The sequence below is a fragment of the Dipodomys spectabilis genome, unplaced genomic scaffold (assembly GCF_019054845.1).
Source record: "Dipodomys spectabilis isolate Male_0828 unplaced genomic scaffold, ASM1905484v1 ptg000006l, whole genome shotgun sequence".
Classification (NCBI taxonomy): domain Eukaryota; kingdom Metazoa; phylum Chordata; class Mammalia; order Rodentia; family Heteromyidae; genus Dipodomys; species Dipodomys spectabilis.
Window position 1 is genome coordinate 6918324 of NW_024870683.1, and position 62510 is coordinate 6980833.

A 62510-nucleotide genomic window follows, 5' to 3' on the forward strand; every position below is an offset into this window, starting at 1 on the left:
CAGCAGTTATTTCCTTTCTTTCATGTGTATTATGTTTAATTCTCTCAACTGCATCTTTCCCAACTATTCAACATCTCTGTGTGGAAGCTGTTAGAAAACACTCATGGTACTATTGCTTCATATTCTCTCTCCCCCCTCCCTCCTTTCTTTCTCTCTCTTTCCTTTTTTTCTTTCTTTCCTTCCCCTCTTCCCTTCCTCTCCCTCCCTCTTCCTCTTCCTCCCACCCTCCCTCCTCTTTTCCCCTCCTCTCCTTCCCTCCCCTCTTTCCCTCCTCTCCTTCCTTCCTTCCTTTCTCTTTCCTTTCTCTCTCTTTCTGTGGTTTGTACATTGAACCTAAATGTTCTACTTGTACTTTTGTTTGAACAAAACTCCTTGAAAGAATTTATTATAATTTTTTATTATAATTTTTTTTTTTTTGCCAGTCCTGGGGCTTGAACTCAGGACCTGGGCACTTCCCTTGAGATTCTTTTGTTCAAGGCTAGTACTCTACCAGTTGAGCTACAGTGCCACTTCCAGCTTCTTCTGAGTAGTTTATTTGAAATAAGAGTCTCATGGACTTTCCTTCCCCAGCTGGCTTCAAACCACAGTTTTCAGATCTCAGCCTCCTGAATAGCTAGTACAACAGGTCTGAGCCACCGGCTCTCAGCTTCATTACATTTTCTATTACTAATTGCTCTTCTCTTCTTTTCTGTCTCTCCACTCCTCTCTGTCTCTCTCTGCCTCTCTGTCTGTCTGTCTGTCTGTCTGTCTCTCTTTCTCTATCTCCCCATCTCACTCTGAGAGAACAACTCATTATATATAAGCCCAGGCTTGCCTCAAAATTAGGATCCTCCCTTCCTCAGCCTCCTGAGTGGAGGGATTACAGGTATCTGCTACCATGCCCAGAACCTTTCTCTTTAACTCTTTGTTGTTTATGAGTTTATGACTCTCTGTTGTCTCATGACAACTAGGGATACTTTTGAAGTCAAGATCCTTCTGTTTCAGCTTCCCCTGTATTGGTATTACAAGCATGTGCAACCATGTTCAACTTCCATTTTCTCTTGAAGTCATCATCTTAAAAGCTTGGCAGCCCAATCTCCATTTTGCATCTATGCCTTTGCCCTGAGCCATTCTCTGCTGTAGTCATTATGTAACTGTCTCACAATGCAAGTGCTGAACAACCTGCCAGGTGTCAATGGCCCTTACTGCAACAAAGCTCCACCTGACTCATCCTGAGATGATGTATTATCAGACCATCTCTAACCACCTCAGAACACACCTGTGACATAGCTTCTCACCTCTGTTCCATTCTCCCTACTAAATCCAAGGGAAATGCTTGTATCTGGAAGATGGCTGAAGTATACTAAAGCTCAGTCTTTCTGTGGCTGCCATAGAAAATCTCTGTCCTTTTTGCCTCTTTATTTGACCTACAGGGGTGAGTGACTGGATTTGACATGTATAAATCCTAGTATAAATCCTAGTGTTATGGCCTGGGTCTAAAATCCCTGGCGTGATGCCCTCCACCTTTCCTGTATATTACAGAAGAACTTGTCATTCTGATCAATTGTGTTTATTTAGGCACTAGAGGGCAGTACGGAGGGCAGTGGAGGGGTTGGCCCAGCACTGAGGCAGAGCCTTGTGGTCTGGAGCGCAGGCGAAGCTTATTGCCTGGGGAAGGAGGACCAGCTAAGAAGGAGGCTGTGCCCACTGGGCTCTCAGTAGGATCAGGCTGGACCTTGGGGTGCTCCATTGGCTTCTTTGTCTCGGTTCTCTTCATGGGACTTGGGGCATGAGCCAGGCTGCTAAGGACATTTTCCATTCTGGGTTTGGCTTCCTTACCAGCTGTAGAAAATGTAGATTCCAGGTGCCCTTTGCCTTTCATCTCGGGGCTCACACAGTATAGAAAGGATTGTGTCTTACTTCTCAGGCCAGTGTCTGCAAGTCTGGTCTCCCTGTGAGCAGGGGCCGGCCTCATGAGCCCCTTCAAAACCTGACCTTTGCAAGCTGGGCTCTGCAAAAGCTGATCCCGAGTTGGTTGGTCCAGGAAAGGCTGGCCCTGGGGAGCGTGGGCTGCCACAGGCTGCGCGTTGTTGGGGGTCCTTTCAGGTGAGAGGATGCCATTTGGCTTGGTTTGTCTGTGAAGCAAGTCAGGCTCAGATTCTCTTCTTCTAGGAACTCCTGACAGTGGCTTTGGGAGTTTAGCTTGGGAATTTTGTTGGCAGGGCTTCACAGGATGAAAGCCGTATTTCCATCGCCATGAGCCTTGGGGTGTCTTGTTCAGGAGGATCCCCACTGGCCTCTGAACTTCGGAATGGTGTCTGTCCTCAAACCCAGCATCTCTTCCTCCAAAGTCTCCTGCTGCCTCAAGCTTCTCTGGTTGGTCCTCTCTCTTTCTTGCCAGCATGGGCACATGGGCTGAGGCCTTGCTTTTCCCAGGGCTTTGGGGCTCAGGGCTCCTGGGTTTCTCCAGGCTGGGGTGGCTCACATTGGTCTGAACCTGAACATAAAACACCTGAGCCTCAGTCATGTCCTCATAAGGTTGGGGGATCTTGGAGACCCAGGGGACAAAACTAGGGGGCATGGCTTTCAGACTGGGGTGCCTTTGGTTGTGCTGCATTGCATCTGGTTCAGTGGCCTGCTTTTCTTTAGGGTGGAGCCACTCTGAAGCTGGGGCAGGAGGAGAGTATAGAGGGGTGGGTAGTTCCTGGAGCACTGTGTTTCCTTGGTGTTTCTTACTCTGAGGACACTCCTGTGTTGATTTGTTCTCTGGAACTGCTACATTTGGTTTCCTGGACTTCCTTGCACCTTCAGGAATTCCCAATCGTATCTCTAGGACCTTTTTCTTCAGGTGGAAATTTAAGTTTGCAAGCATATGCACTTTGAATGAAGAGCCAGCAGAATATATCTTTCCCTTTGGAGACCATGTTTTAGTGTTTGCTTCCACCTGCAGTTCAGGCTGGGACTTTTCTGCAGTGTCTTTCCAAGGTTTATCATCTTGAAAGCATGGTCCAGATCTCTTACATGAGGCTTCAAGGGAGCGCATCTGAGCCAGAGGCTCTGGTGGGATTTTAATAGGCATAGGCACCATATCTGTGATGATAGGTTGGCTAGTGGTTGCTGGGCATTTGACTTTAGAGAGACTCACATAGTAAACAACAGGCAGGCCTGACAGAAAGGCCAGATACTTATGCCGTAAAGTTGTCTCCAGTTTCTCAATGGTTTCCTCAGGCAGGGTTTGGAGCAGCTGATGGTGTTTAGTAGTAGTATTTGATAAGGCTTGTTGCTGCTGGCCAAGGGCCACTGGTTTACAGGGTGTCACTTTGTGATATAGATCAAGTTCACTTGCTGCCTGCAGCTCCAGAGGCTGCCCATGCAGCATGTCAGCGAAGGGAGCCATTGCTAGCACCCCAGCAATTCTGCATTCCCAGGAACTATATACAAGATCAGGGACCTTGCCCTGGTGAATCTGCCCACATTTGGAATCAATGTGGCTTTGCAACATTGCCTGAGCTTGGACAAAAAAATGTGGCATGGGGACAGACACTTGTGAAATCATGGGGGAGAAGAGACAACCATCTCCTTTAGCCTCTGGTGCCCCAGGCTGGGAGATGCTCATGTTGGGTAGGGCTTTGTTGCTCAAGGACAGGGGCTGCTGGCCAGTGGAGGAAAGAAGCAACTGGATGGACTTCTGTATCTTCTCAGGCAGGCCCCAGCGAAGGTGCATCAAGTGTTTCTGGAGGTGGAATCCCAGTAGCTTGTGGGCATGCTCTGGGAAGAAGTGGAGTTCTCTGGTGAGGATTGAGAAGGGCTTCCCTGACCAGGAAGCTTTCACAATCTCACAAGGCTTGACTTTGTTACACAGTTCACACTGCATGGGGCTCTGGGCATGCTGAGATCGATGGAAGGCAGCTGGCAGGCCCCACTGAAGCTGGAGCTGCCTCTGCAGCAGGTGCCATTCTAAGGCTTCACACTCAGCCAGAGTCAGAATTGGGACGGTGATCAGAGCCTCTTGATGCTGGGTTGAATACTCCCCATTTGGACAATGCGGGGAGGGGGTAACTTGAGCTAACACAAGGCCAGGCTGACTCAGCAAGGGGAGGTAGGAGAGGTCTTTGAAGAGATGAAGATCCTTCAAAGAAAGCTTGGACATATTTTTGGAGAGTCGTTGAGGGCCTAAGAAAATGGCAACCAGGGACTCACTGTGTAGAGAAGGTAGGCCACAGAATAGCTGGTGGTATCTTTGCCACACACTGCTCCTTGAGTCATTAGTCTGTCTTTTAGGCAGTGGACGGTGGCCACTTATTATGGCCACTGCTCTACAGGGCAGGGGGTGTACCTTACAATTTTGGTTTTGTTGGACTCTTTTCCCTAGGCTTGTAACAGACCACTCAGAAACCCAGAGGGATTGTGTGTGCTGATAAGCCAAACATGAATGCCAGGACTGGTAGGGTATGGTACCAATTATGTGAGCAGTAACCTTAGAAGTACTACTTGGGAAGGAGCAAGTCTGTAGGTTTTTTCTAGATAGGCAAAACAAAGTTGGATCTGGCATAAGCTCCCTTAGAGAATTTTCCACACGTCTAGGGAGTCCCCACTTCTGGAAGTGGATCCATTTTTTTACATGTACTTCAAGAAGCCTCAGTACTTCAGGACACAGGAATGCCAGGTGGGTAGGGAGGAATAAACCTATGTGCAAGGCTGTAGGATGTGTCTGTTTAGTGATCTTTGAGTTCAACGGCAGAAAAGAGTCTTGGGCCTTTAGACGATAGTGTTGTTTGTTCCCCTGGGCACAGTTAGCAGTGATCTGTATCTCCTGTTCATTCACTGTAATCATAGTTCCCTCAAATCTTGAAGAAGCCACCATCCCTGAGTCCAGGGACGTCTCTGGCAACTGAATGTCCTGCCCTAGTTGGAGATGATCAGCCCAGTATTCTTGGATGCTGACTACATTGGTTGGCTGAGCTAAATGTTCTGTTAGTTCTGTTTGTCTTGGGGTTATAGTTGCCAGTGAAATATCTCCAGAGTTCTGGGAATGAGGCTCCAGATTCTGCTCAAAAGACATGTTTGACCTGGGCAACTTCTTTATATCAGATGGCCCCAGTAAAGTGCTGGAGAATTGGTTGGTGTCAGCCTTCAACAACTCCTGAATCTCTAGAGCTACAGTGTTGCAGATTTTGCAGTGGGGATCTGCACACAGGACCTTCCGCACGCTTTTCTCTTGAGGAAGCCAGCCCTGGCTGGGAAGAGAAACATGGCAACTGTTAACAATAGAGGACTTCTGCCTCCTTGGAAGAGTGTGGCTGGGGATACTGCACCATTCTCAGTCCTACAGGTTCTCTAGGCCTACACTGTGGAAAGTGAGCTCCTTGTAGGAGCTCCTCATTCTGAGAAGTAGCGGATATTCATGCTACTATACCCATTATATTAAGAACTAGTCCTATTCTCTAGAAACCTTAAGAATAAGATGGCAGACTCTCCTCTGAAAGTGTAAGGCCCGGGAAGTGACCTCCCTGAAGTCAGATCACAGAAGCCAATGTAAGAAAAGTTCAGCCTTGGGACTCTGCCCTAGCATAGCTAGCTGTAAAGAGAAGGTGACCCTGATGACTTCTTTATTCAGAATCCATTCTCTTGGCTGGATAATTTGTCTCCTGGCTGAGTTCAACCCATATAATTTCTCTTGTGAATGATACACTAGTTGAATCCTGAATTGCAGAGCTATTGTGACCCTAGCACAGAGTAGAATTGGGTGACCGGCTTTTCCCTCCTGAGACACCTGAACTTCACGCTGTCTGGGCAACCTTTCAGCCAGTCACGTAGACTCCCTTCATGTATGTCTCTTCCCAGGCATTATCCCTCTCCTCATCCCTGCCCCATGCCAGACCAAGAATTCATCATGGACCAGGCTGGGAGTTGGGAAACTGCAAAGGGTAACAAATCACCTTTTCATGACAGACAGCAGTTTCTGGGGCTTCTCAGCTTCTCCTTGGGCAAATCTCCTAGCTGAGAAATAAGACACAGTGTTATATGTTATGGAAGTATTTTCAGGGACACCCTATAATAAGCAAAATAGTCAGGCCTTTATTTGGCCTAGGGCACTGAAGATGTAAGAGTCATGTTTGTTTATATCATGTTACAACATGCTGTCCCTTACCAAAAATCATTTTTTCAATATTATACCTAATTTTTTAGGTAAGGTATGAGCTGAATTTCACAGGGTCAGAAAACTAGTAAACAACAAATAAGGATATCTATCTTGTTTTAATTCTTTAGTCTTAAATGAATTAAGAGAATTTTGGAACATTTCTAATTTTTGGCCGTTCTGCTTTCCCATCCAGAGCCATAAAAGTTAAGTGGTTATAACACACATTTCCTGGCACCAAGGGTCACAGAAGAACAGGAACCATGGGAAGTCTGCCTGTAGTCAGAGAAGAGATTGACACTTTACCTCTTGGTGCTCTAGCCCTTTGCCTGACCTTTCGGTGATGCTAAAAAAAAAAAAAAAAGTGAGAGAAAATAGTATTAGCATGTGAAGCTATTTCACATTCACACTTCACACTTTTGGTGTCCAAAATGAGATAAAGATCACAAACACGTGCTTTTCCTTTTCTATGTACCTGTCCGTATTTTATATATTCCTGTCCATTGCCTTTTCCTCCATTCCACCAATTTTGTACCCCAATACTTTCCTTCTCTGGTTATCTTTGATTTACTTTGAGGCTCTCTATTCTCTTTCCTCGGGGCTGGAAAGGTGGCTCAGTGGTAGAGCGCTTGCCTTGCATGTATGAGGCCCTGGGTTCGATTCCTCAGCACCACATAAGCAAAAAGAAAAAAGCCAGAAGTGGCACAGTGGCTCAAGTCGTAGAGCGCTAGCCTTGAGCTGAAGAGCTGAGGGACAGCGCCCAGGCCCAGAGTTCAGGCCCCACGACCGGACCCAAAAAAGAAACCACCAAAATCTATTCTCTTTCCTCCTGTCCCCAATCACATAACAAATCCTGCAGTGAGCTGAAGATGGACTCAAGGGGGAAAAGCTGAACAAATTAAAGGAAGAGTGTTTCTGACAACCCAAAGACTTCTGCTTACAAAGTTTTCCAACGAGAAAGCTCTCCCATTCGGGGGAGGGGGACTTCTGAAATCCTATGTTTTTTATATTTAGTTCTAAACTCAAGCCAAATAGGGAAGTTCTTGGGTTTTCAATTAGTGTATATTGTCTGGAGGACAAGGTAAATAGGTTCAGAGAAGCAAGCACCATGTGTGTTTCCCTTACTTCTCCAATACTTTATTCTTTCTTTCTTTCTTTTTTTTTGTCGATTGTGGGGCCTGAACTCTGGGTCTGGGCGCTGTCCCTTCACTCTTCAGCTCAAGGCTAGCACCCTACCACTTGAGCTACAGTGCCACTTCCGGTTTTTTCTGCTTATGTGGTGCTGAGGAATTGAACCCAGGGCCTCATGCATGCAAGGTAAGTACTCTACCACTGAGCCACCTTCCCAGCCCCTCTTTTATTCTTTTATAAACACTTGAGTTAAAAGTTAATGTATGGTATAAATGTAGGGATGGAAGAAATATGGAGAAACAGAGGATTTAAAGGTTTCTCTGAGATTTGAATTAGTTCAGCTGAGATCAGAGCGTCTCCCTACCCGGCAGCATCTCTTTTTAGGTTCATGCCTCACTCCATGGTAACTCCTTGTCACGTGCCAGACAATTAGAATAATGACAAAGATGGAGCCATAAGCATATAAGGGATATCCAATGCTCCACAGCACTTCTGTTTGGCTCAACATAGTTTACATCTTATTGGCATGAGGAAACCAGCCATCCCCCTATCTATGAGTTCAAGGTCCTTATGAGTAATGACACTCAGTGCTGGACCCTATCATATCCACCTCACAGAGGGCAGAACCAAGCCAAGCAGACTGCATCACAAAGCCCTTCTGTTTCCCAAGGGAAGTGCAGTGGTGATTCAGTCTGTGGATGATGTACGGTCCTGCGTCAAGGTTACATAGTCTGCATCTATACGTGCCACATGCACAAGCTGTGTCTACTTCCCACTTTCTCTTTACTACCCCATTGGCTTGTGTTTCTCCTTCATAAGAACTATCCAGTCACCTGTCCCTAGAAAATTACAAGCTTTAGTATATAATTTACCTGGTGAGAAAGAGTGGCTGAAATGTTTAGCAACTCAGTCAGCCTGGACAGTCTGTTAGACTTTTAATCCAATTAACCTGCAACAAGCTAGAACTGGAGGTGTATGTAGCTCAAGTGTTAGAGCACCAGCCTTAAGTGAAAGAGCTAAGGGAGAGTGCTGTGTATTGGTGTGCATATGCATGTACAACAGAAAGAAAAGGGAGTGGCTGAGTCAGAGGACCCTCCACCAATTCTGCCACCTCTCCTGCAAATGTAGCCAAGAAGCACATAGGAACATGACTATGGCTTAGAAATGGAGAGCTTTAAGCTGTGTACTAGTGCTTCACACCTGTAGCCCTAACTGTGCAGGAGGCTGGGATCTGAGGTGCTGTGGCTTGAATACTTGGTTTTATGCTCTGTACATGGCTGGATGGAGCTACACTTCCAGCTATTAGGCTAGTTAATTGGAATAAAAAAAATGCTAACATATGTATGCAACTGGCATCCCAGAAGCAAAAAAGAGAGACAATGAAACAAAATAGAAGAAATAACAAGGTAAATTTCTAAATTTATGTTATATAGTAAGCCAAAAATCCTAGAAGCAGTAGAACTTTGCAGATTTACTAAGTAATAACATTGTACCAAAATGTCCAATTATTATTATTATTTTTTGGGTCCGGTTGTGGGGCCTGAACTCTGGGCCTGGGTGCTGTCCCTTAGCTCTTCAGCTCAAGGCTAGCGCTCTACCACTTGAGTCACAGCGCCACTTCCGGCTTTTTTCTTTTTTGCTTATGTGGTGCTGAGGAGTCGAACCCAGGGCCTCATGCATGCAAGGCAAGTGCTCTACCACTGAGCCACCTTCCCAGCCCCTCCAAATGTTTTTTTTTTTGGAGGGGGGTCCGGTCGTGGGGGCCTGAACTCTGGGCCTGGGCGCTGTCCCTCAGCTCTTCAGCTCAAGGCTAGCGCTCTACCACTTGAGCCACAGTGCCACTTCCGGCTTTTTTTTTTTTTTTTGCTTATGTGGTGCTGAGGAATTGAACCCGGGGCCTCATGCATGCAAGGCAAGCGCTCTACCACTGAGCCACCTTCCCAGCCCTTCCAAATGTTTTATCTGATGAAAAAGATGATTAATTTATGGCATGCCACTTCCACTCACTTTCATCTCTCACATATTTTGCTGTGTGGAAGAGAAAAGATTCACGCTCCAGCATGTATGCTGGAATATGCACTGGAGCACTTAGAGCTTTAGAAAATTGTCAGATTGAGATCTGCTGCTCTAAAGAACAGATCTTGCCAAGATCAGGTAATCTTTGTTTCCAGTAGATGGAGGAGGATTATAGTATCTGTCATGACGGGAGAGTTTGTTTTCATCCAGGACCATGTGACATACTACTCATTAATCATCTGTTCCAAATGCCAGACAGGTTGGTGTTTAGCGGGAAACCAGAGATTAATTACAACTCAAAGGGAAGGCCTTAGCATAAGAGAGGAGAGAAGGTCATCAACTAATTAGCAGGCTTGGGCAGAAGTGGGTATCATTGTTAGCATGATTGCAGAAGATGGCAGGTGTACAGAGTACATAGAGATAGGAAGGATTAGGGAAATCAGCTGTTAGACTGTGCTCCATGACCCACAGCTGAGATCAGGAAGGGGTTAAAATTGGCTACATATCAGGCTTCCATCCTGGAATATTCTTTTAATTCTGGCCAGGCCTTTCCTCTCTTTTCCCCCATACCTTGTTTCTGGAATCCAAAGCTCCATTGTCCAAGACTTTGAGCTGTGACCAAGAGGACCAGCGGACAGGCTAGAGGCCTACTTTTCTTTCCACCCATCTATCAACTTCACTTTATTGGCTAGTTGTGAAATGTATGAAGTAGATGCTGATTCTCTTGGGAGAACAAAAAAAGCCAACAGAATTTAATAGCTTTTTTGGGAAAAATAATATTTACAGTAAGTAAGTAATTAGAATAAGGTTATGGGAAAAGCAGCATGTGAAATTATTTGCCCACCATGAGCATAGCTGTGTAAAAATGTACCGAAGAGAAAAACAAGAAGAATACTCTTGCCATCTCAGCACTTGACAAGCCTGAGACGAGAAGGATGGCAAGTTTGATCCGAGGCTAAGATCTCTAGCAAGACTTGTCTTCTTTGTGGTTTAATTATTATACTATTATTATTAATATTATTTTTGCAGGTCCTGGGCCTTGAACTCAGGACCTGGGTGCTGTGCCTGAGCTTCTTTGTACTCAAGGCTAGTGCTTTACCACTTGAGCCACAGTGTACTTGTCAGCTTTTGCTGAGTTTCATAGGGTTTTCTATCTGAGCTGGCTTTGAACCATGATCCTCAGATTTCAGCTTCCTGACTAGTTGGGATTACAGGCATGAGCCACTGATGCCCAGCTAGTTCTATTATCTTTTTTGGCGGGGGAGGGGTCCAGTCGTAGGGCCTGAACTCTGGGCCTGGGTGCTGTCCTTCAGCTCTTCAGCTCAAGGCTAGTGCTCTACCACTTGAGCCACAGCGCCACTTCTGGCTTTTTTTTCTTTTTGCTTATATGGTACCGAGGAATCGAACCCAGGGCCTCAGGCATGCAAGGCAAGCGCTCTACCACTGAGCCACCTTCCCAGCCCCATCTATTATCTTTAAGTAGTTGTACAAAAGGGTTATAATTCAGTTTGTCAGTTTACAAACTCAATACACCTTGATCAGTGCCACCCTTATCATTCTTCTCCATCTCTCCCAACCTCATCCATCATCTCAATTGTAGTAAGACCTTGTCTTAAAAAAAACAAACTAACCAAACCAAACCAAAAAACACCTCAGTTTTTCCCCAGACTAACAGCAGTGTTTGATTGGGGGGTTAGCTTGTGAGTATATTTCTTTCATTTTTCTGAATATACTACAATTAAAAAACATTTTAACTAAATTATTAGATAGTTTTCAATCCAATGACAGATTAAGTTGATTCAGATAACCTTTTCTGCTCCTAACTACTAAAGATTGACAAAATATATTTTTACAAATCTGTTTACACACATATAGACACATCAAAATGAGTTGCCTTTATATAACTTGTTAATGATAATAAAAAAATCTGCTGAAAGATACTGTAAAGCTACCATAGTAGTGAGCAATTATGGGGCCAAAACTCAGGTGAGAATGGAAGCTTATCAAGATGAGCCTGACATTGTCCTTCAATCTTAAAGGTAGTGACAAAAACTAAGAGGCTGAAGAACAGAAAACTAGACAGATTTGTGGGAGCGAGAGAACAGAAATGGGAACGCAAGTGTCTGAATAAGAGAAGTACTCTGTTAACTACCCTAGGATTGTGGTTCATTCTGATGGTCTGGGCCCTAGCAGTAAGCAAGCTGGAAAGAGGAATGGCCTCTCAGAGAGTAACTCCATGGTGAATCCTTTTGGTACCTGATTGAACAATGGCAACCTGGATTATCAATGTCTCTAATTCAGGTACCAACCATAAGGTACTGGAAACTTGACAACCATAATATGAAAAAGGAAAATTACAAGATAATTTCATTTAGGACAATAAATATTACAGGCCTAAACAAAATATTCTTCATCCAAATTCAATGATACATTGAAACAGCACACTGACCAAACTAAGTTTATTTCAGAAGAACAAGACAGGTTTAACATAGAAAAAGCAACTATTGCAAATCACATGAGAAGAACAGAAAGAAAAATCATCTGATTATATTGACAAAAATAGAAAAATGATTTGATAAAATTGAACATTCATTACAAAAACTTTGGCCAATCAATAAGTTGATTGGTTGTGAGCCACTGGCTCACTGACTATAATACTAGCTGCTCAGGAAGCTAAGATCTGAGGATCACAGTTCAAAGCCAGGCTGGGCAATAAAGTCTGTGAGACTATTATTTCCAAAAAGCTTCCAAAAAATAAGCCTGAAGTATAACTGTGGCTCAAGTGCCATCCTTGAGCAATAGAAACTCAGGGACAGCACTTAGGCCCTGAGTTCAAGTCCCAGGAAAAGAAAGCAAAACAAAAAAACTGATTAGGTGTATCCCTAGATGCATCCAAGCACCAAGAGAAAATATTGTGAATTTTTTTATCTATACTGCACATGTATAGGTTGTATTTTTGTTTTTGTTTTGAGGAGTACTGAGACTTGAACTCGGGGCCTTATTCTATCTAGGATGGCACTCTACTGGTAAGCTACAATTCTATCAGGCTGGCTGTTTTTCTTTTGTTGTTCCCTAAGCAATATAGCCCAACAGTTATTTAGATAGTACTTGTATCAAGTTTTGTTAGTAATCTAGATATTATTAAAGTATAATTAAGTTATATGCAAAAAATAAGTTATATGCAAATAATGTAAGGAATGTGAACATAAGCAGATTTTGGTATCTTCAGGAAAGTCCTGGAACAATTCCCCCCCATGAATAGCCAAGGAATGACTTCTGTTTTTTTTTTTTGTCAGTCGTAGGGCTTGAACTCTGGGCCTGAGCGCTGTCCCTCAGCTCTTTAGTTCAAGGCTAGTGCTCTACCACTTGAGCTACAGCACCACTTCCAAGGAATGACTTCTTAAAGTAGAAATGTTGAGAGCGTTACCTCTGGCTTAATGATGAGAAAGATATATTTACTAACCCCTTTCTACGTTCAATATATGTTACTCAGAGGGCAGGGTTTCTAGCCAATGTTAGTCATGAAAAACAAGGGAGGATTAAAGATTGGGAAGGAGGAATGACAGCTTCCACAATTCACAGAATATCTGAATTATATGTTGAAAATTCAAAATAATCCACAGGTAAAAACTATTAGAAAAATTAAGAACATTTAGCAAGGTTACTAGATCTTTGTCATTACTTGACTGATGTGATCTTACTTCTCCATGCAAACTATTCAAAGGATCATCACTGTGTCTCATACTTAGAATATACTCATGAGGATTGGGAAGGTGGCTCAGTGGTAGGTTCGATTCCTCAGCACCACATAAGCAGAAAAAAGTTGGAAGTGGTGCTATGGCTCAAGTGGTAGAGCACTAGCCTTGAGCTCAAGAGCTGAGTGACAGTGCCCAGGCCCAGAATTCAGGCCCCACAACCAACAACAACAATGAAAAGAATATATTCGTATGCACCTAAGATGTACCAAAGTGCTCCGGACACAGATGAATTATTGCTATATAATTCAACACCAACACTTTTTTCAGTCGTGGGGCTTGAACTCTGGTTCTGGGTGCTGTCCCTAAGCTCTTCAGCTCAAGGCAAACACTCTACCATTTAGAGCCACAGCACCACTTCGGGTTTTCTGGTGGTTGATTGGAGAGGACTTTCCTTTCCAGGCTGGCTTTGAACTGTGATCCTCAGATCTCAGCCTCCTGAGTAGCCAGGATTACAGGCGTGAGCCACCAGCACCCAGCTCAGCACCAACACATTTTTTAAACAGGAGCATCTTTGTTAACACACAAAGGCTAAAATATGCAGGGAGTCAGATTGGAAGTCTCAGAATACTGAGATGCAATAGTATTGCCAGTATTCACAAACAGGATAGTACACTATGTACCAGTGTAGTAGATATTGCTAGATTGCAGCCAGCAACACTAGGGGGCAGCATCTTCCCACCCCATCCTCCTAGTTCTGCCTGGTCTCAGTGAGTGTGACTTTTTAAGGTCATCTGCTCCAGCTGCTTGCAAGCCTGTCCTTACATAAGAATCACTGGGAGTCTTGCCCTGCCTACATTAATTGCTAGGCCCAGTAGAAATGAAAATGTTAGCTCCTTTGTTGAAAAGCAAGGAAAAATGAGAACTTTAAGCAATTTGCATGAATTTTACAGTTCAACTGCAAACATTAGAGCATTTTAATGCAAAATCACCAACATCACACAACCCATATTTTGTAGCTAATTCCTCAGAACAGTAGAAATACCTAATAAAACCAAGTCAATGGTTTTAATTTTACTTCTTGATCTGGGCACAACTACCATGTGGAAGTCAATTGCTTCTCCTGCCTGCTCATTTTATGTTCAAAGTGAGTTCTGCCAAAGTCCCATATATCATGGGCTTACCAGAATTCTAAGCTTTTATGAACCGTGCAAATGCTACATGTGAATGATGGACATATTGCATGCATTTCCTCTGCCCACACACAGACTTCATTATCCCACTGGACATCCCTTACAAATGACTAGTGTGAAGTTAAAAATGATACTTTCAACATGAAAGTTTACTATCATTCAGAGATTATGGATAATGGGAAACTCATTCAGGAAGACCCTAGAAACTCCTTGTAGCTTGGATTAAAAACTTGAATTTGGAGTCTGCCAAAACCATAACTCTAATTCAGAGATGATAGTCCTCAAGGAAACTTGGTAAGACTGACTTGGGAAGGGAAAAGGGAGAATAACAGAGGTGGAAGATCATGATCAAGATGCATTGTATGCATAAATGGACATGCTAAAATGAAACCTCCTGTACAACTAATTGATGTTAGAGAGACACAGAGAGAGAGACAGAGACAGAAAGACAGAGAGAGAGAGAAAGACAGAGAGAGAGAGACTTCATAGGGCTGAGGGGTGTAGCTCAGCATTACAACACCTGCTTGGCATACAATCCCTAGTAGCAAGGTTAGAAAAACAAGGATCCTTCATATTCTGAGGACTCACAGCAAAGACTGTCTTATGTAACTCTCAGATTTACCCAAATAATGTGGTAATTAGATATACTTTCCTTGGAATTAAATAAGCTGGAATTCAAATCTTAGTTTTACCACTCTTTTGTGACCAGCACAAGCAATCCTGGAAGTTCACATTATCCTTAGCATCCATACTGCCATGTTTGTATTAATCTCCACCTATCTCCTAGCTATCATTAGTTGTTACCTACTTGTTCTCTTTCTCTCTCTCTCTTTTCTCTCTCTCTATCCATCTATCTATGTATATATAGCATATATGCATATATACTGCATATATATAAATACACATATATATGCAGCACTGGGGTTAAAACTCTCGCTTCCACCTGAGTCACGACTGACTTTTTATACTGTGGTTATTTTTGACATAGGCTCTTGCTTTTTGCCAAGGCTGGTCTAGGCTACAATCCTCATATTTATGCTGCCCTCTAGAGCTGGGAGAGCTCTAGGCAGCCACAGGAGCTGCTGTGCTGGGCAGTGGATATTGGATGCCTTGTTGCTTCCTCTGGAAAAGGGCTTCTATAAGCCTGATGAAAATAGGACTGCTTGGAGGCTGCCCAAGGTCTGGCTGTTGTCCAAGACATATGTGTCCCAGACAATGTGTATGGGGCTGTGTACAATGACATTGACACATGGTCAGAGAAAAAGGTGGCCATCAGGAAGATCAGTGCATGCCTCCAGGCTGAGATCTTCACAAGTAGGCCCTTGTGGATCACTCCTGTAATCCTAGCTACTCTGGAGGATGAGATCTGAGGATGATGGTTTAAAGCCAGCCTAAGCAGAAAAGTCCTCCAGACCCTCATCTCCAGTTAACCAGAAAAAAGGTGGAAGTGGAGATGTGATTCAAGGGGAAGAGCACCAAACTTGAGCAGAAAAAGCCAAGGAATAGTCCAAAGCCCCACTACACACACACACACACACACACACACACACACACACACACACACACACACACACAAGTTCCCTAGCTTTTTTTTCTTTTTCTTTTTTTTTTTTTTTTTGGGTCCAGTCGTGGGGCCTGAACTCTGGGCCTGGGCACTGTTCCTCAACTCTTCAGCTCAAGGCTAGCGCTCTACCACTTGAGCCACAGCGCCACTTCCGGCTTTTTTCTTTTTGCATATGTGGTGATGAGGAATCGAACCCAGGGCCTCATGCATGCAAGGCAAGAGCTCTACCACTGAGCTACTTTCCCAGCCCCCCTAGCTTTTTTTTCTACTGATTACAGAAAGTAGAAATGCTGGGATCACATAACTGACAGAAATTACTAAAAGGGAGAAAGAATGTTTTCCCAGGGTTCAGTCTAAGGACACTTCTCTCTGTGTTTCGGGGCCCATGGTGAACCAGAACATCAGGGCGGTGGAAGCAAGGTGGTGGCAAAAACAACTTACCTTATTATGGACAGGAAGCCCAGAGAGAGAAAACCAGACTGAGGATCCAGGATGACTTTCAAAGGCGTGCCTCCAGTGACCTACTTCTTCCAGCTAGACTCCACCTCCCAAAGTTCCACAACCTCCCAAAATAGCACTGCCAGCTGGGGACCCTGCATTCAAAGTATAAGCCCGCAGGAGACAGTTCATATTTAAATCACAGCATAGGGTACTGGACTTGACAACCTCTAGGTTCACTTACAGAGAATATGAAATAAATAAGAGTTTCTAGAATCCAACCTGAATTCTAGTTGAACTTCTTAATGGATATGCATTTATACCCTTCTTGTTCTAGCCAAGTTGTCATCTTTAGACATCATTAAAATTTTTCCTTGAGCAGAAATACTCTCCATCCACTCACAGCCTCTGAGATGGTTTCTGAAACACTGCCTCCAAGCAGCAGTCGCTGGGGGCTTGGTAACTATTTCCTCTACATTCCAGTCAGTGTCAGAGCAGCTTCTACGGATAATTTTCTTGCATGGCTGGCAATCTCATTTCCATCTTTAAGACATTTTCAAAGGAAGAGGATCCATAAATAGATTTCCTACAGTGGGTGAAGCATTTTGCCTTGTAATTAGGGTTTTTTTTTTGTGGGGTCCTATATGATTTTGTATGTGTACAAGGGAAAGTACATATGATGTGTGTGGGTAGGTGCTCACTCAACTTGTCAGTGGAGTTCTAAACCAGAAGCTCATGATTCAAAGAGAAGGAAATGGTTGTTTATTCTACCAGCTCAGAGTATATTAGGAGGAAATAGTTTTAAGAACACTAGGAACTTTTTTGCTTGGTAAAGAGTTACAGAATTAGAATAAATTCTAACAGGTTTGAACAATGTTCAACCTTTACATAAGATGATGTAGATACACATGGTTCAAACTCAGTCTTAAAGATTTTCTGACATTGAATTTTCTTTATTCAAGATAGCATTGCACACAGCTATTCCTTAATATAAATCTATTTGATGGCCCCCATAATTGGCTCCAGATTTTTAACTAATGGCAAAGAAGGCAGAAGCTTCTGGGCTGTTACCAAGTTCTTAAGGTTTCAGATCACTGTCCTCCCTAACCTGAAGATTTCTATTTTGTCCTTCTACACTTCTACCTTTAATAAAAGATACTTTCTGTTCTTCTTCTATCTGGAAAGGGTTTCCCTTTTATAATAAGCTCCCTTCTTAAGAGAGAACCTTCATTTCTCTTTTCTGGGACTATATTGGTGGAACGGTTGTAGGGGAACAGGAATTGATACTGGGAAAATGACTGTAGATGGGCTGTTGTGTTAGTTACCTTTTGCATCACTGTAACCAAATATCTGACAGAAACAACTTAAGGGAGGCTCCATTGCTTCTGCCTCCTATATGGGGATGTGCTGGGGGTAGGTACCCCTACCAGGAGGAAATAATTTTAAGAACACTAGGGACTAGGAAGTGAGAGAATGCTTGGTTCTTTCTGCTTCTCCCTGCTTTACTAAATAAATTTTGCTACCCTTCAAGGAAAAAAAACCAAAATTTAAGGAAGAAAAGGTTTGTTTGGCTCACAGTTTCAGTGGGGCAATCTATGGTTACTTGGGCAGAATATCAAGGCAATGGAATCATGTGATGGAGGAGCTTCTGTACCTCATGGCAGACAGGAAGCAGAGAGAGGGAAAGAGAGAGGGAGGGGGAGTGGGGATAGAGAAAGAATGAGAGAGAGAGAGCAGGATAAAACAAGTTACCCAAGGACACATTCCCCAGTGACCTGCTTCCTCCAGCTAGGTTCCACCTCCTAAAGTTTCCAGAACCTCCCAAAATAGTGCCCCAGCTAGGACCAAATGTTCAACATAGAAGCATATGTGGGATATTTCATATTCGACTTGATAACAGATGGCAAGGAAAATCACAAGGGTTTTTTTATGGTCTAAAAAAGTGTGTGTATGTGTCTGTGGATGCACATACACAGTGCATGCATATGCATACATGTATGAATGTGTTACTGGGGTTTGAACTCAGAGCCCTGCACTCACTTGGCAGATGCTTTACCACTTGAGCCACACCCCAACCCAAGGAAAAACATAGCTTAATGCAATTTATTAAAATTGGCAGTTCTAAGAATTCTGGAACTCTCTTAGCTGCCTTCTTTACTGTTTTATCTCAGTTTACACAGGGTCTATGAGCCAATAAACAAGTGTGGAAAATGAAGGAATAAAATGAGCAAAACAATGAATAATAAGCTTTTATTTTTGTTGGCCCTGGGAGTCATTGGAGGATTTTGAGCAGAGGATTGATGCAATCAGTTTTGCAGGTTATCAAATGTCTTCAAGCTGTCATGGCCAACAAAAACAGCAGTCTATATTACCTTAAGTAACAGCTATTAAATTCACTATCAAGTACCAGACAGACTATGGTGAGAGAATTTGCTACTGTAAATATTCAAAACTGTGAATGTAAGGAGAGCTGGAGAAATTTTATGAAGTTTAAACTGTTCCCAGATTAATATTATTACCCTTCTATTTCAGTCTCTAATACTAGGGCCCTGTAAGTCAGCTGAACTAACTAGCCATAGGAGAATTTCAGAGAATTCAACTAAGATTTAGATATCCAGCCTACTCTGCTGTGATATTTGCATTTCATACTAAATTTGTCTATAACATTACAAATTTCACACTCCTACATTTCTAGTGTAACATCATCATCATAGGAAAAAATGACATTTTGGTGTTCTTCTTTAAAAGTGAAATGAGTATTTCCATATAGAAATAGAGAAGAAAAAATGTTGGTCAGCCCCCAAACCAGGTTTGGGGGCTTGATCCCAGTCTAGAGTTGAAGTCCACAGTAGCTGATTGGAGCCCTCTGCTTGTGCAGATTTCTCAGCTACAACCTCAGGCCTTGGGTATCTATTTCAGGGAGTGACCTGGTCTATTTTTCTTTCATTAAAATGGAAGGAACATGAGATCTGACTCACCATTTGGGAGTTGTCTTCTGAAATGCTTACCATCTCTTATTCCTTGCCCTTACAGGATTTCTGACAGAGGTTCAGAAACATTGTCCCTAAATAAAGCATTCATCTAGAATCCTGCAGGGCCTAGTATCCAGATTAGGAGCTTTGTGGACAGTAATCACTTCCATAGCAGGATAAAGAAAGAGACTAGAAAGAACAAAAGAGCCCCAAATATATTTTCATAAAGATCAGGGCCATGTATTCCTGGTATTTTTGAAGACTTCTAGTAATCAGATGACTTGTTTTGTGGAATCTTTCCATCATAGAACTGACAAGCTGGACAAAGAATCTTTCAGATAGAGTCAAGGATATGGTGTAGATGAGCTTTTTCAATTTTATAATTCCAATGCTTACTTAAAAAGGGGGGGGGACATAAACTTGATTTGGTGTCTGCAGGGTAAGAAATTGAGAAACTGCATTCCAAATTGGAAATATCTAGACAAGAACTCAGCCTGGGAAGATGAGCTGGGGGAAAAAAAAGCCAAACTCAAAACCTTGTAGAGGGCTGGGAAGGTGGTTCAGTGGTAGAGCACTTGCCTTGCCTGCATAAGGCCCTGGGTTCGATTCCTCAGCACCACATAAGCAAAAAAGAAACAAGCAGGAAGTGGTGCTGTGGCTCAAGTGGTAGAGCGCTAGCCTTGAGCTGAAGAGCTGAGGGACAGCGCCCAGGCCCAGAGTTCAGGCCCCACGACAGGACCCCCCCCAAAAAAAACCTTGTAAAACTCAAAATTAACTCGTTTTAAAGATTTTCTTGAAGGGATGTTGCTTTTGTACTCAACCTATAAAACTAATCCCTAAAATAAATGAAAATATAAGTGTGTATTGTACAGTTCGCTGAAATGAGACCACTACGTCGTTCAGGCAGGAGAGTTTATTGTGGGGAGAGCAAACTGCCTGGCCACAGGAGCTGCAGTGTGCAGAGGGGCAACTTATGGTGGAGACTGATTATATATGAGGGGGGGCAGGGGTGTGGCCATAGCTGATGAGGACTTGGCCTCAGAGGAAGAGGAAATGACCTCAGAGCTTGGGAACAAGGAGGCTTGACTGGGGCAGGTAAGGACATGACCTCAGAGCCTGGGGACCTTTCGCTGCCCTCAGGTGCACCAGTTACCTTGTTGTAGGTAAATCATCCCAGAAGCCACATTTTAATAGAATATTGGAGTGGTTATTACACAGTTAACAGGCTGCAGGCCGCCAGTTGTTAAAAAGGCCTGCAGCATGCAAATACACATAACCCAGCTAGGAAACATGCTAAAGAGGAAAGAAATAACAGTAATAATATCAACAAGTCTGTTCAGCTCCAAATGGAGAACTGAATTGGGACTCCATGATGACTGGAGACGAGCCAGGAGCCAGGACACAGGACACGATCGTGAACATAGAAGTGGCATAGAGTCCTGGCGGCTAGGCTGGTCCAGGCCTAAATAGGTCGGCACAGTGGGCAGATTCTCAGGAAATTCCCAGTTCCAGGCACTAAACTGACAGATTCAGTAACCTATCAGGGGTCCGGGCACGCCCATTACCTGGGAGGCAGGTGATGGTGGGGGGGAGGGCGATTTCCTTCCCCCAGCATGAAGACACTACCATCCACCATGTGGCCAAAATGGTGCCGGCTAGATCTGGCCTCCTTCCTTCAACTTGGGTTATAGATGCTGGTCGGGGACTTCTAGGGAAGGGGCTACATGTGCACCGAGAGAGAACAAAGGTCCCCCCTGGTGGACCTAAAGTTTATGTTGTGGTATGGCAAGAACTGTTTCTCCAGAAATTGCTTAGGAGTGGAAAGGCAGCAGTGAGAACCTCAGTTTCGATCTCCAGGACTTTTTCCCTAATCATCAGAGGCTTTGTGTATTTCAGGCATCTCGTCTTTCTCTGCTTTTGTCAGCATGGCAAATATGCCCTGATTTAGTCTATTTAGGGCTATTTTAACAAAATGTCTTAGGCTAGGTAATTTGACAGTCTAAGAGACCAGATAGTGTCGGTATATCGGGTGCTGGTAAGGCCTTGCTCACTTTGCTCACAGTTACAGTAGGGGCAGAAAAGTGCCCTTGGGTCTCTTAAAATTTCATTCATGAGATCTAAGCCCTCGTGACCTAATTCTCTCCCAAAGGCCTCACTTCTCAGTGCCTCCACACTGGTACCATTCAACCTATGACCTTGGGAAGAAAACAAATATTCAGGCCACAGCACCTCCCCCATTTAGCTTGTCCCTTCAAAGGGTGGGTTAAGGGAGGGCCAAGTGACTTTACGAGCTATACTCTTGCTCTGAAGCCATCCTGCTGTGCTATCTACAACCCCATGCTGGGCTTAAGCGGCAGGAAACAGAGCCTTTATTTCCATTCTGGGGCAGCAAGGATGTTGTAAGAGGGTCAAAGACAGGATATGTAAGTCTGTTTCAGCCCTGAGTTTCTGTAGAGGACAAATGGGCAGGCTTCTGGTATCTGTATTTATCTGAGATCTAACTACATAAAAATCCAGGGAAATGGTTATCATGATTGCTTTTTTCTTAATGTACATAATCTCAATTGTGTGTGTGTGTGTGTGTGTGTGTGTGTGTGTGTGTGTGCGTGCTCATTGATCCTGGGGCTTGAACTTAGGGTCTGGGTACCATCTTTGATCTTTTTTTGCTCAAGGTTAGCTCTCCACCACTTAAAGCACAGTTCTACTTTCAGCTTTTTGGTGATTAGTTAGAAATAAGAGTCTCATAGACTTTCCTGACAAGACTGGTTTTGAACTTTGATTTGCAGATCTCAACTTTCTGTATAACTAAGATTACAGGCATGAGCCACTGGTGCCTGACTTTATAACCTCAATAGCGTAAGCTGAACACTGTTAAATTTCACATGGATTAAGGGCCTGACATTATGTACAAGTATACACTAAGTGATTTCAAGGAAGTAATATGAGTAATTATGGATATGTTTCATAACTTCAGTATGATATAGTATATTATTTCAAAACTTAAATATTTTCTTTCACATACTTCTAAATTGCAAAGTATGTTGTGTTTTCAGAATTACCACATGATCCAGTAATTCTGGTTATATGCTCACAGAACTCACATAGGATCTTGAGGCATTATTTTCACAGCAGCATAATATCACAATACTTAAAACATGGAAGCAACTACAATCTCCATTGGTGGGTGAGTGTATAAGCAAAATGTGATATATTCATAAAATAAATATTATTTGGCCTTGAAAAAGGAGGAAATTTTATATGGATGACCCTTAAGATGTTATGTTAAATGCAATAAACCAGTCACAAAAAGAAATATTATATGAGCTCAATCAATTATATGAAGTACTTAGAGAAGTCAAAATCAGAAAACAGAATGGTGAGTACCCATGGTTGGAGAAAAGGAAGAATGCAGAGCCATTGTTAAGGTTTGTTTTTTTTTTAACTGGTACTAGGGCTTGAACTCAGAACATTTTGTTTTCACTCAGCTCACTTGATCACTGCTAGAACTCTACCATTTGAGCCATACCACCAGTCCAGCATTTTGCTGGTATTTTGAAACTTTTCTTCTCTGACTGGCTTTGAACTTCAATCATCTGATTTCAGCCTCCTACTGACTATCTCCTGAGTAGTTAGGATTTTAGACATAAGCCACCAGTGCTCAGCTTATTGTTCAGTTTTACAAAAGAATAAGAGTTCTGGAGATGGATAATGGTTATGGTTGCATAAGAATGTGAATGTACTTAATGTCACTAAATTGTATATTTGAGAATGGTTAAATATGGCATAATTTATGTTATATGTGTTTTACAATAGAAAAGCTTGAGGGAACCAGAATAGACTGGTTACTATAGCAAACTTTGAGACTGGGTGATTTATAAAGAACAGAGGTTTATTTTGTTCCTCTGGAGGCTGGTGCTTGCATCTGCTTGGCATCAAGAGAGGATCTTCTGGAGACAGCATGTTTCAATAACAATACCATTCTTGTGATAACCATTACTCCCAAATGGATCCATTACAAAGGGGAGCCCTTATGTCCTAAGTTTCCAAAGGTTCCACCTCCAAATATCATTTATGTGTGAATTTAGGGAAATTTGGGAAGAAAATTCAAGTCATAACATTAATATCATCTATAGATACTTACGTATGATATCCTTTTCAGTTTAGTCAAGTACTGAGCCATCTTCATGAGCTACTCTTCCTAGTAAAATTACAGGGTAAGATAATATTCAGTTCTCATTATTTGGATTCTCAAAGCACACTGTGAGTAAAAGAGTTGCAAGGAGGATATTATATCCTCAATCCTATTATGTGGTCACTGCAGTCTAGTTCTGAGGAGGACAAAGAAACATATTTAGTAATGCTGTTCTTGTCAAAAGGCTCTGTGTGTGTGTGTGTGTGTGTGTGTGTGTGTAGGGGGCAGAGTTAGTAAGTGTTTACAAAATTCTTTGTAAATACAGAGCTCTGTAGAAATGCAAAACATCTACAAAACACTAATTAATTTTTCTAATCACTACCTCTATTCTCTGTGTGCAGCTGTCTCTCAGTTTTCACTTGGGGACTTTAATCATAACATGTCAATAAATACATTAATATATTAATATCCTTTTTCTGAGACCCACTGAGAGCCTGTCTCTCCTTCCTTTCAGCTGCTGACCCCACCCTCCCCCTTTCCCCTATTTCCTACTCTCAGATGGCCAGCAGAGGTGGAATACTGAGCAGTTCTCAGAAGCTGTATCTGTATTAAGATCCTGTAGACCACTTGACCTTGGCTGAGTAGAATATTGTGATTGTGTTGAGAGGGAATGTTATAGATCCAGAGCTATAGTTATCTTTAGCCCCATTCAGTAGCTATTTACTATTTACTATCTTTGACCTTTAGATAAAACTCTTAGAATGTACAACTAAGCCTGATAAACCTAAGAAGGTGATAAAACTAAGAATGTGATAGCATCTGAATCCTACACTAGATTTCCCTACCTTTCAGAAACAGCCTGCCTACTTGAGGACCCATCTATGTATTTGTAAACACATTGCCTCGGGACTTTCCATGGTGACTTTTTTGTATTGCTAAGGGTAAGCAGGTCCCTCAAGCTGAAGTTGAGTATCTCTGTCCTCGCCACTGGCTGTTAGAAAGTCATGGAATCATGTGTGAAACAATTTTGTACTTTTTGTGAGAATTGAGTAACTATAGAGTTGTTGCTGATGTTCTAGGTGATAAATAGAAGGGTTTTGTAGTCTGAATCAGTGCTGGGAACAAGCAAGCTATCTTAACCTTTATCCAAATTTACCTGCAGCTGAGAATGGGGCACTCCTGTTACAGACCATGTTGAACTATAGAGAGAAAGCAAAAATATGTTGGGTGTTGCTGATCTGAGTGTTTTTAATTTGATTATTGTAAAAAGTGGAGAAAAGGATATTCCTAGAATAACAGATACTACTGTGTCTTATCATCTGAGGCCCCAAATCAGAATCTGCACAAGTTTCAGTCTCTCTAAAGATGATGTTGGCCAATTATCAGAAAGCCCTTGAACAAAGAAAGTAAGAAACTTAGAACCAAAGATTCAGTGTCTTTGTTACTCCATGTATCAATTCAATAACTATCAAAATCCTAACATCATTCTTCAAGATAAAGAAAGGCAAATCCAAAAATTCATATGGAACCACAAAAGACTCGGAATAGGAAAAGCAGTTCTTAGCAGGGAAAGTAGTGCTGGAGATAAAAAAAATACCAAATTTCAAGCTCTAGGACTAGAGTAATAAAAACTGGTTGGTACTGGCACAAAAACAGGCCCGAGGAACAATGAACAGATATAAAGACCCAGAAATAAACCCTAGCCATTTAATACTGAATTAGGACCCTAAAATCAGAGGATGGAAGAAAGCCTTTCCAACAAATGGTGCTTGGAAAATTGGATATCCACATGCAGAAAACTCAAACTAGATCCTCATATATCACTATGCACCAACATCAATTCAAAATGGATCAAAGACCTCAATGTAAGTCCTGGAACCATGAAACTAATACAGGAAAGAGCAGGAAAGACATTAGGACTCCTTGGAACAGGTAGAAAATTTCTGAGTAAAGATCTAGAAGCACAACAACAACAACAAAAAAGACTTGATAAGTGGAATTGCATCAACCTTGTTTCTGCATGGCAGAGGAATTATGAATAAATTAAAAAGACAGCCTACAGAATGGGAGAAGATTTATTTTGCCAACTATACATCAGACAAATTTCTAATATATAGAATATATAGACAGCTTAAACATATTAAACCTTCTGTGAAACTCTTCTTTTTGATGATGATGTACAGAGGGGTTACATTAATTGAGGTAATGAGTACATTTCTTTGTGAACAATGTCACCTCTTCTCTTGTGCTCTCCCAGTTTTTCCCTCCCATTCCCACCCTCAAGTTGTATAGCTCATTTTCAACATAGTGTTTAGTACCACCAATACATTTGTTTACCCTTTTTCTCTCCATTTTCTGTGACTCTTATCTCCAGTTAACCACTTAAAAGTTGGAAGTGAAACTGCTCAAGTGGAAGAGCACTAGCCTTGAGCACAAAAGCTCAGGGACAGTGCCCAGGTGCTGAGTTCAAGTCCCAGAATCAATCCCCCCTCAAAAAAAGTATCTATAAGGTAACAACTGATCAAATCTTAAGAAAGAAAAAGTATCACGGTAGAACATCCAGGGTATTTTTCTTTGAGTCCTTGTTGTCAGGAATGATCACTCATATTTGACTTTGAATAAACTATGTTCTTATTTCCTTAAAGTGGAGTTGTTATTTTATGGTATTAATATGGACATTAACAGGGAAAAAAGAGGTCTGCCTGAGTCTGGGCCTTTCAAATCCCTAACTTACCAACAGAACTGGACACAAAGGCCTGGAGAGAGGTATAGCGAGCCCTTAAAATAGAACTCCCTGTTCTACACTACACAGGAAGGGAACTTTCCTCCCTCTGAGCTCTAGTAATGCTCAGGTAACTATGGTGAAATACCAGTTTTATGAATCATAAGGCAAAACTTCTGTGATCCTAAATTTAACTATAAAAGAAGGCAGATGGAAGGGAGGATGGTTGATCAGTAACAAACTACAGGATGAAAAGAACTTCAGATAGGTTAGCACATTGAAACCCTGACACAAATCCTATCACTATCCCTTAAGTGCCAAAGCCCCAACTAATCCAAGAGGAAACAACTGTTCTTCCTTAGGGACTATCTTTCTGCCCCTAATTTTCCCCTACTACATGTAATCCTGTTTTTCATAAATATGAATGAATATATAGCTAATGTAGTTCAATGTAAACAATTTACATTAGGAAAACTCAAATTAGAAAGATTCAAAATAGAAAGACAAACCAAGCACTAGTTTTTGAAAAATACTGAACATTTTCTACATCACAATTTAAGGAGGATGGTATTTACAAATCTGCAAGTTCCCCCACAAATGAAACTTACTTTTGGACTAAAAGTATCTGAATTATTCCATCTGAGGTGGAATGATTAGGCTTATCTAAAATGTGCAAAAACTGCTCAAGGAGTCAAGGAACTCCTTTGTGTGCAGATTTTTCTGCCTTCTATTGTAGGCAAAAGTTAAGAAAGTTAAAAGTTAAGAATGTTGATCTTATGATCAGTGGCTGCCCACTGCAAATTTTGCTGTTCTACAGGTGGGTTTTGCTTTAAACTTTACTGACTTATTCTAGAAATCCTCCTCACTGGCCTATTTGCAGACATCCTGCCATCAGAATCCAAACAGGCCCTGGTTCAACAAGAACAAGCAGATCCCTGCTTCCCTTCCTACTTATCCCACTCGCAGTGTGCTTTCTTCAAACTGTGTCACAGGGGATATACATATCTCACACCCTCGCAGTGAAACAACTAAATTCATTTGTGATTTTTTTTTAAAGCACAAATGATGCAGGAAGGCACAGATGCATTGCCATGCTACAGAAGAGGCCCCTAGAAAACTTGGAGCAGGTTCAGCCTGCCAGTCAAAATCTACCTTCCAGGTGGTGACAAGAATTAGTATTAACTTTAATCCCTCCACTCCCCACCAAAAATACTTTAAGGAAAAGTGAAGTAAAGAGCGGCTCTTTAGAACACAATATATTCCAGATGAATACCTTTTGGATACATAGAAATATTAACTCAAACTTCTTTAGTGGGAAGCCATTAATTGCTGAATTCCAAAAATAAGCAAACAAAATAACAAACCAACAGCTCATCCTGGGTGCAGCATATTCTGATTTTGTTAGAAGGAGAGCAAGGCTGAGATAGGAGGATGCTTGAGCCTGCATGTTCAAGGCCAGCTTGGGCAACTGAGTGAGACCCTGGCTCAAAAACAAACCAACAGGGCTGGGAAAGTGTTTCAGTGGTAGAGCACTTGCCTTGCATGCATGAGGCCCTGGGTTCGATTCCTCAGCACCACATAAGCAAAAAGAAAAAAGCCGGAAGTGGCACTGTGGCTCAAGTGGTAGAGCGCTAGCCTTGAGCTAAAGAGCTGAGGGATAGCGCCCAGGCCCAGAGTTCTGGCCCCACGACCAGACCCCCCAAAAAACAAAACAAAACAAAAAAACCAACAACAAATCCCAAACCCAAACAAAAAGGCCAGGGATTAGGTCAGAGCAAAGCAAAGGGATGGAGTGTGAAAATGAATCTGTTTCCTCTGAAATTCAGCATCTTGGCAACATAAAGCAGCTATGGGTAGGAGGAATAGGGATAGTAGCCTCATCAGACTAATACTTTAAGGGTCTTCCTTGAAGAAGACACCTACGAGGAGAGATAGTCAGAATGTCATTCCCAGCTCTTTCCTTGCTTATTTAGTTCCTTGTAGATGACCATTTCAAGTGCTAAGTATACATTTTAGGGCTAGGAAAGAACATCATATATACTTGAAAGTATTAGGTATGTACTATCTTGATAAAGAGAAAAAGGAAGGAACTAGGATTCCACAAAACCCTTGGATGGAAAACAGTGATGACTAAAGGACTTTGCATAGGCCTTATCTCCTAAAAGTCTATAGCACTTCCAAAGACTACCCTGGGGACCAAGCCTTTCATACCCACATCTGTTACACGCTATGGCAGTGCCCCCAAATAGCAATCAGTAGATATACATCTTGTAAGCCTAGGGGAAAAAACCCACATAACCTATATAATTTGTGGAAGAAATCCCATAGATTTAAAAATGTAGGTTGAGAGAGATTAACTGAGAGTCAGAGAGAAAAGAGGTTTTTGTGTTTTTCCCCCCTCCTGGGGCCACTAAATTGAGATGACATAATCTGGAGATTATCTTGCCCTCCCATTTTGGTAAAATTCAGTAGGAGTGAAAGGGACCATAGAAAAAGTTGGAAAGAAATGACATTTGAAAATGTACTTGAATTCAGTTCTGCCCCTGGATGTCCCTGCTTCCTATTATGTAAACCAATAAATTCCTTTCTCCTTAAGTTTGAGTTTGTTTTTGCCATGTATAAGTGAAAGAAAACTTAGAAGCCTGAAAATAAAATTAATTTGATGAGTAAATTTGAGGTGCTATGAGAAAGACTAAGAGGAGAGTAAATGCCAGGACAAGCAAGTCTATATTTCCAGCCTAACATCTTATCACATATAATATCTAAACTTTTTATATACCAACTCTTATTATGTCCTTGGCACTACTGGCTTAAATTACTACATAAAGGACATAGTAATGTTTGTGAAATTAGAATTCTAGCACTGAACACATTTGTAATATTGGGCAATATAGTTGGATACTAAGTATTTAGTTGATTCTATACATTATGCTAAGTGCTTAATAATTCCTTTTTAAAAATTTTATTGGTCATGGGGCTTGAACTCTGAGCCTGGGCCCTGTCTCTGGGCTCTTCAGCTCAAAATGAATGCTCTACCACTTGAGTCACAGTACTACTTCTGGTTTTCTGGTGATTAATTAGAGATGAGTCTCATGGATTTTCCTGCCTGGGCTGGCTTTGAACCGTGATAATCAGATCTCAGCCTCCTGAGTAGTAAGCATTACAGGCCTAAGCCACTGGCAGCTGGCTGCCTTATTTTATTAACATACTTTTCACAGATGAGAAGACTGAGACACATAGATATTTTTTTAAAAAAACACTTCCAAAGATGTATATCTACTGATTGCTGTTTGGGGGCACTGCCATAGCTTGTAAAGGATATGTGTATGAAAGGCTTGGTCCCCAGGGTAGTCTTTGGAAGTGCTATAGACTTTTAGGAGATAAGGCCTATGCAAAGTCCTTTAGTCATCACTGTTTTCCATCCAAGGGTTTTGTGGAATCCTAGTTCCTTCCTTTTTCTCTTTGTTCCTTGCACTACTGTGTATCATATGTGTGCTTCCTGTCATTACCAAAGGCCTAAAACCATGAACATGGATTATAACTACTAAAACAAACTAGTCTTTCTTTCTTCCTCCCTCTTTCCCTCCCTTCCTCCCTTCTTTTTCCCTCCCTACTTCTCCTCGCCCCTCCCCCCTTCTCTTTCCTTCTCAGGATTGAACTCAGGATCTTTCACTTGAGCACTTGAGCTTGTCCCCAGTCATTTTTTGCTTTATTTTACCAATAGGGTCTTGCTTTTTGCCTGGGTCAGCTTGGACAGTGATTGTCCTGTGCCACTGTATCTAGTTCTTCCTTGGTTGAGATGGAAATGTTGTGACCACTTTTTTCCACAAGCTGGCCTTGAACTGTGATCCTTCTATTCCCAGCCTTCTGAGTAGCTAGGACTACAAACATGATCCACTGCATCTGGCCAACCTCTTAGTAATTTCATGACCTAAGGTATTTTGTTATAGTGATAGAAAGCTGACTAATACAAAATCTATAAAAGATCCAGTATAGCCAAATATATGAAAGGATACTTTTCCAAAGAGGTTAAATGGATGGCAAATTAATACATAAAAAGAGATACAACAGTATTAGCCATTGTGTAAACTCAAATTAGAAAGACTAACCATACCAATTAATAGTTAAAAAATACTAGGAACTCCCTGTTCTGGACTTTCATATAAATAAAACATGTTAATGAAATATAACATGATCTACCATAATGTTTTTTCTTTTTTTTTTTTTTTCTCTTAGCTTTTTTTTTTTTTTTTTGGTGATTCCTATGATCTTTATTTATTTATTTTTTATTGTAAAGCTACTATACAGAGGGTTACAGTTACATGAGTGAGGTAATGAGTACACTTCCTCTTGAACATTGTTACCCCCTCCATTGTTTTCCCCCTACAATCCCCTCCCTCCCTCCCTTCCCCGAGGTTCTTTTTTTTTTTTTTTTTTTTTTGATTGTGATTAAATGATTACATAATTTCAAAGTCACAAGTTCATTCTAACTTCCCTGGAGCCAATTGTCTACCACAGTATGTAATATATAACAGTGTTCACATGTTATATACCATATTTGTGATCAGCAGCATGGGGATATTTAGTAGTGGTTCAACCAGATGAGCGGGAGTTCTTTGTTTCTTAATCCTGTTAGTTTTGTCGTATCACCTAACCTTTTGGATTTAGCATCCACTTATCAGGGAGACCATGTACCGTTTGTCTCTTCGTTCTTGGCTTACCTCGCTCAACATGATTCCTTCTAGCTCCATCCATTTCCCTGCAAATGCCATTATTTTGTCATTTCTAATGGCTGCATAATATTCCATTGTGTATAGATACCACAATTTTTGGATCCATTCATCTGTGGTGGGGCACCTAGGTTGTTTCCATATCCTAGCTATTGCGAACAGTGCTGCAATAAACATGGAGGTGCACGTGTCCTTGTATATTGGTTCCTGTTGTTCAGGGTAGATGCCTAGAAGTGGTATGACTGGGTCGTAAGGGAGGTCAATCTTTAGCTTTCTAAGGACCCTCCAGACTGCTTTCCAAAGTGGTTGTATAAGTGTACATTCCCACCAGCAGTGTAATAGGGTTCCTCTTTCTCCACATCCCCTCCAGCATTTGTCGTTGGCTGATTTGTGGATGTGGGACATTCTGACTGGGGTAAGGTGGTATCTCAGGGTTGTCTTTATTTGCATTTCCTTCACCACCAGGGATGATGAACATTTCCTCATGTGTTTCTTTGCCATTTTTGTTTCTTCATTTGAGAAGTCCCTCTTTAGTTCCCTTGCCCATTTAGTAATTGGTTTGTTAGGTTTGGGAGGGATTAGTTTCTTGAGTTCCCTGTATATACAGGATGTTAACCCCTTGTCTGATATATTGCTGGTAAATATTTTTTCCCAATTAGTTGGTTGTCTTTCTAGCTTAGTTGTGATAGATTTAGCTGTGCAGAAGCTTTTTATTTTAAGGTAGTCCCATTTGTCGAGTCTCTCTCCAACTTGTTGTGACCCTGGGACTCTGTTCAGGAAGTTCCTTCCTGTGCCTATTAGTTCAAGTGTCTCTCCTACTCTGTCCTGCAGTAGTTTCAGAGATTCAGGTTTAATGTTAAGGTCTTTAATCCATTTTGAGTTGATGTTGGTGCATGGTGATAGGCTGGGGTCCACTTTTAGTTTTCTGCATGTGGCTGCCCAGTTTTCCCAGCACCAGCGGTTGAAGAGGCTGTGTTTCTTCCATTGTATGTCTTTGGCTCCTTTGTCGAATATCAGCTGGCTGTAGGCCTGTGGATTTATATCTGGATCTTCTATTCTGTTCCATTGGTCTTCGGGTCTGTTTTTGTGCCAGTACCATGCTGTCTTTGTGATTATAGCTCTGTAGTAGAGTTTGAAGTTCGGCATGGATAGCCCTCCCATATTGTCTTTTTTTTTTTTTTTTATTATTGTAAAGCTACTATACAGAGGGTCACAGTTACATGAGTGAGGTTATGAGTACACTTCCTCTTGAACATTGTTACCCCCTCCATTGTTTTCCCCCTACCATCCCCTCCCTCCCTCCCTTCCCCGAGGTTCTTTTTTTTTTTTTTTTTTTGATTGTGATTAAATGATTACATAATTTCAAAGTCACAAGTTCATTCTAACTTCCCTGGAGCAAATTGTCTACCACAGTCTGTAATATATAACAGTGTTCACATGTTATATACCATATTTGTGATCAGCAGCATGAGGATATTTAGTAGTGGTTCAACCAGATGAGCGGGAGTTCTTTGTTTCTTAAGTCCTGTTAGTTTTGTCGTATCACTAACCTTTTGGATTTAGCATCCACTTATGAGGGAGACCATGTACCGTTTGTCTCTTCGTTCTTGGCTTACCTCGCTCAACATGATTCCTTCTAGCTCCATCCATTTCCCTGCAAATGCCATTATTTTGTCATTTCTAATGGCTGCATAATATTCCATTGTGTATAGATACCACAATTTTTGGATCCATTCATCTGTGGTGGGGCACCTAGGTTGTTTCCATATCCTAGCTATTGCGAACAGTGCTGCAATAAACATGGAGGTGCACGTGTCCTTGTATATTGGTTCCTGTTGTTCAGGGTAGATGCCTAGAAGTGGTATGACTGGGTCGTAAGGGAGGTCAATCTTTAGCTTTCTAAGGACCCTCCAGACTGCTTTCCAAAGTGGTTGTATAAGTGTACATTCCCACCAGCAGTGTAATAGGGTTCCTCTTTCTCCACATCCCCTCCAGCATTTGTCGTTGGCTGATTTGTGGATGTGGGACATTCTGACTGGGGTAAGGTGGTATCTCAGGGTTGTCTTTATTTGCATTTCCTTCACCACCAGGGATGATGAACATTTCCTCATGTGTTTCTTTGCCATTTTTATTTCTTCATTTGAGAAGTCCCTCTTTAGTTCCCTTGCCCATTTAGTAATTGGTTTGTTAGGTTTGGGAGGGATTAGTTTCTTGAGTTCCCTGTATATACAGGATGTTAACCCCTTGTCTGATATATTGCTGGTAAATATTTTTTCCCAATTAGTTGGTTGTCTTTCTAGCTTAGTTGCGATAGATTTAGCTGTGCAGAAGCTTTTTATTTTAAGGTAGTCCCATTTGTCGAGTCTCTCTCCAACTTGTTGTGACCCTGGGACTCTGTTCAGGAAGTTCCTTCCTGTGCCTATTAGTTCAAGTGTCTCTCCTACTCTGTCCTGCAGTAGTTTCAGAGATTCAGGTTTAATGTTAAGGTCTTTAATCCATTTTGAGTTGATGTTGGTGCATGGTGATAGGCTGGGGTCCACTTTTAGTTTTCTGCATGTGGCTGCCCAGTTTTCCCAGCACCAGCGGTTGAAGAGGCTGTGTTTCTTCCATTGTATGTCTTTGGCTCCTTTGTCGAATATCAGCTGGCTGTAGGCCTGTGGATTTATATCTGGATCTTCTATTCTGTTCCATTGGTCTTCGGGTCTGTTTTTGTGCCAGTACCATGCTGTCTTTGTGATTATAGCTCTGTAGTAGAGTTTGAAGTTCGGCATGGATAGCCCTCCCATATTATCTTTATCCCCTAGAATTGTTTTGGCTATTCTAGGTCTTTTGTTGTTCCATATAAATTTTTGGACTGTTTTCTGTATTTCAGTGATGTACGTCATTGGGATTTTAATAGGAATTGCATTGAATTTGTATATTAATTTTGGAAGTATCACCATCTTTACTATATTAAGTCGGCCTATCCAGGAGCATGGGAGGTCTTTCCATTTCCTAGTGTCTTCTGCAATTTCTTTCTTTAACTTTTTATAGTTCTCATTAAATAGTTCTTTTACATCTTTGGTTAGGTTAATTCCTAAGTATTTTATTTTTTGGGAGGTTATTGTGAATGGGGTTGCTCCCTTTATTTCCCTCTCTTCCTGTGCGTTATCAGTGTATAGGAAGGCAACTGATTTTTGTGGGTTTATTTTGTATCCTGCTATTTTGCCGAAGTGACTTATGATTTCTAAAAGTTTGGGGATGGAGTTTTTGGGATCGTGGAGGTATAGTATCATGTCGTCTGCAAAAAGGGATAGTTTCACTTCTTCTTTCCCTATGCGAATCCCTTTAATGTCTTTTTCTTGCCTTATTGCCCTGGCTAAGGGTTCTAGGACTATGTTGAAGAGGAGTGGAGACAGTGGGCATCCTTGCCTTGTTCCTGTTTTTAGGAGGATTGGTTGTAGCTTTTCCCCATTAAGTATAATATTGGCTATTGGTCTGTCATAAATGGCTTTTATTGTTTTTAGAAATGTTCCTTCTATTCCTGTTTTCTCCAGAGCTTTTAGCATGAATGAATGTTGAATTTTATCAAAGGCCTTTTCTGCATCTGTGGCGATAATCATGTGATTCTTGACCTTGGCTCTGTTGATATGCTGGATTACATTTATTGACTTACGTATGTTAAACCATCCCTGTGTCTCTGGGATGAAGCCTACCTGATCATAGTGTATTTTTTTTTTATGTGTTTCTGGATTCTGTTAGCTAGAATCTTGTTAAGGATCTTTGCATCTGTGTTCATCAAGGAGATTGGCCTGTAATTCTCCTTTTTGGTTGGGTCTTTGCCTGGTTTGGGGATGAGTGTGATATTGGCTTCGTAGAATGAGTTTGGGATAGCTCCCTCCTTCTCTGTTTCTCTGAAGAGCTTGAGGAGTATGGGTATTAGTTCTTCTTTAAAGGTCTTATAGAATTCTGCTGTGAATCCATCTGGTCCTGGGCTTTTTTTTGTTGGAAGACTTTTGATAGCTTCCTGTATCTCATTATAGGATATTGGCTTATTTAATTGGTTAACTTCTTCTTTGCTCAGTTTGGGTAACTTGTATTTCTCTAAAAATGCATCCATTTCCGCCAGATTTTCTTCCTTTAGAGAGTATAGCTTTTGAAAGTAGTCTGTTAGAATTGTTTGGATATCTTGGGTACGTGTTGTGATGTTTCCCGTGGCATCCCTAATCCTATTAATATGGGTTTCCTCTCTTCTTTTTTTAATTAATCTTGCCAACGGGCCATCAATTTTGTTTATTTTTTCAAAGAACCAGCTTTTTGTTTGGTTTATTTTGGTTATGGTTTTCTGATTTTCTAATTGGTTAATCTCTGCTCTCAATTTGGTTATCTGGCTTCGTCTAGTAGCTTTAGGTCCCATTTTTTCTTGTTTTTCTAGCTGTTTTAGTTGCAACATGAGATTATTTACTTGGTCTGTCTCCATTCTCTTGATGTGGGCACTGAGGGCAATAAATTTGCCCCTCAGGACTGCTTTTGCTGTGTCCCACAAGTTTCTTTGTGAGGTATTTTCATTTTCATTGAGTTCTAGGAAATGCTTTATTTCTTCTCTGATCTCTTCTGTTACCCAGGCCTTGTTAAGGAGTGTGCTGTTCAATTTCCATGTATTAGAGAAATTTCTGCGGTATGCTTTGTTATTGAGAGCTAGCTTGATTCCACTGTGGTCAGATAGGATACAGGGGATTATGTCGATCCCTTTGTATTTGCTTAAGTTCCTTGCATGAACTATGATATGGTCTATTTTGGAGAAAGTTCCATGAGCTGCTGAGAAGAATGTGTACTGTGTTGTTTTAGGGTGAAATACTCGGTAGATGTCAGTTAATTCCGCTTGAAGTATGGCCTCACTTAATTCGGTAGCTTCTTTGCCAATCCTCTGGTTGGTAGACCTGTCCTTTGGTGAGAGTGGCGTGTTAAAGTCTCCTAGTATTATCGTATTGGGATCTATTTTATTCTGTAAGTTTGAGAGCATTTGTTTAACATATCTGGGTGCACCGATATTTGGGGCATATAAGTTGATGATGGTTATATCCTCCTCTTGGATTGTTCCCTTTATTAATATGTAGTGTCCGTCCTTGTCTTTCTGTACTGATTTTAATGAAAAGTTTATTTTGTCAGATATCAGGATAGCTACACCTGCTTTCTTATTGGGGGAATTTGATTGGTAGCTCCTTTTCCACCCCTTCACTCTGAGTTTGTTTGTATGTTTGGCTGAGAGGTGGGTCTCCTGAAGGCAACAGATGGATGGGTCTTGTTTTCTGATCCAGTCCTCAGTTCGTTTTCTTTTAATTGGCGAATTCAGCCCATTTATATTAAGAGAAAGTATAGAGAGATGCATTGTTGTCCCTGCCATTCCGTTTTCCTAAGTTTTTCTTCTTTCCTTTCCTCCTGTGCTTGCTCAGTTAGACTTTGAGTAATGCCTGTTTGGGGCAGGTCCCAGTTCCTGGTTGCTTTCTTCAGGTTGTGTCCCCCCTCTTAGAATTCTTTGTAATGCTGGCTTAATGTTTATGTATTCATTTAGTTTTTCTTTGCTATTAAACGTTTTCAGTTCTCCATCGAATGTGAATGCTAGCTTTGCCGGGTATATAAGTCTGGGTTGGCAGTTATTGGCTCTCAGGGCTCGTATGGTGCTTTCCCAGGCTTTTCTTGCATTCATTGTTTGTGTGGAGAGATCTGCAGTGATTCTAATTTTTTTCCCGTTGTAGTATAGCTCCTTCTTCATTTTTGCTGCATGCAGGATTGTTTCCTTATTATTCAGATCCATCATTTTTACTATAATGTGTCTAGAAGTGTTTCTACTGGAATCTTGCTTGTTGGGTGTTCGATAAGCTTTTGTGATGTAGTTAAGATGGTCGTTTTTGAGGTGGGGAAAATTTTCATTGACTATCTTGTTAAATAGGTGTTGCATTCCCTTGCTCTGGAATTCCTCACCTTTGTCCACTCCGATTATGCGAAGGTTAAATTTTTTAGCATTATCTGCTTGCTCTTGAATTTCCCTTTGGTTTAATTTGAGTGATTTTTCCATATCTGTCACTTTTTGGTCCAGTTGGTGTATTCTGTCTTCTGTATCTGACACTCTACCTTCCATTTCATTCACTCTGTTGACCGTGGCTTCTATTGTGGTTTGCATGGTGGAAATGGATCCCTGTATGGATTCAATGTTGGTTCTCAGAGTACTGATCTCACCTCTCAATGAGGTGAGATCAGTATGCATTACCTCTAATTTGGCGTTTATCTCACTTCTTACTGAGGTTTGTGCAGCTTCTATTTTTGCATCCAACTTTTGTTTGATATCCTGTATATCTTTTGATAGTTCATCCTTGTGCTCTTTCAATTTCTGATCCATTTCTCGCTTTATTTCTTGAGTCATTGCCTCCAGCAACCCTTGGATGTAGCTTTTGTCTTCCATTCCTGCTTTGCTCCCACTGGGGCTCTCCCCTGCGTGGCTGCTGGCTTTTGAGGTGAGCTTGCTGTCCTGGGTAGTGGTAAACCTTGTGATTTTTCTCTGTGATTTTTGCATGGGGGTTCAGGAGACTGCTCTTCAATCTTGTTTTGGTGTGTCTGTCTTTGCTTGGTTGCTGATTCTGTATTGGTAGAGAGAGTCTGTGCCTGTTCTGGATTCTGTTGGGAGCCTATTTCCAGCTGCTATTCTGACTTACTTAAGATTCTCAGCTCTCTGCTGTAGATTGCTGGCAATTCCCGCCTTTGGAAGGGTTGAGCAGCCTAGACTGCTTGTGTTTGCTCCTGCGGGTGCTCTTGGGAAGATCAGATGCTCTGGATGCACTCTCCCAAATACTGGAGTCTGCTATGGGCTCCTGATGTGTTTTTGTTTGTTTGTTTTGGGCTGGTTGTGGGCTTGAACTCTAGGTTTGGGTGCTGTCCCTCAGCTCTTCAGCTCAAGGCTGGCACCCTACCATTTGAGCCACAGCCCTACTTCTGACCCTTTTTGCTTTCTTCAGGCGCCGGTCCCCGGGCCTGGTTCCGGCCCCAGCCTGGAGCGCGCTTGTTAGGCCTGTGCTAATGTGTATACCACCTAGGTTATGCAGCCTGGAGGACACAGTTCAAATTTCTTCTACTGTTGGTAGTCTTGACCCAGGGGCGCTGTTCCTGGCTTGGGCATTTAAGCTCCCTTCCAGGGGCGCTCTTGCTCTGGCCTGGCCAGCAGAGTGTGCTCCACCGGCTGGTGGAGCTCTCGAACAGTTCCCAGTTTTAGTGGGTCCTGTGGTCCGGGTGTTGGGGTAGGGAGTCTAGGTCAGGGTCTGGGGATTCCCTCCAGCTCTGGTCTCCCTTGATGGATTCACTGTCCCCTGTGGGGTACTCACCCTGTAGGTCGTCAGTTGTTGTTGCAATCCGAGTTCAGTTGGGGTGGTTGCGGGCTGGGTTGGGCGGCCCCCCGCCGGGTCGTTGCCATCGCGATTGGCCGGGTGGTCTGCCAACAGGTCCCTTTGTCGTGCTGCTGGTGCAGGGCAGCTTTGGCGGGATGGAGCCTCTTCGCTCCGGTGGAGAGTGAGGGGTGGGGGTGGGATCCTCGTGGAGACTCCCGGCTGGAAGGTTTCTCTGTTCCTGGCGATCCGCTGTTCTGCAATCCGGTACCTGGTGATCTGCAAGCAGCCCCCTGTGTCTCTGTGGCTCCGGCAGCCCCCGCCGGGCCGGCTGGCCGGCAGCTTGGCGCACTGCCGCGCGGCCAGTAAAGGTTGGGGGAGGGGTCTTCGCTCTTCTCTGTTCTGAATTTCTTCTTTTCCTCTCTTTCTTTTTTTGTTATTTTCTACCTCTGGTTTTTCTCTGAGTGTTCATCTTTTTGTTGTTGTCGGTCTCTTGGGGAGATTAAGCGTTGGAACTCGAACTCTCTTTTTGGTTGGAGAGAGCTGTGGCGTTTCCCTACTGCCCCGTCGCCATCTTGGTCCCCCCTCTTCCATAATGTTTTTTCATTTACCATCATATTTTTAAGGCTCATTATAGCATGTATCAGTATGTTACTCTTTTCTTTGGCTGACTTAAAATACTTCATTACATTAATTACAATGGAATAATAAATAATAGTCTATTGTGTGGATATACCACATTTTTCTTACCCATTAATGAACATTGGATTGTTTTTACCCTTTGGCTATTATGAACAATACTGTTATAAATATTCATATACAAGTTTCTTTGTAGATCTATGCTTTCATTTCTCATGGGAATATACCTAGTATGACAATTGTTGGACCACATGGTGACTCTATGTTTAAACTTTTGAGGAACCATTAAATTGTTTTCCAAAGAAGCTGTATACTTCCACATTCTCATTAACAAAGTATGGGAGTTCCATTTCTCCTTGCCAACACTTGACTTAAAAATTTTTTTAGCCAGCCGGGTGCTGGTGGCTCACGCCTGTAATCCTAGCTACTCAGAAGGCTGAGATCTGAGGATCGCGGTCAAAGCCAGCCCGGGCAGGAGAGACCATGAGACTCCTATCTCCAATAAACCACCAGAAAAACCGGAAATGGCACTGTAGCTCAAGTGGTAGAGTGCTCGCCTTGAGCTGAAGAGCTGAGGGACAGCACCCAGGCCCAGAGTTCAAGCCCCACAACCGACCAAAAAAATAAATAAATAAATTTTTTTAGCCATCCTAGAATGTAGTTTTGATTTTTCATTTTGTGATGAATAAGATGTTGTGCATCTTTCCATATGCTTGGCTTATTGTGCTTACGGTCCTCTTTCAGAGAAATATCTATTCAGATCTTTTGCTTACTCTAAAACCTGGATGTTGTCTTTTTAACTTTTGAATTACAAGAGTTCTTTTAAAAAAGTACAAAAAGTCCTTTTCCAGATATGTGAGTTGTAATATTTTCTTCCATATTTAGATTACCTTTTCACTCTCTTGATAGTGTGCTTTGATGTTTAATTTTTTAACTTTGATGGAACTAAATTTACCTTTTTTCTTATTCTTCTAAGAAATCATCATCAAGTCCAATGTCATGAGAATATACGTCAAATGACATATTGTACATGGGTGGGATATGTATGTATTTACAATCAGAGTCCTCCCAGCCTCTATGGAAAGTAGACACCAGTGCAGAATTTGGGACAGGATGACCTCCCCACTAAAACTAGCAGGACTCTACCTACCCAGACACGGATCCAGGGCATAACATTAGATAACTGTGCAACACATAAAAGGAATCCACCACTAGACCTAAATCCACGTCAGGGCACCAGATCACCCCACATGCCACAGAGCCCTAATAACTGACCAGGACACATTACACTATTTGTACCAATCAGAGCTGAAAGTTGCCAAATGCAAAGTCTGACAGAGATCCATCCAGTGAATCACACTCCACCACCACTGAACTTAATACACAAAAATCTGAAAGATCCCAACAATTCCTGAACCCAAATGCATAAATCACAATTAAAGATTACAAATTTCATGAACACTCAAGATAACAAACCAAATCCAAAAGCCAGCAACAATCCAGGGAAGGACCCTAGTGAGAGCGAAGAAGAGATGGAGGACAAAAGGACCATTGAAGTAATGATGAAAAAATTGGCTGAGGGGCTGGGAAGGTGGCGCAGTGGTAGAGCGCTTGCCTTGCATGCCTGAGGCCCTGGGTTCGATTCCTCAGCACCACATAAGAAAAAAGCCGGAAGTGGCGCTGTGGCTCAAGTGGTAGAGCGCTAGCCTTGAGCTGAAGAGCTGAGGGACAGCGCCCAGGCCTAGAGTTCAGGCCCCACGACCAGACCCAAAACAAAAAAGAAAAAATTGGCTGAAAAAATAAAAGGATATTCATAAGCAAATAGAAGAATACAAAGAGGAAATGACAAAGAATGTGCAGGTTGCCCCAAAAGATACAGAGAGAAAGAAATGCTACACACCTCTTTCACACCCTGAGAACTGACTTCAACAAAGAGCTTGGAAGCATGAAAGGCTCAATTTCCCTATTGAAAACTTCAGTTAGAAGCATAAAGTAAAATAACAGAAATAGAAAGTAGGGTATCAGGTATTGAAGATAAAACAGAGGAATTAGAGCAACAACAACAAAAATCAAAGGCATGGAAAAAACACTCAGAACAATCCAAAGGGAAATCCAAGAATTGCCAGATTCAGCAAAAAGATCAAATTTACACATAGGGTAGATGAGGGAGAAGAATCCAGAACTAAAGTCATTGAAAAAAAAATGTATTCAACAAAATAACAAGAAAACTCCAATCTCAAGAGAGAAAAATCTCACCCACCTGACAGAGGCAACAAAACTCCTAGTAGACAGGATCCAAGAAGAAATACTTCTAGACACATCTTAGTGAAAACTCTAGACTTAGAAAGGAATTGATCAAGCACTGGTGGCTCATGCCTGTAATCCTAACTACTCAGGAGGTTGAGATCTGAGGATTTCAGTTTGAATAAAGCGTAGGCTGAAAAGTCTCTATGGTTAATCTCCAATTAACCACTCAAAACCTGGAAATGGTGCTATGGCTCAAAGTTTATAGTTCTAAGCACACTAAATAAAACAGAAAGAGCTCAAGTAAGTAACTTCATGGTGCAACTAAAACTGCTAGAAAAACAAGAACAAACCTAACTCAAAACTACTAGACAGAGATAGAAAGCTTAGGGCAGAAACTAGTAAAATAGAAAAAAAAAAAAAAAAAACCCTATACACAAAACCAATGTAAAAACAACACTTGGTTCTTTGAAAAAAAAAATAATAAAATTGACAGACCAGTGGTGAGATTGACAAAGAGATGAAAGTCAAATCAATAAAATTAGAGATGCCACAGGAAACATTACAACAAACATCCAAGAAATCCAAATGATTTTCAAAGAATACTTTCAAAACCAATATTCAAGGAAAACCTAGTAGAAATGGACAAATTTCTAGAGGTATACAAACTGCCTAAGCTGAACCAAGAACGTATACACCAGTTAAACAGGCCCACACCACACAATAAGATTGAGGAAGTAATCAGAAGTCTTCTTTCCAACAAGGAAAGCCCAGGTCCCAGTGGATACACAGCTAAATTCTATAAAACTTTTCAGATGAACTAACACCAGTGCTCCTCAAACTTGTCTATGAAAGAGAAGCAGAAGCATTAATTCCAAACTCATTCTATGAAGGCACTCATCCCCAAACCAGGTAATGATCCAACAAAAAAAAGAGAACTATAGAGCAGCTTCTCTGATGCACACGGATGCAAAGCTCTTCAATAAAATACTAGTCAACAGAATCCAGAAACAAACAAAAAAAAAATCATACATTATGACCAAGTAGGCTTCATCCCACAGATGCAAGGCTAATTTAACATATGCAAATCAATAAATGTAACTCACCACGTAAACAGAACCAAAGATAAGAATCACATGATCATCTCAATCGATGCATACAAAACCTTTGACAAAATACATCCATTCATGTTAGAAAGCTTTGGAGAAGCTAAAAATAGAAGGAACATTCTTTTTTTTTTAATTTTAATTTTTCATTTTTTTTTATTGTGAGAATACCGTACAGAGGAGTTACAATTACATGGGCAAGATAACGAGTACATTTCTTATCAAGCATTGTTGCCTCCTCTTTGTTTCCCCTTCCCATCCCTTCCCATACTCCCTCCCCACCCAATCCTCCCCCCACCCCCCACCAAAGAGAAGGAACATTCTTTTTTTTTTTTTTTTTTGTCCAGTCGTGGGGCCTGAACTCTGGGCCTGGGTGCTGTCCCTCAGCTCTTCAGCTCAAGGCTAGCGCTCTACCACTTGAGCCACAGTGCCACTTCCGGCTTTTTTCTTTTTGCTTATGTGGTGCTGAGGAATCGAACCCAGGGCCTCAGGCATGCAAGGCAAGTGCTCTACCACTGAGCCACCTTCCCAGCCCCGAGAAGGAACATTCTTAATAAAGGCTATATATGAAAGACCGACAACCAACATCATACTGAATGGTGAAAAACTGAAACCATTTCACCAAAAATCAGAAACAAAGCAAAAATGTCCACTGTCTTTACTCCTCTTCAGTATAGTTCTGGAATTCCTAGCCAGAGCAATAAGGCAAGAAAAGGACACAAAGGGATTCATATAGGGAAAGAAGAAGTCAAACTCTCCCTATTTGCAGACAACATGATCTTATACATAAAGGACCCAAAAGACTCCTCAAGCTCCCAAGCTGATCAACCACATTGGCAAAGCAGCAGGATACAAAATTAACCCACAAAAATCAGTAGCTTTTCTATATGCCAACAATGAACAAGCAGAAAGGGAAATCATGAAAACAACTCCATTTGCAATAGCCTCAAAAAACTACCCAGGAATAAACCTAACCAAAGACCTAAAAGATCTTTATAGTAAAAAATAAAAATCTGAAGAAAGAAATAAAAGAGGACACCAAGAAATGGAAAGACTTTCCATGTTCATAGATAGGTAGAATCAATATTGTGAAAATGGCCATACTGCCCAAAATGATAACACAAATTCAATACAATTCCCATCAAAATCCCAATGATGTTCTTTACTGAGATAGACAAAATAATCCAAAAATTAATTTGGAACAACAAAAGACGTAGAATACCCAAAGCAATTCTGGGCAAAACAAGTAATGCGGGTGGTCTCTCAAGCTCTACTGCGGAGCTATAATAACAAAAGTAGCTTGATATTGGCACAAAAACAGGCCCAAAGATCAATGGAACAGATTAAAAGGTCCAGAAATAAATCCATACACTTACTGTTATCTGATACTGGAAAAAGGAGCCAAAGACATAGAATGGGGGAAATAGTCTCTTTACTAGTTGGTGTTGGGAAAACTGGGCATCCATATGCAGAAAACTTAAAGCGGATCCTTGTTTGTCACCATGCACTAATATCAGTTCAAAGTGGATCAAAGACCTCAATGTCAGACTCAAACTTTGCAATTACTGCAAGAGAGAGTAGGAGAAACATTAGGCCTTGTAAGTATAGGTAGAAACTTGTTGAAAAGAGTCCCAGGGGCATAACAGATAGGAGAGAGACATGACAAATGGGACTACACAAAAATAAAAAGTTTCTGCTCAGCTAAGAACACAGTTACTAAACTAGAAGGACAGCCAAGAGATTGGGAGAAGCTCTCTTTACCTGCAATACATCAAAGGCCTAATATCGAATATATACAAGGAGCTCAAGAAACTAACCCCTCCCAAACTTAATAAAACGATCACTAAGTGGGCAAGGGAGTTAAGGAGAGACTTCTCAGAAGAAGAGGTAAGAATTTTAAAGAAACACATGAGGAAATGCTCATCATCCCTGGCCATAAATGAAATGCAAATCAAAACAGCTCTGAGGTTCCATCTCACCCCAGTTAGACTGGCCTTTTTTTGCCCCTTCCCTTCCCTTTCCTTTTCCCTCCCCAACCCTTTCCCCTCCCCCTTTTCCCTTCCTCTCCCCTCTCCTTTCTCCTCTCCTCTCCCCTCCCCTCCTCTCCTCTCCTTTCTCAATTCTATCTTGTCCTGGGGCTTGAATTCAGGGCCAATTCGAGCAACAACAAATATTGGTGGGAATGTGGGGAAAAGGGAACCCTACTACACGGTTGGTGTGAGTATAAACTAGTACAACCACTTTGGACAGCAGTGTGGAAGTTCCTCAAAAAACTAAACATAGGGGCTGGGTAGGTGGCTCAGTGGTAGAGTGCTTGCCTTGCATGCATGAGGCCCTCAGCACCACATAAGAAGGAAAAATCTGGAAGTGGTGCTGTGGCTCAAGTGGTAGAGCACTAGCGTTGAGCTGAAGAGCTGAGGGACAGCGCCCAAGCCCAGAGTTCAGGCCCCATGACAGACCAAAAACAAAAAAAAGAAACTAAACATAGATTTTCCCTATGTCTCAGCTATACCACTCCTGGGCGTCTAACCTGACCATCATGAGCCAAAGTATAAGGACACCTGCACACCTATGTGCATTGTCATACCATTCACAATAGCCAAGATATGAAAACAGCACACATGCTCCACAATAGATGAGTGGATGCAAAAAGTGTGCTACCCTTACACAGTGGAATTTTACATAGCCATTAGAAAGAATAAAATAATGTCATTTGCAAGGAAATGGATGGAACTGGAACAAATCATGTTAAGTGACGTAAGCCCAGCTTAGAGAGACAAATGGGGCATATTCTCTCTGATATGCTGAAATTAGACACTAGGATATGATAAATTATACTTACAGTGAGAACAAAAGAGTATACTCTTAGGAGATAAATAAAAAGGTACAATGTCTACATGCCTCTTCATATTTATAGAAAATTATCTATCTATCTATCATCTATCTATCTATCTAATCTCTCAAAATGCATGCCAAGATATGAAAACAAGAGATCTCTCTTTTTTCAATGCTAATTTTTTGATATTCTGACTTCTTTTCTTTATGTATGGTATATTCAAGTTTATATCTTTGAGAGGGTAGTAGGGGAGAGTACAGAACTTGAGGAAAAAGTGCATCGGTGGAGCTCATCAGACACAGATGAAAGGGAATTATACAATGCTTGGGTGGAGATGGGAGGGAGGGAGTGGGAGAGAGTGAGGGAATGTAAGACACTGTAGGAAAGGAAATGTGCTCATTATCTGACTCATGTAAATTGTACATGAGTCTGTACACCCCCTTTATAATAACAATAAAGTAAATTAATTTTAAAAAGTTAAAAAGCTCCATATGACCTAAGAATTCTTCTGTTGTATACTACTACATATTGGCATTCATCCAAATGAAATGTGTGGCATAAAAACTATCAAAATTCCAAAATTTAGTGACTTCCCATCTTTGCTATATTCCACTTATTAGAGCCAAGTCACATATCTACTCATTCTATCTAGAAAATAGATTACATAAAATATGAATTTTACTAAGTGGGGATCCTAGGAAACTATTTTAGACACTGTCCCTACAGACTGTACCAAAGGAAGGTTTAGCTTAATATCTACACTGATTCCCTGAGTGTTACTCAGCCATTAATCTCTTTTCCCTTCCCTTCCCTTCCCTTCCCTTCCCTTCCCTTCCCTTCCCTTCCCTTCCCTTCCCTTCCCTTCCCTTCCCTTCTCCTTTCCCCTCCCTTTCCTTCTCCCTTCCCTTTCCTTTTCCCTTCCCTCTCCCTCCCCTCCCTTCCCTCTCCCTCCCCTCCTCTCCTCTCCCTCTCTCCTCTCCCTCCTCTCCTCTCTCCTCCCCTCCCCTCCTCTCCCCTCCCCTCCTCTCCTCTGTCCTCTGTCCTCTCTCCTCTTTCTCTTGTCCTGGGGCTTGAATTCAGGGCCCAGGTGCTGTCCTCGGTCTTCTTTTGCTCAAGGCTAGTGTTCTATTTACTTGAGGCACATCTTCACTTCTGGCTTTTCTTGGGTGTGTGTGGGGGGGGGGGAGGGGGGTGTAGTTTATTGGAGGTAGGAGTCTCATAAACTTTCCTTTTTAGGTTGGCTTTGAACCTCAATCCTCAGATCTCACCCTCCTGAGTAGCTGCATGGGCCACCAGTGCCCAGCAGCCATTTTTGTAAGGTCTAGCTGAAAGGAGGCCACACATGGTTCAGGCAAAAAAAGACTCTATTGGAGGGAGAGGATACTGTGGAAGGGGTGCAGAGGATGCAGGGGGAGGGAACGGGAAGGGTGGGGAGGAAAAGGGCAAGAGACAGAATGCAAGGGGGCTAGGGGCAAAACAAAGGGTGGAACTAATAATAGAGACTGATATATGGAGAGGTCAGGGAGGAGATGTGGCCACAGGGAAGACCTCAGAACCTGGGGACCTCCCACTGCCCCCAGGTGTGCCAGTTACCTGGGTTACAAATGCTGGGTGGGGGTTTCTAGGGAAGGGTCCACATGTACACCAAGGAAGGACAATGGGGAACAATGGGGAAGGGGCCATTTTTCCTGGGTGGAACCAACAATTCTCTTGTCCCTTGTCATTTACCACTCTCCTACCCAAAAGTGTTTCTAAACTCTTCTCAAATTACTACAAATTCTTTATTCATCATTAATATTTTTCCTGTGATGACTTCTCTCTTTTCCTCCTTAATAAGGACATAGAAAATCCTAATTTGCCTACCAGCTAAAGAAGTAATCATTAAACATTATGTGTGAGGTCTTTGTTAATTGATTTTCATTAACCAAAGTGTCTTTCCTAGGACTTCCTCAAGCACAGGGAAATTCAGACTGATTTCTTCCTACCTGCCCCTTCTCACTAGCTATTTATTTTTACCCATCAGTAATCACTATTGGGAGAGGCTACTAGGTATGGCAAGAATGCACTCTTGGCAACATTGAGATTCCAGCTCACCCCAGTCAGAATGGTCATTATCAAGAAAACTAACAATAACAGATGCTGCTGGGGATGTTGGCCAAAGGGGAACACTACTACACTATTGGTGGGATTGTAAATTTGTTCAGTCACTATGAAAAGCAGTATGGAGGTTCCTCAAAAGACTAAGCATAGAGCATCCATATGACCCAGCAATCCCACTCCTGGGCATTTATCCAAATGACCACAAACCAGGACACACAAGCCACCAGCACAACCATGTTCATTGCAGCAGTGTTAACTACAGCTAAGATATGGAATCAACCCAGATGCCCTTCATGGACAAGTAGATCAAGAAAATGTGGTATATATACACAATGACATTCTATGCTTCCATCAGAAAAAATGACATTGCTCCATTTGTAATGGAATGGAAAGATTTGGAAAAAGTATATTCAGAGAAGTAAGCCAGACCCAAAGAAACATTGACTATATGGTTTTCCTCATCTTTAATTAGAATGCAAGTAAACCCATGGATAATAAGAGACAAATAATTACAGTTGGACATGACTCTAAACATTCACACAGTGTGATTAAAGGAGTATATTCTTAGGAGAGAATCACAAGAGCTCAATAACTGTGTGTATATGACCATGTAAAATGATACTTATCGAAATGAACTCCAAGAAATGGAAACAAGAGGGTTTTATTATTGTACTTTTTGTAGTTTTTTTCTTTCCTTTTTTTCTTTGATTTATTTCCTTTTGTTGCTGCATTTGATGTCTGTACCCTTTGTCTTGTCTGTAGGTCTATCTGATTTAGGGAGGAAAAGGGGAAGCACAGAAGGGGATGCATGGTAGGACAAAGGGTGAACCAATTCAGCAGTGATATTCACTAGGCACTATATTGGAAATGAACTATACAACTTTGTGGGGAAGAGACACAGGTGGGGAAAAACTGGGAGAGAATGAGGGAGGGGGTGACATTGTTCAAAAGAAAATGTACTCATTACCTGGCTCATGTAACTGTAACCCCTTTGTACATCACCTTTACAATAAAATAAAATAAAAAAGATAGAGAATGACTGGGGGAAAGGGCACAAAAGGAAAAAATGCAATCTTGTTTTGTTTTGTTTTCAATTTTATTTTACTTGAGTCATTTATCAAGATTATGTTTCTGACAGGGATCTGGGTTGCTTCATCGTACTATAACACCAACAAATCATCAAGTTCAGTAGTCCATGACTACAGGCCAATGCATGTTCAAGTACCTATTACCAATCTTGTACCCTTCCCTATAGGTTTGGGGAAAAATTGCTATGGCTGTGCTGTGAGTAGTTGAGTCCTTTACTTCCTATTTGGAAGTCTATCTTCTGCCAGCATTTACAAAGCAGTAATTGGATAGCTCGTTAAACTGCAAATAAAATCCCAGATACTGCACAAGTCTTTGCAGTCTATCACATATTTTTCTGGGCATTAAGCTGATTTTGTTAATTTTGCAGGCATCCTGGGTGTATATCTTGGATACTTGAACAATATATTTCTTAATCAGAATGTTTTTGTGATATAAGTTTAATGTGTGTCTCAGTTAAGCATCTAAGACTTTAGCTTAATTGATTTCATCCTCACAGTTTCCTCTCAAAATTAAAGCTATGTCCATTAAAAAATGAATTGGGGGGGGGGGGCTGGGAAGGTGGCTCAGTGGTAAGTGCTTGCCTTGTATGCATGAGGCCCTGGGTTCAATTCCTCAGCACCCCATAAGCAGAAAAAGCCGGAAGTGGCCCTGTGGCTCAAGTGGTAGAGCACTAGCCTTGAGTTGAAGAGCTGAAGGACAGCGCCCAGGCCCAGAGGTCAGGCCCCATGACTGACAAAAAAAATGAATTGGTATATTAGGGTTCCCTAGAGATAAGCAAAATGTATAGACATATGAGAGAGGACTTATTAGGGTTATTGATTCATATGATTCTGAGGTTGAACAAGAACTCCAACAAGAAGCCAACTGTAAGCTGTAAACCCTGGAATACCAAAGACACGGCTCAGTCTACATCTAAAAGTTGAGAGCCACAAAGTCTGATAGTGTCATGCTTAGTCTGAGGCTCTAAGCCATAGAACCTAGGTGTTTAATTTTGGAGTCCGGAAGCCAGGGAGCCTGGAATTCCAGTGTCCAAGGTCAGGAAAGAAAGACTATAAAGAACCGCTCCTGGTGATGATAGGCATGTCTGCCTTTACCTTTTTCTTTTTCTGTTTCATTTCTGGGACGTTGGTTGGTTGAGGTTGATGCTTACTTACACCGAGGACTAATTTTTTTCCTTCTATATAGTTCATAGACTCATATACTGAACTCTTCTACTGCTACATCCAAACCTATCTCGTGAACTCTGGTAACCACCAAGTCAAACACTTTCCACATGGCCAGATCTGAAGTATATTAGTAAAACTTTGAACTGAAGCTATTATGTATATATTAAGTCTTTACCAAGTCATGTTATAAGTAAACTCCAAAAAGACAGTTTTGAGATTTATTGATCAAAAGCCACATTGACTTTGTCTCTAGCTGCCAGACCACAGGAAAACAATCTTTTTTTAAATGTTGCTGGCAGTTGATTCCAGGCCATTGCATGTGTCAACCACATGTGGTACCACTAAACTACACCCTACCTGTTCAACTCTGTAAAACAAGGAGAATGGTACTTTTGTTTTCAAGATTATATGAATTATCATGCTACATAAATGTTGCCATTACCACCACTTCCCTTTTTTGTGTGCTAATTATGGTCAAATATATGGCACACAGCAGTCTTAAGATACTTGTTGACTGCTAAATATAAAATTACTGACCTCAAAGGTAAATATCATTACAGACACTTTTGCTCAGGCCTTATATCTTTATCAAATTTAGTTCTACTTTTAAACTTTAAGAAAAAATGTTCTTGGGCTGGATGTGTAACTAAGGGGTAGCGTACATTCAACACATGTGTGAGGCTGTGTCAAACATTTTCAGTCATCATTCTGTACTGATATTTCCAGGTACTGATATTCCTGGAATTATTTGCTTCTTGTCTTTAATTGTAATTATTATTTGTGTTGTTTGTAACCAGCCAGCCATGTCCAGAGTATGAGTCCTTACTAATGGAGTTAAAGAATAGATAAAGTTCTTCCTTGAATGGGAACTTTCCTCTGACTTTACCAACCTCCTCTAACTATAGCCATCAGCAGCCAGTATGAGAAGAATGTGTGCCTTTGCCTTCAACAGTCCCCCTGAAAGGTTAAAGTTTGAGGCAGTGACCACTGCGTGTTGCTTGTTTCTGTCTAGCAAAGCAACACGTGGTGGTAATCAAAACACCTGGTTGATTGTGTGCCTATATAAGACCTGCAAATCCTTAGCTCGGGGCTCTCCTCCGAGGCTCTGCTGTGTCGGAGTGTAGGCCTCGAGCTACAGCCTGTTTAAATAAAACAGCTGTAGAGTCTGACTCTTGGTGGTCGTCTTGCGGGGGGTCCTGTGACCTTGGCATAACACCCCACCCAGTAGGAGCCTTGCACTGATCATTAGAGTGCTTTCTAAATTCTTCTATTACCCCCATCACCCTGGTGACCAACTGTAAAGAAAACAAGAGTTGCTGGGCACTAGTGACTCATACCTCTAATCCTAGCTACTAAGGAGGGTGAGATGTGAGGAGCATAGTTGAAAGCCAGTCCAGGCAGGAAAGTCTGTGAAAGTCTCCACCTAAAAAAATCTGGAAGTGGACCTGTAGCTTAAGTGGTACAGCACTAGCCTTGAGTGGATAAAGCTCAGGGACAGTGCTCAGACCCATGAGTTCAAGCCCTAAGACTGGCACAAAAAAATATGAGTCTTTGACTGCTTAGCAACAAGGAGAAAGGAGAATGTCAGCCCTTGGGTTAGGATAAAAACCCAGCAGACCATCCCGCCCAGTGTGTGCCTGCCTAGCCCTGGGAGGAGTAATGTTAATACACTCTTCTGTACAGAAGTAAAATCTTGAGGAAATCTCCTATATCTCTTGTGCATATATTCATTTTTCTGACAGCAGGGGGTTGTGTGCTTCCAACAAGGCCCTGTGTTTGAACTGCAGCATTGCAAAAATAAAAAGGAGAAGAGATCATTGGGCTTGGTACAGCTCACTTGTTAGAGTACATGCTGAGTAGTTTATTGGAAATAAGAGTCTCATGGACTTTACTGCCCAGGCTGGCTTCAAATCTGGATCCCCAGATCTCCAGCCTAAGTAGCTGGGATTATAGACCTGAGCCACTGGTGCCCAGTTTATCAGAACATTCTTAACACCCAAAGTGCCTTTACTAAAGAAGGAAGGCCAAAACATGTAACAGGTGAATCTTTAAACCAAGCCTCAAGCTATTTAGTTGATAAATATATGACTTAGCAAGTTAGCTCATTCTGTGTTCCTAAATAGCAGTTAGAAAAAAGATGTTGCTAAGCAGAGATTTTTTTTTTAAGCAGCCAATCTGTTAATTTATTGAAATTATTTTGCAACAATGTATCGACAGGTCCAATAACTGGAGCTGTTCATAAAGCCCTAATTAACAAGATTCACCAAAGTCATTTTCAGTCTCTTTAAGTTCTTAATTAGTTTCTCTTAGAGTGTTTTCCTTTGTGTGAATTCCTAGGCACATAGCTATGTGTTCTGTCCCTTTGGGTTTTGCAGAATTTATCCCTCTGCACTTTATTTTCCTGATTGAAATTTGAGACCTGATCCAATATTTTAATGTCAGAAAAAATCCATTGTCGCTAGTTTGTTTGAATCCAGCAAGAAGTGGCATAAAATAAGCATCAAGGCTACAACTTATTACAGTCCTCAACTTACCTTTAAAGCGTTCCTTGTCACTATGAAGAGGGTGATTTTGTTTAGTTAGCTATCTATGGTAGTTGGCAGATTGAATAACAAAAAAACAAACCAGTAAGCCCACCAGTTTAATTTGTTTCTGTTGAAACATTTGAAAAGAATGATAGAGAAAGGGCAGATATGAATAAAAATCTACATAGAGTGTGTGGAGGGAAGGGTAAGATATTGTTATGTACAAAATTCCAAAAGAAGATAAAATTACAATAGAACACAATTTCTCAAACTTGTCCACACATTAAAATCACATGTGAAGCTTGTTAAAAATAACAAAACTACCTTGTAATCTTAGCTGTAATCTTAGCTACTCAGAGGCAGCTGAGATCTCAGGATTATAGTTCAAAGCTGTCTCAGGCAGGAAAGTCTATAAGACTCTTATCTCCAATTAACTACCAAAAGGCTGAAGTGGAGCTGTGGCTCAAGTGGAAGAGCACCAGACGAGTATAAAAGCTCGGGACCAGTCCCCAAGCCCTGAGTTCAAGCCCCAGGACTGCTACAAAAAAAAAAAAAAAAAAAAAAAAAAAACCACACACACACAAAACCAGAGATATGGTATCAGTTCCCAAATAGAGTATCATTAGAGCAAAGCCAAAGTATTTTTATTCTTGCAGATTGTCTAAGATTGTGAGACACAAATAGCTCAGCATTTGTTGTGATAGGTGATCTGGGAGAACAAACTCCAGATGTGCACAGAAACTGTAAAAGGGGGAAAAATTGTACCGACGAAGAAGCTGGGATTATGCCCACATATACAAGGGACTTTCCACCCTGCCACAACTTGTGTGAAAAGTTGGGGGTGGGCATAGCAAGGAAAAGGAGAGGCTGTGCTACTTCCTTTCCTACAATTCCTCTCTCATCCAAGAAATCCTGTTGTTCTCCTGTCCTTATTGATGTCATTATGTCAGGGCAGGATGGGGGAGATGGGCTGTTGTTTGTCAGATGATGTCCACAGACCCCCTCAGATCCCATCATCCCCCACATCTTCCTAGCATAGGAAGAGCTTGAATTTGAGCCTGTAGAGATAGGGCAGCCTTAGAGAGATATTCCACCATAGAGATAAATGCTTAAACTCTAACCTGAGTGTAGGAGGAAGGAGTTTAAGTCTCAGAACCAATTCTTGTTTGGGACCTTAGTCCAGAATTCATGTACAAAAATAGGAAAAGGAAGCAAGGAAACATTGGCCTTAAAAACAAAGAAGAGATGCTCCCTGCTCCTGCTCTGATTCCCCAAGGGATCAGAACTAACTTATGGTTAGTTCTCATAACCTTGGTTAGTTTTCCTCATAACCTTGTCAGCATATCTCAGACTGGTTAGACAAAGCAGCTGATGCAGGGTAGTGCCTTAAGACCCAGCCAGCTGACAGGGAGCTGCTGTTTATCTGCAGCCACTTCAACCAAGTCACCATGGGTGATGTACAGAGTGGCCCGGGATGTTGGACCTCAAAGGCGAAGCCAAGGGGGACGCCTGAAATTATCTGAATGGGATGTCCGGGGAAAATGCCCTGAAAGCTTTCATCAACAAAAGTAGAAGAGGTAAAGAAGAAATATGGAACTTGAGAAATTGCACATGGCTGCCAGCCATATATTTAATCTAAGATGACATCATGCCTTGTTTTTTGCTAATACTATGAATGCTGTGGCTCTAACACATTAAGGAAAGAATTGATTACTGGTTCTTCCTAAGTAATTTTTATCTGAAATCAATTAAAAGTACATTTTTTAAAAAGATGCCAAGTTCTTATCTTTCCTTGGCACAAACATCTGAGATGTGTTTCATCCTAAAAGTCTCAGTCTTTGTTGGGTGAAAGGTTTGGATCCTAAAGGAACGAACGTGGGCACTGCTTGATAACATTTGAGGAGTCCAAGGTGCAGAGGCATGATCCCCAGGGGTGAAGGTCCTGCAGGTACACGAAGCCAATGTTAGTTAGCTACCTTGATGATTAGTACAGAATTGACAAACCCAAGCTGAGACTCTGGAAAAAGCGGGGAACTGTGCTTGCTGATGCCTCCCTCTGCCTCAGTATCAGCAGGTCCACCTGCTCAGGGAAGGCACCTGGGCCAGTTCTGGGGTGACATTCTAGGTGTGGGGATTAGTAGAAGAATCTGGAAATCCCCACATCCCTTCAGCCCCAGGCTTGCCCGCTCCTGCCTGCTGGGGTTCCAGGGTAGCAAATGTACCCAGCTTGGCAGACAAGAAGCAGGAGGGGTATGGCGGGAAATTCAGCTCAGGGGCTGGGCTAGTCCTGGAACAGAATTTGGGGTGGCCCAGGCCACATGAGCCTGTACATCCAACAAGGGTCAAAGGGCCTGGGTGCTTTGGGGCTCCAGGGTTCCCAGCAGAGCATTGAGCCTTCTGGGAAGATGTCCTAAGCAGCCTGGCTCATGCCCCAAGTCCCATGAAGAGAACCAAGACAAAGAAGCCAATGGAGCACCCCAAGGTCCAGCCTGAACCTACTGAGAGCCCAGTGGGCACAGTCTCCTTCTTAGCTGGTCCTCCTTCCCCAGGCAATAAGCTTCGCCTGCGCTCCAGACCACAAGGCTCTGCCTCAGTGCTGGGCCAACCCCTCCACTGCCCTCCGTACTGCCCTCAAGTGCCTAAATAAACACAATTGATCAGAATGACAAGTTCTTCTGTAATATACAGGAAAGGTGGACCCAGGCCATAACACTAGGACTTGTACATGTCAAGTCCAGTCACCTACCCCTGTAGGTCAAATAAAGAGGCACAAAAGACAGTTTTTCTATGGCAGCCACAGAAAGACAGCACTTTAGTATACTTCAGCCATCTTCCAGACTACAAGCATTTCCCTTGGCTTTAGTAGGGAGAATGGAACAGAGGTGAGAAGCTATGTCACAGGTGTGTTCTGAGGTGGTTAGAGATGGTCTGATAATACATCATCTCAGGATGAGTCAGGTGGAGCTTTGTTGCAGTAAGGGCCATTGACACCTGGCAGGTTGTTCAGCACTTGCATTGTGAGACAGTTGCATGATGACTGCAGCAGAGAATGGCTCAGGGCAAAGGCCATAGGTGCAAAATGGAGATTGGGCTGCCAAGCTCCAAAGAACTCATGGGCTTAAGTAGGTCATCATGGCTCTTCAGCAAAAAAAAAAAAAAAAAAAAAAAAGCTGCTTTTAAGCTTTTAAGATGATGAAATCAAGAGAAGATGGAAGTTGGGGTTGGGAAGGTGGCTCAGTGGTAGAGCGCTCGCCTTGCATGCTTAAGGCCCTGGGTTCGATTCCTCAGCACCACATAAGCAGAAAAAAAAAGCCAGAAGTGGCGTTGTGGCTCAAGTGGTAGAGCGCTAGCCTTGAGCTGAAGAGCTGAGGGACAGCGCCCAGGCCCAGAGTTCAGGCCCCATGACTGGACCCCCCCCCCCCAAAAAAAAAAAAAAAGAGAAGATGGAAGTTGAACATGGTTGCATGTGCTTGTAATGCTAATATAGGGGAAGCTGAAGCAGAAGGATCTTGAGTTCAGAGTATCCTTGGTTGTCATAAGACTATGCCTCAAAAACAACAGAGAGCCAAAGAGAAAGGTTCTGGGCATGCTGGCAGATAGCTGTAATCCCTCCACTCAGGAGGTTGAGGAAGGGAGGATCCTAAGTTTGAGGCAAGACTGGGCTAAGGAGGAGGATCAGGATCAAGGCTGGCAAGATTCTATTTCAAACAAACAAAAGAGAGCCTAGCAATAATGGCATGTGCCTAATTACTCAGGAAGCTGAGACTGGGTTATAGTCTTTTTTTTTTTTTGCTTATGGGTGCTGAGGAATTGAACCCATGACCTCAAGCATGCAAGGCAAGCGCTTTACCACTGAGCCACCTTCCCAGCCCATGGGTAATAGTCTTAATGGAGGAGAAGGAGTTGAAGGAGAGACTTGGACTGCATTTGTGTCTGTGGGTCTCAGCAATGGACTAGGTCAGTAATATGTGCAAACCTGCCTTTGTGTCTACATGAACGTGTGTGCCTGGGTTGCTCCAGCATGTCTGAGGCACAGTGTTCACCGGTCTATGTGGCTGTGTTTCCTGCACACCTCTGTGCCTCTTCTGAATTAGCATCTGTGTGGCTAATGTAGGTGACTGCACCTTTTCCCATGTGCATCTGTGTGGCTGATTGTTTCCCTGGCCCACTGACTCCGGCTGTGATTCTGCTCTGGCCTCTCACTTTGTCTTCCCCCATTTTCCCTGACACACCCCAGCTGCCAGCACTGTTTACCACAAAGAAGGTTTTCCTTCCCAATGTCTGATTCCCGGGGGTCAGGCTGCCTGCCCAGGGCCCTGCCCCTGTGGCCTGTGGAGCAGGCCTGACCTTGGAAGCGATACACTCTGGAAATCCCCCAGTGTGTGCCTTGCCTGGCTGTGCACCAACAGGAGATATGGTAGAGGAGAAGGATGAGGCAGGAAAGGGGGCAGCTGGCAGAGTTCACTTCTCCTTCTGGAAATGAGATCTGTCTCTGGCCCCTTCCCCAGGCCCCTTCTCCTCATGTGCTCATCCAGACCAAGTGTGGAGGGTCCTGGCCTCAAGTCTCTGGTGAAGAAATGGGTGGTCCTCTGCAAGCACAGCCAGACCTAGTAGGGATGCGTTTCTCTGTGTCCCCAGCCCTTTTCAAATCTAGATTGTGCTGACTTCTTATATCCCTAGTGAGTTCTAGGGTGTCTATATTCCTCCCCTCCCCCCCCCTCTCTCTTCTCCTTTTCCTCCTTCTCCTCTTCCTCCTCCTTCTCTTCCTCCTCTTCTTCCTCCTGCTTCTTCTCTTTTTTCCCTCTCTCATACTGGGACTTGAATTCAGGATTTCCCCTTCCTTACTTGCTCGATAACAGCCATTACTCTACCACTTGAATCATAACTCCAGGCTGGCTTTTGCTAGTTAACTGCAGATGGATCCTCACAGGGTTGCCATAATCTCCAAGTCTCAGCTTCCTGAGTAATTAGGCACATGCCATTACTGCTACGCTCTCTTTTGTTTGTTTGAAATAGAATCTTGCCAGCCTTGATCCTGATCCTCCTCCTTAATCTCTCAAATGCTAGGATTACAGACAAGCTCTAGCATCCTAATCCCCTCTTTCCTCTCCTTGCAGTGCACACAGGAACCATTCTTGTTCTTCCTTCTACAATAGGCCTGGCCTTGGCCATGGGTCCCAGAGTGCAGGTGAGCATTAAGCCTTAGTGGGTTGGTAAAGCATCAGACACCCCTACCTTCTCCATCAAGCAGCATCTCCATGTGGCTTCTTCCTGTGGTCATCCTGTGTTCTTTGCTCTACCCTTCCTGGGCTGTAGTATAGAAAAAAAAAAAGAAAAAGCCATGGTCTCTGTCCTCTATGATTTAGCACTGAGAATGATGATGTAGGGATGCTGTTCTCCTCTGTCTCTTCATGTTTAGGTGTCAGAGATTCCTTCTAGACAATTCTGAGGTACTCTACTGGATGGCCAAAGGAAGACCATTAGGAGGCCAAGGCTATTCATGTGCTAGAGGAAAACCCTGTTTCCAAGCACACATTGATCTATTCCAAGCATCTTCCCTAAATCTGGACTTGTAAATTCTCGCATGTGGAGCCTCATGAAGCTTTTGCTTCTTTAAGCTTCTCCTCTCTTGTAGAGGAAGGTGAAGGGTGGGCTATGGTTAGGGATAGGTTGAGAAGGGGTTATTCTCCATAACTATCCTGTAGCAGTGTCCTTTGATCCTGAAGGTTTAAGTTCTAGCTTATGTCCCTGCTCTCAGCATTTCACTGAGGGACTTTGGCGAGCTACATGAGCCCATGTGGGTATATGACAGTCAGAAGCCTGTGGGGGCCATGGGAAGGATCGGCTCCACCCTAAACCAGGATGTGTGCACACTAACCCAGCTTCCCACTTGAGGCTACTGTGACCCTTCCTAGTCAATTCCCTTCATTCGTGGGGTCCCCTCTGGTCTCCCAGCTCTGGGGCTCTCTGCCCAACTTCCAGCATGCAGAGAGGATGTGCCTGTCACATGACCTCCTTTGATCTTTGAAGATGCTTCAGGAAAACACCTGGAGATTATTGGCTCAGCAGGCCCAGACCTCATGTTTCTCTTCCCTGCGGATCAAGTAGGGTTGGATGCCCATCCTTTGTGCACACAACTACCCTCAGAGGAGGGACCCACCCATGCTTCTTCCCATCTGAGCTTTCTGCATCCTGCTGGTGGTGTACACATTGTGCTAAATAGTGGGTTCCTGTCAGGTGAAGCAAGTCCTGACTCTACTTCTTGGCTCGATGGGATAGTGGCTGTTCCTGGATTTTCTTAGAAACCAAGCCTATCCCTCTCTTTCTCCTGTACCATTATCAGCTGACGTGCATATTCCCTCAGGCTTCCTGAGTTCAGAGGTTTCTCTGGGGATCTCTCCTGAGGCTCCAGATTTCCCAAAGTACCTGCTTCACACAGTAATTAGCCACTTCAACCACTTTTTATGCGTTCTTGAGTTTCACACTGTTACCGACTACCAAGGTCCTAATAGAAACCTTCCATGGTAAGTTTTAGAATCTCTTTCAACCTCAAGTCCTAGCTTTGGTTTTTCATTTCCCTCTCCCTCCTTAGCCACAATTTCTTCATTGTCTTTGCTGACATTTATATGTGGGGAAACCCTTTCTTCTCCTATCTCAAAATTTTCTCTTTAATGCTACCCTTTTCCCCATCTAATGTCACCATTAGCAATATGTGTGTACGTTTATCTAAGGTTAACCGGTTGAGGTAAATACTTAGTTTTTTATGTCAGTTTTTTTTCTCTGTCAAAATACTCATAATGATCAGCACATAAAGGAAATGATTTCTTTCATTTCAGAGATTTCAGATCATGGTTGGTGGAGTCTGTTGCATTTGAGTCAATGATGAGTCAGTATATCACAGGCTGGAGTACGTGATCAGGCAAGGCTGCTCACCTCATTCTTAGTGACCAGGAAGACAAAGAGAGAAGAATCAGGAAGGTGTTGCTGTCAATATCTGTCTCTAGTGAAAGCTTCCGTGACCTAACTTCCTTCTACTAAGCTTCACCTCTTTAGTGTACCAACTTTTCCCAATAGCACCACAGCCTGGGGACAAAATGTTTAGCATCTGGACCATTGAATACATTACTTGAATACATTGAATACCATTACTTTCTCTGTGAAATCCTCTCTTGACTTCTAGTATACTGTACTATGCTAGTTTTCTCGCCACACTGCTTATTGGTTCCTCCTTTATTTTACAATTTTTCTTTTTTTTGTACTGGGATTTGAGCCTAAGGCTTTAAACTTAGCAGACTATTTCCTAATTTCTTAAAGTCGAAGTATCCCAAGGTTTAGTCCTTCTTCTTTAATTCATAGTCATGGTGATTTTATCTGGTATCATAGTTCTAATTCTGTTATCTATCTAATGTAGCCAATATTCTTTTTTTAGTTTTTTTTTTAATTTAATTTTATTTTATTTGAGAACATACTGTACAGAGGGGTTACAATTACATGGGCAGGAAAATGCATACATTTCTTACCAAGCATTGCAGCCTCCTCCTTTGTTTACCCTTCACCTCCCTTCCCAGCCTCCCCCCTGCCCCCCCTTTTTTTAGTTTTAAATATATTATCTTAAGTGGTTATACAAAGAAGTTCCCATTCTACAAAAGGGTATATGAATGCAAAGTTTCTGACAACAGTGTCACCCATCATAGCCAATATTCTTGCTGAAGATTATCATGCTTCTTCATTGGGAGTATGGTTTCATGATGAAACAGAAAATTAGTTATGATGCTACCTCTGTAATGATAGTAGAGGGCATAAGAAGTGCTCTAGAGACAGTTTCTAAGGTACAGACAAGAAGAATTACTGAGTATGATGTGTTAGGGGGGAAACTCATGGATGGCACTGTCTATGAACTACTTAAAAATAGGTTGAAATTTAAAAAAATATAGGCTGCCATTAAGTCATGTGAGAAATACTGTGATTTGGGACAAATTTGGTATGTGATTGAATGGGTTTGGAGCAAAGGTTAGGAGTTCATTTTTGTGGTTGGAGCTATATATCTATGGGGCTTCAAGTGTGTATATTCCTTAGACAGCTTGGGCCTAGGAGAGTATCTAAGGCATGAGATAAAGAATGCCAAATGGAAAGGCCTATGTCTTGTTAATTGATGAATACAAGATGCTTTAGACAGCCATTTTAACTGTGAACTTTCTGGAATTCTTCACATCAGCTGAAAAGCTGATGGCTATAGCACTTATTAAACCAATGCAATTGTCTTTTTTGTAGCCTAGAGTTTATATTCAGTTAATATTAATATTACTATGGGCTAGGTCACCGTCCTAGACCCCAAGATACTATTTTAATCACTAAGGAAAGCTGAAGATAAAATAAGGAGAGTCAGTAAGAACAAGAGAGAAGTTGCCAAGTGAAGAGTTATTAAGATTAAAACCTAATAACTGTTTTGATGTATGCACTGAGCAAAAAAGTGAATGTATCATTGCTTGACACTGATAGGAGGGTGTCAGAAATTTTGAATTAATTTGTATTGTATTTGGAGGAAGATAAGAGTATTTTTTCTCAGCTGTTGGAAACCACCAATGTATTAACAATTTTTAGGTTGGGGTTATGTATATATAGTTGTCCCCTGTCCCTTATAAACAAACTGGATGTTGGAAATGTTAGGTCACTTTTCAACAGTCAGAGCTAGGATTCTAACCCTGATGATTATTTTGCACATTTTATTATTGTGACCTTGACCTAAAAACTATAAAATATACTCAAATATTTTCCTTGTGCAGCATTTTTTAATGTTTCTTGCCCTTTGTTCATGTTTATTTATCTATCTTAAATTTATACCCTGGTCTTGCCAGTCAGAAGTTTCCTTCCAAAGAGAAGAGAATAATCCAAATCTTTTACTTTATGATGAGCTATACAGTTCTGCCATAGTTTCCTTCAGGAGTTAGGGATTCCAATTTTTGCTCTGTGGAGACCAATTCCTGCCCTAACCCAGGTAATTAGAGAAGACAAGGTGTGTTCTCCTCAAAAGTTCAAGGAATTGGACGCCTATAAAGAGGTCCAACTGTGTGTCTGGGTTACTGAGGCTGCTTTTGGTGGTGGATCACCCACTTACAACATTGAACAGACTACATTGCACAGATAGCAGGAAAGAGTTGTAGGAATGTTTTGGTACCACAAGCTGAGAAATTTTCTAAACAGGTCTATAGGAGACACTTTAGTCTGTGAGGGAAAATTTAGATACTACCTAGTTTAGAGGCTTACATTTCTTAGCAGTTGCTTTCCATCTCATTCTTATTTTAAAAATTTGAGAGAATTACACATCATACTTTCATTAGTGATAGATACTACCAGAAATCTCAAAACATTATCATTCCCAGAAAGACACACACTGGAGCCAGGAGTTTGATCTGGTTATAGAGTCATATATGGCCTTAAATTCTAGATATTTTAGCCAGGTGCTGGTGGCTCATGCCTGTAATCCTAGGCTGAATGCTGAGGATCACATTTCAAAGCTAGCCTGGTAGAAAAGTCTGTGAGACTCATCTTCAAATAACAAAGAGTCAGAAGTAATATATGGCTCAAGTGATAGAACACCAGACTTGAGAAAAAAAAAAAACAAAAACAAGACTGATAGATCCAGAGGTGAGGCCCCTATATAAGGCTACACACACACACACACACACACACACACACACACACACACACACACACACACACACCACACACACACACAACCTATTTGCTTTTTGTGACTAATGTAGAAACAAGACCTTTTCCAAAATGCTTAAAGTACTTCTTTGAACAAAATCACCTTGATGCTTTTTGAAATGCAGTAGAGTATAATGAAGAGATTAGATGATAACAGGAACCAAAGACAGGAGCTGTCACATTTATGTGTACAGTTCTTGTTGGATGAGAGTACTGTCTCTAAGGAGAAGTTACCATTGTAAGATCCTGTGAGGGGATTTGGCTGAGTTCAGCACCATTACTTCCCATGAAAGTAACTCAGAGAAGTGGTACTGTGGCTCAAGTGATAGAACACCAGTCTTGAATGGAAAAAGCCCTGAATTCAAGCCCCAGCACCAACACAAGAAAGTATCTCAGAAGCAAGGATAGTATAAGAAAGAGCAGTAGAGAACCACTCCAGGTTTAGAGGTGTTGAAATAAGACACAGTGGAACTCAAATATGTCTGGAAAGCTTCTAGTACTTTAGTTCTTCCCAATAAACTTCAAGACTTAACTTCCCTTCAACAGTGTAAGTGCAAGTGGACCCAAGTTCACAGTTGACTCATTCACATCCCTCAAACACTTGAGCCTTGGGGTTGACTTCATGGTTCATTTGAGTGCCAAGCAAACTGACTTTTATCTTTAGCGGTGCTTTGTCAGATTATGTCAGTTTTCAAACCAAGTACACAGACCTCTATCTGCTCTCCCACCTTCTTCGGGTAGGTGGGAGTCCTCCATTTTCTACTGTGATCAGCATTCTAGAAGGCACTTCTGGTAGATCAGGCAGTGGACACAGAATCAACAGGATTATAGCAGCCTCTCATGTGAGCTCTCTAGTTATTACCAATAACAGGGATCAAACAAGGGAGATTCTGTCATTCAGTTTTGACATTTATCATATTAGGTATGTGCTATTGATAAACATAAAAAACAACCCATCAAAAAGCTTACTCTATGATACTAAAATGATTGATTTCAATGGAGACTAAATTCCTTCCTTAGATGGGACAGAC

At 42.0% G+C, this 62510-nt stretch overlaps 1 pseudogene; it reads left to right on the plus strand.

Moving 5' to 3' along the window:
* The first annotated feature begins 3877 nt into the window (after positions 1-3877).
* On the plus strand, positions 3878-53369 carry LOC122123980 (annotated as a pseudogene).
* The last annotated feature ends 9141 nt before the right edge of the window (positions 53370-62510 follow it).